This window comes from Corythoichthys intestinalis, chromosome 11 (genome assembly GCF_030265065.1).
Source record: "Corythoichthys intestinalis isolate RoL2023-P3 chromosome 11, ASM3026506v1, whole genome shotgun sequence".
In the NCBI taxonomy this organism is placed as follows: Eukaryota; Metazoa; Chordata; class Actinopteri; order Syngnathiformes; family Syngnathidae; genus Corythoichthys; species Corythoichthys intestinalis.
The window spans coordinates 28,062,625-28,134,713 of NC_080405.1; the positions used below are offsets into that span (position 1 = coordinate 28,062,625).

General features: G+C 38.2%; 1 long non-coding RNA gene across 1 annotated transcript; it reads left to right on the top strand.

Moving 5' to 3' along the window:
* Nucleotides 1-26,230: 26,230 nt before the first annotated feature.
* LOC130924211 (uncharacterized) lies at nucleotides 26,231-54,326 on the top strand. Its single transcript, XR_009064843.1, has 2 exons — nucleotides 26,231-26,577; nucleotides 40,066-54,326. It is a non-coding gene; the product is annotated as an uncharacterized LOC130924211 (long non-coding RNA).
* Nucleotides 54,327-72,089: the final 17,763 nt, after the last annotated feature.

A 72,089-nucleotide genomic window follows, 5' to 3' on the forward strand; every position in this document is an offset into this window, starting at 1 on the left:
AGAGAAGCCCTTGACATGCGCCGCTTTACTCTAATCAACTCTGTGATTTCCCTCTCTTTCTCCGTCTTTGTGCACGATATGTTACAAGCGACTCCGGAGGGGTAATAGAAGAAGCTCTCATCTGACAGGCAGCGGTTGGAGCTTGTGAATAACGCCCAGCTACACCGCCATGTTCGGCGTTTTCGCCTAATCTTCACGCCGTCTTTATCAGGGGGGCATTAATACACATTTGCCAGAATGCGGCTTTTCATCATGTATCCAGCCAGTGGTCAGGGATTTCATCTCGTATCCAATTTTCTCCTCATTCTACTCGAAAAATCTGCTAGAAGTGGTGATGAGCCTGACTGTTCGCCTCGGTCGCGTCACAGCGGATTCATCAGTAGCTAAACATCACATCTCACGTCTGCCGTAATGACTTCCCTGCTTGTTCGCAGCGAAGCGCAAATGAAGCCTGTTTGCTGATTTTTTTTTTTTTTTTCTTTTTCTTTTGAATGTTCTCGTTTGTGTGCTGCCTTTGAACACACTGGAATAAGCTCGGGAAGTCAAGGCTGTCTTTTATTTACTTCAATTAAGCTGTGGCAATACGACAAATGTGATTGAAATAGTACATCAAACCTTGACTGCCACCCAATATATTCAACAAATAAAAAAAGCAAAAGCATACCGTATGTACATACTTTATATTCGCACATTCCGGCCAAAGTTCTGAGCCCTTTCAGAATTAGTTGTCTTTTATGACTGTTTTGGTTGCAAGTTCCCTGATTTAGGGGGTTGGTTGACCACTTTTTATTTTTTAACCATAAATGGCAATAATTTTATTGAGGATATGAAAATCATAAAACAAGCAAAAGAAAAAGGACCCTTACTCAAACATATAGCTACTGCATGAATGGACAAATTGAAGAAACTGATGATTTTACAATTAAGCTGTACATTATCTACTAGGGGTGTGACAAAATATCAAAATGGTGATATATCGTGATACTTTGTATCCCAAAAGGTTATCGATATGCTCCTGTCAAGAATCGAGATATCGTTTTAAAAATTTGTCAATTTAAAATAAATAAATAAATAAATGTTAATTCATTTGGGTGATTCTCAGGTCACTTGCTGTTCTGTAACGAAAAATAAACAGCAAGTGACCCATAAAGTACCACAAAATCAACAGGAAGTAACTGAAAATCAACAAGTAAATGACCTTAAATGGCCCAAAATTACTCATTGCCTGCCATTGGCTGCCACTGACGACCATAAACGTTCAATCCGTTTGAAGTGGGAGGGATGGCAGCGAATGAACGAATGTTCATTCGCTGCCACCCTCCCTGTTCAAATGGATTGGACGTCTACTAGTTATAAACTCCTTTCAATTCACAGCAGAAGCTTGTTTTTCTTTTTATTAGTTTTTTGTAGAATATCCTAAAATGATTTCCTGACCAATGTATCAATAATCGTTGTATCGCTATACCGTCAGATCATCGTTATCGTCAGCTTTGTATCGCAAATTGTATCGTATCGTGAGGTACCAAGAGGTTCCCACTCCTATTATGTACCACAATTTTCGGACTATCAGCCGCTACTTTCTCCCCTCATTTTGAGTCCTGCAGCTTATTGTACAGTCCGGCTTATTAGTTGATTTAATTGGGTTTATTTGACAACGGCATCATAAGACCAACATAATTATTACATCACACTGTCATGGGCATAAATTAATGCTTATGACAGATGTCATTTAGTGTCATCTGGCAAGTGACACTAACTCCATTTATGTCCAGTTCAGATCTTTTACATTCGTTCAAAATTGAGATAACTTGTCGGATGACACTATATGACATCTGTCATAAGTATTCAGTAATGCTTATTACAGTGTCATGTCATAATTTTGATGGTCTTATGATGCCGCTGTCAAATAAAGCGTTACCAATTAATATACTTTGGCGTAAACATCATATAATACAGTGAGGACAGCTGCAGCTACAGTCAGGTGCGGCTTATCTACGAACAAATGCCGTTTTCATGTCAAATTTGTCGGGTGGTGGCTTATTGTCAGATGTGCCTTATTGGCCGAAAATTTCTGTGTTTTATGAAACGTGTTTTGTTTACAAATGGCTTACAGATGTATTTTTCGTAAACGAACAAGGATGAATAATGTCAACCAAAAATGGTTTAAATTAAGTCATATGTTTTATTATAACAACTTTAAAAATTGCCTATTTTCAAGAGAATAAAGTCATTATTTTACTGAGCAAATTTGTGCTTTTAAAAAGAAAAAAGAATTCTAATCTTTACAAAACCACACGTTTTTTCTTAGGTGGGAGGAGTCATAGTCTGGCGAGAATAACTTGACATTTTTCATTTAAAAAAAAAAAAAAAGCTCATTTTTGCAAAAAGAAGTCAAAATGCTTTTACAAAAATGTGCGGTTTCGACCCTTTTTAGCCAAATTTATCACATTTGATACACTTAGAATTTCATGATTTTAAGACTAATTCACAATTTTGATTTTTTTTTTCTCAAAAAAAATTGATGGATGTCAACACATACCTCTGCAGGTTCCATGAGCAAAAAAAAAAAAAAAAAAAACAGGATTAAGCAAGTTACGAATTTGAGGGGGAAAAAAAAAAGGTTCCATTCAGATTTATTTTTCAAATTTTGGGATTCTCTGACACTTGATTCATGTTGCAGACCTAAAAAGGTTCAAACAAAATCATTTCCTAATCACTTTAAGAAAAAGACATATTTTGTCACAGTGATAAATCATCTATTTGCATGAATGAGTCATGTTTTCTAGGAAAGTCATATTTTACCTTCAGTAACACAATAACATATTATCATTATACTGTTTTTAATTCTTATATGTATATATGGTGGAAAACACTCCGGAGACTTGAAGTTCCGCTCAGAGACCCCCAATTTGGCCAACTTTCAAAATTGTCCGATATGCATGTGTGATACATTGGAATGCTTAAAATCTAAATTTTCATGGGGAAGACATTTTTGAACAGGAGGGCATTTAAAAAAAAAAAAAAAAAAAAAAAAAAAATTTTAAACAGCAAAACCCTATCTGGAGGTGAGAGCATGCGAGAGCAGAATTAAAGACGTCATGACTTTAATGAGATTTTATCGTGTAATTACAATATTTTAATCCAAAAACTCCATGTAGAATGTCTCACCGAGTGTCAAGACACAGCTGTGAATGGCCACAGCTGGATATTATGGGGATTTTGTGGGTGAAACATGATAATATAACAAGGGTCGCGATGTAGAAATCGCAGACATCAAGGAGTGGTCGAGATGTTCTTTTTCATATATTTACCCTTTCAAATGTTGTTTTTCAATTTGTCTTTGTTTGGATTGATTATTTATCATCTAACATATCGGAGAAAATGCGATAGTAACAAAAAAATATATATACAATTAAGCGATAGTTATGAGGTAGATATCGGGGACTTTTTTTACAGACACCATTTTTTTCATTGTGATGTAATTTGTTTAAAAGTTTAAAATATATGAGTGAATAATTTTTTGAAGTTGTTTTTTTTTTTTTAATGAAATATTAGATATCAATGATTCTAGGCTAAAAATGACAGACATTTTGAATTATAAATATAATGAATTACCTATGTTTTATGGCTGGGTTGAAACAAAAGCGGTTGCGCGACATCTGTAAATGGGGGGGTTTGAGGGTAAAATGGACAAATTAAAAATAGTTCTGGGGCTTAATGTGTCATGAATCTGATATGGCAGCATATAGACATATTGTTCTTTCAAACACAAACTTTTTTTGACTTAAAACACAGTAGTTTATTTTAAAAGAGGGTTGCAAGAGCAGAAACTGCTTTTTCAGTCTTGTCTGTGTTTTCCGCCATATACAGTGGGGAGAATAAGTATTTGATACACTGCCAATAAGAAGTTGTACAGTCAGTCCAAAAGAATGTGTGCACATAAAAACAGCGTTACACATTAGTGACTTTTAAAGGCACTCTCAAAGGCAGTTATTGTTATATATATGTGCAGTTATATATGTGGAACACAATTCGGGTCACAAGAAGGGTCGTACAAGTGTTTTTCTATTGGCAGTGTATCAAATACTTGTTTCTTCCCACTGCATATACCATATTGGCCCGAATATAAGACGGCCCTGATGATAAGACGATCCCCTCTTTTTCAAGACTCAAGTTTGAAAAAAGACTTTTTGAACACCAAATTAATTTTTATACAGAAAATAATTACAGTACATCCGAAACAAATGATTGTAACAATATATTTGAGAGAAAAAGAATGTTATTTTGGCTCATTCAAATCTTAATATCTGAACATTTAAATATGTAAACTAAAGTGCAATCACATTCGTAAATGAATGGCTTCTGGTTTTTGAAATGTAAATAAACCAATCTATTGTTATAAAACAACAAAATTGCAATAACTGCATTAACCATCAAAGTGAAGTCTAACTGTAACTCTAGTTTTGAAACAAATCTGAATAAGGAAAAACATTGCAAGCTGAGATCTGTCATGACAGAACATCGCTTCAATGATATCTAGTGCCATCTAGCATCATGAATGGCTATAATGTCTAGACCGAGAATATAAGACGACCCGCTTTTTTTCCCCACTCTTATTCCAATGCAAAAAACACCGTCTTACAATACGGTATATATATATATATATATATATATATATAAAACATCAGTTTTTTTATCCAATCCATGCAAAATATTGCAAATCACTTTATAGACCGCCCAGCTAAATACAGGCCCATGGTTCGAGAACCAGCGCTATAAAGTATCCATAGGTTTGAATTTGATCTTATTATGGGTTTTGTGCATGGGTTTTGTGCGAGTAAGCTAGATTTCTCCCCCTTTCCAATAACATGCATGCAAGGCTTTAAATTGCTCAAAACCGGACTTACATAGTTACTGGACATTCTGAATATAAACTAACAAAAGACGAGATTATGTTCCACTTCCATTTTCGATTTAATCATCATATGTTTTCTCTTCCATCATCCTTTGTGTTGCCGATAAGTGAGCCCATTCAGTGTCCATTTGATATAAGATGGATATTGATCCACTATTAGGTCCACCTGGCTTCCTTGGCCAGGCATACAAAATCATTATTCCTCCAAGGTTTCTAAGCATACACTCACTTAAAAGAGGAAATTTCTTCTTTATTCTTATACCATCTCTTGGTTTGCACGCACCTTATCGCACCGTCCATTGATTCCAACATCATCTTAAAGACGCGTTTGCAACAAGCGCCTTTTGTCCTAACAAGCATGAAAGGATTTCAGGAGATTTACACTCTGCGTGTGATTTAAACATCAAGGCTTAACCTACTTCTTTATGAAGAAAGACTTGCGTGGGGATGCCGGGGCTCTACTTGCCATATAAAGTGATGATTCATTCCTGAAATAACCTGCACGAGCATTATTTATCTTGGATGAGTCGCCTGCAATAATTAAACCACTTGGACTTGTACAATAAGGAACTTGACATTGGCATTTCTCGTTATAATCATATAAAACCACATAGAAGATAAAGCTATTTTGACGATTGTATGTGTTTTTTTTTTTTTTTTTTTTTTTTGCCAGCCTTTTCCTCAGTGCTCTGTAAGAGGGGATCGATCAACTCTCCATCGTCAATAGATTTACCATCCTGAGCCCCCACCAACAATCCCCCTTCCTTGAGTAGCCATCCTATCAGTGGATATATCAAGAACCCCAACAGGGGCGTGCATGCTTCTTAATTTCTGATGTTCACATCTTGCGTGGCTTTATACTCCCTTAATTCAGGGCTTCAAACCAAATGACATGGACGCCACAATATGCACACATGATAGATTAGACCGTGTAGAATTCAGCACATAGCACCAATACTATGCGTGCACAGTGGACAAAATTGGTCATTATCCTTAGAGTAGGCTTAAAATGTGGCAAAATTCAGTTCTTAAACTCAGTGTGTGGAATAAATGACTTTCCAAACAGATATGGATACACAACTGCAGAAAACACATTAATGATACCTTTATTTCAGACCTGAATTACAGGTTTTGTTTGTGTGATTTTTTAATGAGCCATTCCCTACTAAATATTCTCGACTAAATTAAATTTACAGATTTGCAGTCGATTTGGTTTATAGTACACCATATTAAAGGTTGGACTTTGAGGAAAAACTTATATTCTTATGAATGCAGTTAAATGACTGCATCTGACAAACAAAACTAGGGATGTCCCGATCCAGGTTTTTGCACTTCCGATCCGATACCGATATTGTTTTGCACTTCCGATCCGATACCGATACTGGCCGATACTGATACCGACCTATCTGAGCGTGTGTTAAAGTTTAAAGTTATTTAACCTCCTTACTTAGTTGTCAGACTCATGTTGAAAAAGGTTTTAGTATTCTTGATAACAACTAGCCAGCTGAAGTTGGTAAGTTTGAATAACACACAGTGGTTGGTAACAAGAAACTGACCTGTTTATTAAGTGACAAACACAAAACATAAATAACAAACAGAAATGGCATAGTCAGTCAGTCAGTAAAACTTGCAAATAATATTGTAGACTGTCTTTAAAAAGCACACCACAACACACCAACAACCTCAGTGGAAAATCCCACAAATCCCCCAAGCTATTAGATGCTTTTAATGTTTCGTGCATTAGTTACAAAAATTGTATAAAAAGTCTCTCAGTTTTAAATAAACGACTATTTCAGTATCAAGTTAACATTTTAAAACAGTAAATAAAATACTCAAGTCCCAATTCTGTATCAGCAGCTTTAAACTACATTCAATTCATTTAATTTTGCGAATCAACTGTTAAAATTGTTAAAATTGCTCCCGTTATTCCATAATTTCCCCTTCTGTCTACTTTCGACATGTGAAAGTTTTAGAATTGTTTTGAAGATAGATTCAAGCCAAGATTTTGCCGATTTAGGAGTGTTTTGGATAAAAAGTTAATTAGGTTCGCTTGGAAGGTTCACAACAGCTTACTAGGGAAGTCTTCTGCTTTAAGATGGCGGCTGTTTACTAACGCATCTGATTTTCAATACTTCAATGTTGCTAACGCAGTCGAGTCTGTCGCATCTAGTTCTATATACATATGATATCTATTATCTCCAGTAAAACGACGTTGACGTAGTTTGTAGCGGCTGTCAGCAGCAGTCAGGTATTCTTGTGTTTTTTATCCAGCGGCATGAGTTGAGTTAAAGCCGTGAGTTGAGCATTGGCATTACCCGGGTCTATGACAAGCATTATGTTTACATTCGGGACGCAATGCGGTCAGTTTCTCATTGCTTCCCGAAGACCGCGCTGTGTATTAATTCCGCTTTACTTGACATATTTCAATAATCGGAATTTGGATGTTTGTGAATCGTTCTCGAATCTTCCACGGCCGTATCGCTCAAGGATGTAATGACGGCTGGGCATGTTGTACCGTGGTCCTAAGAGTTAGATGGTGCGTCTTTACTCACGAGAGATAATGGCTCGTCATCCAGAATGAATTCTTCGGCAATGACTCTTGTTATTCCCTGGGCTTTGGGACTGTCGAGTGCCAGTTTGTCACGCATAGCAAAAGTTTCTGCCAGTGTTAGTTGCGTAGGACCTTAACATACTCTTCATATTGTTTGTGGTGGTATTTCGCTAAATGCTTGATTAGGTTGGTTGTATTAAAACTTCTTTCAGCTTTACCACTACGCTTGACTTTATTGTGGCATATGTTGCACTCTGCCTCTTCATCTTTGTCGTCCTTTAAGGTGAAATGATCCCACACAGCTGACATTTTTACCGATAAAGTCTCTCTGTAAATTGGGAGACGGTAATGTAAATGTAGTGTGTTGAAGGTGTGCCATAAAATGCGGACCGGATTTTAGGGAAACCGAAGCAAAAACTGGAATGGATTATGTAAATCGGTGCGCTGGAAGACCAGAACCGGACTTAAAAAAAAAAAAAAATGGATCTGAAGTCTGGATCGGAATTTTTCCGTGTTCGCCGATCCGATACCGATGCGCATTTTTTTGCCCATATCAGCGTCCGATCTGATCCAAATATCCGATCGGGACATCTCTGAACAAAACCGTTTGAAAATCATTTGAAATTTGAGCAATCTATGGCTATTTTAAAGTATATGCCCTATTGACTATGATATAACCAATAGCAGTTTCTCAATTACAATACAGACCTGAAGTCATTCAGGTCTTGAAGAAGCAAAGAACCCTAGACACTACTGTCACCACCATGCTTGACTGTTTGCAAAATTTTCATAACGTCACTTCATAGTATATTACTCCAAATGTCTTGGTAATTGGGAGGATTTATTGTTTTGTCTTGTTTTTTCTTCAAAAGTTAAAGTAACTCTTATATTCTTTTGGTCAGAAGTCTGCCATGGATGCCTTTTTTGCAAAGCTTATTGTCTTTTGCAAAGCTTATTGTATAAATCTTCAACACTGACCTAAACTGAAGCAAGTACAATTTCTTGGATCTTGGATCTTTTCATTTTTGTAATTTTTGTAGGTCAGTCACTCATGATTTTCCATAGAAGCTCCAAGTTTAATAAATAGCTTTACTATTCTTTCCAAACTGATGTCAGGTACTTTATCTGTTCATTTGTTCATTTCATTGCATCATTAAACATCATTAAAACATTAAAAAAATAAAAAATAAAAAAATAAAAAAACATTTTTGGGCGCACTGCATTTGGTCGTATCCCCCCCCCCCCCCCCCCCCCCCAAACAAAAAACAATCAACATCTAAAACCACCATTGTTTACCATTGTTTGATTATCTGAACTCATTGGTGGCCATGGACGCCGATAGATGGCAAATACATGAAATGAAATGGTGGGGCTGGAAGCACATTATTACTGCTAAACCCTAACAGTTGAAATGGATTGGATGTCTATCATCGTACATGGTGGCCAATGAATTAGTCATCCCTATTAGGTTTGAGATAAACCCAGTTTGCTCCCAGTTCACGCTATAAAACTGCATGAGAAGAAAACCGTCAAAATGGCCGTCCACTGTTATCAATGACTGAAAAATACATTAAAATGGGAAACTGTACTGTACTGTCCCACCAGGCCATACATATTCTTCAGATTAACTCCCAACTGGGATGCCTTGGCATATTAGTGTGCCATGAAAGATCACCATGTTATGGGATAAGAGCTTATCACTTAATAGATTGATTTTTTTTTTTTTTTTTTGATGGTTACATATTTGGTCAGATATGTATGCAAGTGAAATATAGTGACAAGCACAATTAAATGTTGTTTCATTAGATGTCAAACAGTTCATTATTTACCAGTTTAATGATGTTTTGATATTTTTCATCATAGCTTAATTAGTTTGGCACTTGCATAACAATCAGTGTTGTTAATCTTACTTTAAATTAATTACAGTTACAAATTACTTCTCCCAAAAAGTAATTACGTCAGTAACTCAGTTACCTGAATATAAGAGTAATTAGTTATTTGGCAAAATAACTGGTGATAATTTTCTTTTTTTTTTCTTTTCTCAAAAAAAAAAAAAAAAAAAAAAAAAAAAAAAAACAGGTCACACAATGTTTTATGGGTTTTTGGGACAATTGGCCTTAGCCCAATTCTTTACCCTAAACTTAACTTAACTAGACACAGGGGTATTGCGGATATTGCGATAACTAGATAGTAACCTTTGCTATGTGTGGAAGCCATTTAATGTTGTGAATCACAAGTTAAAGTTGTTAAGAAAAACTCCCGTTATTGCATTGGTTCCCTTATTTCTATTTTCGACATGTGTAAGTTTTAAAACTGTTTCATCATTTAAAGATAGATTTAAGTTTTGCTGATTTTAGGAGCATTTTAGATAAAACGTTACTTAGGTTCGCTAGGAAGGTTCTCTATAACAGAGCCTTCCAGAGAAGTCTACTGCTTTAAGATGGCGGCTGTTTACTAAAGCATCTAGTTCTTTATTATACATGTTGCTAATCCCGCGGTGTCTGTCGTTTGCATCTATTTCTTTATATATGTGATATCTACCGAAGCATCATGTGGGCGTAGTTTGTAGGCTATCGGCTACAGTCAGGTATTATTGGCGCCAACTAGCATAGTAGCATCGCGATTGCAACAGCGTCACACTCTCTTGCCTCCTCCCCACTCGTGCTCTGCTCTCTCATCTCCGTGAGTCCGTCTTTTTCAGACTTTTCTCGCATCAGTCAACCAACATCGTAACGCATAGTAACGCACGTCTTTCCCGCCTCAGTAACGGTAACGGCGTTGCCAAGATGAGAAAAGTAATTAATTAGATTATTGACGCGGCACGGGGCCGATTAATAGGGGGCCTGCATTGTTGGCGTGGCCGTCAAAGCTGACTGAGTAGAATCACAGACAAAGAGCTTTTTCTGTTAAAAATTCTTGTGAATAAATGCTTAAATCCCTTAACTCTTTTTAAATAAGCAGTAATAAACAGTCTCAATTCTTGGTTAAAAGCAAAATAAATGTGCAGTTAGCATTTATTTTACATAAATATTGCAAACCATGATGCTAGTCAGTAAGCAAATGTAGCGGACGCCATATGAAAACAAAGAGCCTCTTCCGTTGAAAGTCTTGAGTATAAATGCTTTAATCCCTGAATTCTTTACAGATATGGACTTAAAACAGTCTCGATTCTTGGATGAAACAAAACAAAAAAAACCCGTGCAGTTAGCATTTATTTTACGTAAATATTGCAAACCATGATGCTACTCAGTAAGCAAATGTAGCGGCCACCATATGAAAAGAAAGAGCTTTTCTGTTGAAATTTCTTGTGATTAATGCTTAAATCCCTGAATTCTTTATAGATATGGGCGTAAAAAAGTTGATTATTGGTTAAAACCAAAAACGCTGAGCAGTTAGCATTTAATTTAGGTAAATATTGCGAACTATGACGCCAATGCCGTAGCGACTGATTTCTCCAATAGATTTTTTTCACAACGTTTCAAAATACATGCATACAAACCTCGAACACTCCTGAGACAATCCTTCCGGTTTGTATGCGGTACAGCTTTCGTACTTTTTCAACCTAAATCCGGCGTTAGATCGCTGCGTGCTTGTGATTGAGAATAACTCTTCTTGATGCTGGATGTGAGGAAGGCGCCGTACTTGAACGCGTGGCACTGTGTCTAACGGATGTGACCCGTCAATATAATTATGATGTCTATGATTTGAGGATAAATAGCTTCCTTATTTTAAACCCTAACAAGTTTTTGTTTGCTGTTTTTACCCAAGCTAAGACATGTTCCTCTTTTTCTACTTTCTCCCTGCTGCACATCCCCAAGGTTGTGAAGCTTTCTATTATCAAGGATGGTCCCTTAATGATGAAAGTAAACAACACAGTTTCACATGTTTCATATTTCCTGGCCCACCCACGGGTGCTTAGGCGCGTGGGGACTAACACATAGGGATACTGGTACAGTCGTGGGACGCCACTGGCCGAAGCTGAAGGCATATACAGTGTGCGTGTGTGTGTGAGTAAATGGTCTTCTTGCTGCCTCAGTCATTTTTTTTTTCCTCCCCTCTCTCTCCCAACCGGCCTGTCTCTGCAGTGATATGTGGAACATATGGGAAATTATTGTGGGGTTGTAAAGGGCTGTTGCCTTCAGCAGACATGCAATAAATTAAGCAGTTTGCGCAAGGGAGGGAAAACAGCAGCTCTTTAGAAACACTTAGTGCAGATTTCCTATAAAGACTGCTTTCTTTACTCTGTCTCCCCCCTTTCCTTTCTCCGTCTCTCTTTCTCTCCTGTCATCTTAACACAAGCCACAACACAATCTTTGCCTGTTCTCCTAGTTGGTGGTAGCTCAGTGGGATGTAGCCACACACAAATTACACACATAAACCTTGCAAAAAAATAATGTTTTAATAGTTTCCGCTGAACACACACATGCAGACTGCGAGCATGTGTGAGGCTGCTGAGCAACATTGTTGGTCCAATTAAATGTATGAAGACGACAGAGTGAGCAAGGAAAGAGGGAGGTATAGAGGAGGCCCAAAATGGCTGTAAACGCAGCAAAAATAAAATGACACATGACAAGTTGTAATTTATAGAGAGGATAGGAGGAAGGATGCGAGGCATGAGAGGAAACTATTCACAGAATGTTAGAGAATCAAAGCAACCCGGAGACACCAAAATGGAAGAAGTGCGCGACTTCAAAGTCAGAGAGGGATGAGCGACGCACGAAGAGAGACAGGAAGTGTGCGTGTGTGTTGAAGAAAAAACACTACAGGATGATGTTACGAAAAGCAAGCGACGAAGCAATGGCATGCTTCCTTATTTTAACTATATCACACTAGCATGCGTGTTCGTGCACAAAAAAAGGCACAAAAAAAAAGACATTAACTCATTGCCTGCCATTGAGGGCGATATACGTTATATCCATTTTTGGCTGGGCAGGCTGGCTAACCCTTAAAATTGAAACATATTGACAAAAATGGTCAACTAAGATAACCTGAATAAGAACAATCTAGGCATTTTTCAACATAAATGAACCAGTTCAGACCCATATTTTTTCTGCTGGGCAAAAAAAATCTGCCCTGATTTTAAGTGCAATGTTTTGGTCGGGGATGTTTCATGGTTATTTTTTTATATTTATGTTGATGTACTTTTTAATTAGAAATGAGAACTTTACATTATCCTTTTTTAAGTTGTGTTTGGTCAGCCATTTTCAACGAGCCAAAAATAGCAAATAGGGCATGCCAAACCTCATGATTTGATTTCGGTGGGTAAAGTTTCATCCAATCACCTCCCAGAAGTGGCAATAGCAACTAAATTCAGTGTATTTATTGGTTTAGAGACACTTCATGTCCTTGAGCTGCACATTTAGGTCTGAAGGGACATTTTTAAAAAAAACAGTGCAATGTCAATTCTAATTTCTTAAAGGGGACTTCTTGAAATACTATGAAATGACCAAAAAAATCAACTTCACAGGGTTACTGAGGGCCATATTATAGAACTTATAGTTGCACAGTTTATTTCTGTTTTTATTCATTTTAATTTTATTCATTTTGTTTTTATTAAAATTTGATCGAGTTATGATTTTCTTTGTAAATATAACAAAAATATTAAAAATACAATAGTAATTAATATTTTAAAAAATATATCATAGGTATTATTAAAATTTGCATTTTTTAAATACCAAATATAGTCACTTGCCTTATAAAGGATCAAGTCAAATTAATTTCAAAAACTTTTTTTTTTTTTTTTTTTTTTTGCATCATTGACTTATGATAACATTATTATTGCTGCTGAGGAAATACATTGTTTTATGATTTTTTTTTTTAATTGTCACATATCTGTAGGATTTTTTAATTAAAAAATAATCATCAAGTTGCTTTTGGAGAGAAAAACACACATCCTTGGTGGAGGTAATGCTGAAGTACTGACAGATTTAGTCAGTTTAAAAGCAATTCACTTCTAGAAAAAAAAACTGGTGATATTCAATTTGAATGCTTCGTATGACAGTTATAACACGACACCAGATCTGGCTCTTTTGACAGCTGCATCTGGCTCGCAGACAAATTTTTATTTTATTTTATTTTTTTAAGTTTCGTGATACTCCTTTGCACGAAACTACAACGGTCACTAGTCATATGCTGGTGTTGTGCAGTAATGAGCAGACGTGACTTTTGCGCCAAATGTTAACTTTTTTAATGCTCTGACAACACTCGTGCAATTCACACTATATATCATCAAATAGCAACCTAGATGTGCTACGTTAGATCCCCTCCAAGTCCCATGCCATTAGCTGTGTGAGCCGAGGGTGATTATGGGTCCGTATACTACAACTGGCGACTAGTAAGCTGGTTTGCAGTAATTTTAGTGGGAAAGTGGCAAGCATACATGTCGTTGTGCCTTTCTATATTTTCATTTATCTATCAATCACGTTGGCAACACAGATAAGGCAGAGACACTCTTCAAGTGGGGTCACCGTATTTTGCTGTTGAAAATAGCGGCTGATGTGCGCATGTGCAAGAAGTAAACTTCACTCGTCTTTATTTTTGGTTTTCCGTGTTTGTCAGCTAATTTTAGAAACCCTTTTGAGAAGATGGGAAAAAGAAACAAAGTCGAGGAGTATCATACTTTTCAGCAGGAACTGACAGAGGAATTTGCCTTTGTAGGGAGTTTTTGACGACTTTCTGGATGAAGACCGTCATGATGTCAAATCAAATTGAGGCAACGCAAGTGAAGGACATAAAGGCGGCACAATTTTTTTTCTCTCGCTTTGGATGAGTCAACAAACACAAGCAATTTGTCCCAGTTCAGCGTGATTGCAAGGTTTTGACTATGAAAGGGACAACAAGAGGGGATGATTTATTCAAGTCCTTCACTGAGTTCACTCAAGAAAAAAAAAATCTACCGATGGATAAACTTGTTTCGGTGTGCACTGATGGTGCTCCGTGCGTTGTTGGGGAAAAACAGGATTCGTGGCGCTTCGTGAACATGAAAAGAGATGCATCCTTAGTTTCTCAACGCCTGGTTGAAGCTTCACCCCACCAAGTATCAACCAGACTACAAAGCCATTAGCAAAACCATGCAGCACCAGAAGTCGCATTAATGGCAAGAAATACTCATCATTGATTAGCAACAGCATAACAGTGAAGGGGTGGCGTGGCTCAGTGGTAGAGTAGTTGTCCCCCAAACCCAGAGGTTGTGGGTTCAATTCTCCGCCCTGATGAACACGCCTAAGTGTCCTTGAGCAAAATACTGAACCCCACGTTGCTCCTGGTGCTGCGTCACCAGTAGGTGGATGGTGAGATAATGTAAAGCGCGTTGAGTGCCTTGAAAGGTGGAAAAGCGCTATATAAGTGTAACACTATTTACCAACACCAACAATGTTATTAAAAAGAATTCAGAGACTAATCCAAACCCTTGTACTTTAAAAGTGTTGAAATTGCATAAAATGCACACATTACTTGTATTTTTAGTTTTAAACATATTGTATGGCTCTCACAGAATTATATTTTAAAAAATATGGTGTTCATGGCTGTCTCAGCCAAAAAGGTTCCCGACCCCTGCTCTAACCCAAACAAATTTGAAACATCAACTTTGCATCAAAAGTGACTAAATTTACTGAATGACATCTGCTTATATTCATGACAGTTTTCATGTCATGATTAAGACCGAATGACACTGTAGTCAGAAGCATTCATATAAAGTTTAAACCAAAAATGAATCCATGAGCAGCTCTGTCATGCTTGTATAATTTCCAAATGCATCTAACTCATTATTATTAAAAACAAATATCCAGGCTATTATCCAATTCCCCAAATTTCGTTAACACCCACGTCATTAAAAAAGAATAACAGGGTCAGCATACAGCCGAATTCTTCAAAGCATTTGGCACTGCCGACGGCGCTGAGCAGTGAAAACTCTTCAATTGGGCAAAACGCTTGAGTGGAAAGTGTTGATTTCCCTTCACTGTGTGCAACTTCACTTCTGCCAGTAGGCCCCAGGAAGTCTGGGCCACACCACAATTATTATCCATCCACATTAATTGGTAATAGACTATGAAGGATTCGATAACGGTTTTACTAAAATCATTGAAATTGTTTACCAAATGAATTTTCCAAACTGCTTCCATACGAAGACTAATTTTAGCCATTTTAGTTTTAAGATTAAGCGGTTTGTGAATTATGTTGTCAATGGGCATTGTTCTGCTCCAAAGATGTGTAGCTTGTCCACCAGATGGCAGTATAATATATGTAAATCCAAAGCAGAGAAGTTTTACAACAAGGTGATTCGTCTGCAGTAACGTAGGTAATTTTGGCGGAGGATAAAGAATATATTTAATGGTGTCGTTGTCTGCTTGAATCTGTTTGTGTGTTTGACACTTTTTAGTCGTAGTAAGTTTTATCCACAAATAAATCTATATGGGTTCAAATGTGAAATATTCTGTCACTATGGTAACATGGCAAGGGCTCCTCCCAGCTGTTGCAGGGTTTTGTGTGCGTGGAGAGCGGGCCGGCCGGCCCGGTGTGCGCGTGTTAGTGCGCGCGCACGCGTGCATTGATGCTGCCTTCGTGCTGTGTGCACCCTTTCAGTCTTCAGAATAGTGTCTCTACTAATCCGTGAAAGTTGCGGCACTCTGAACCGGCCGCCAAACCTTTTCCCACTCAACCGATGGTCCGGGCTTTTCGTTCAGACTTCACACTTGATTGGTCCCTGCCATGGCAGGACTCCCCTCCCTGCTGGGCATGCCCCCCCCCCACCCTTGCCGGGGCTGCCTAATCGGCTTCTCCCGCACCGTAATTACCAGCGCCGACTGAGCCCGGACTTGAGTAAACACACTATTTAAGTCTGAATCAGCCGGGCCCTCGCACATCCAGAACCAGGCCTGCGTTAAGACCCCCGCTTCATAGTGCAACACCTGTGGACGTAAAGAACGGCAGTCAACGGTTGTGTCATCCCGCACCTTCCGGGAGGTGATGTGTTTATTTGGGTGCCGTCATGAGAAGAAGCTGTGAGCGGTAACTATCTTCTTGTTGGGCTTCACCAATGAATCCACCCTGCAGGGACACCAGCCTTTGATATGTGACCATTTGAAACACACAATGAGATCAGTATGTGTGTGTTGGGGTGTGCACGTGTGTGTGCGCCAGTGGAAAAACACCAAGTTGATGTTGTGCAAGACGTGTGAGACCAATTTGCCTGGCAGTGTCCAAAACCGAACAGATGCTTTCTCTTTTTCCAACACTGGACAGAATATTAGGTACACCAGTCTAATGAGATCCAACACAAAAGTTTTGCTTTCACTTAGACAGAAGACTTCATGTCACAAACTCACATACATGCAATGTTTCTTCACTTTGGCAGTCAAATTTTAAGATATTTCAAATATTCGGACACTAAGAAATTATTGCGGTGCACACAGGTGCAGCGGCTTTTGGCTCTTCTGTACTTTTTGGAGTTACACAACCAATTTTGTTGTCAAGGCAATGACAAATAAAGGCTATTCTATTTTATTTTATTCTTTTTTTTTTTTTTTTTTTTTTTTGGATAACATTTCAAGAACTTACTTTTTGGTCATACTTGTCAGCAGCTCCGCCAAAACAAGAAGGTTCTTGCATTGTCAAAATCATTTATGAATGAATTTTCACCTAAGAAAGCTTCACTTCAAGATAACAGATTAACACAAATTCCATTCATTTCTTTGGGCACAGAGGATTTTTAAACAAGTGGCTAGAGTTACTGGCAGAGGTTTGGCTAGTAAGTCTAGGTAACACTGTTAGAAAATTCATGTATTAAGATACAGCACACATCACTCCTGTCTTGTTGAAAGGGTACTTTAATTGTTTGATTACCTTTGTAATTATTTTAAAATCTTCGAAACAGCTAAGACATTAAGTACCGTATTTTTCGGACAATATGTCGCACCTGAGTATAAATCACACCAGCAATAAAATGCCAAATGAAGAGGAAGAAAACAGAAGTCACACTGGCGTATAAGTCGCATTTTTGGGGGAAATTTACTTAATAAACTCCAGCACATAGAACAGATATTTCATCTTGACAGGCAATTTAAAATAAAAATACAATATAGAACAACATGCTGAATAAATGTACAGTATGATAATGTCACATGATGCATGAACAACAAAATGCAAACGTGGCCGGCATGTTAACGTAACATAGCTATTAAGAGTTATTCAGATAACTATAGCATAAAGAACATGCTAACAAGTTTAGCAAACCATCAGTGTCACTCCAAAACACCAAAATAACATGTGAAATGATATAAAAATATGTTAATAATTTCACACATAAGTGGCTCCTGAGTATAAGTTGCACCCCCAGCCAAACTATGAAAAAAAACCTGCGACTTATAGTCCGAAAAATACGGTAGTCACAATAAAACAAATACTGTCTGATGACGACCTCAGTCAAAAATGAACATGCCTTTATTTTTATTTAGGTTTTTTTTCCAATTATTACATTTTTTTAAATTTATTTTTGAAAGTTTTGATTTTTTGTTTAATTAATTAGATTTTTTTATAATAATTTACTTTTGTATCACTTAAAAAATCTTACTATTTAAATAATATATATTTATATTTATAGATTAACATATTATTTATAGAGGCAACATTTCTGTAACATTTCCCTTTAGGCAGGTCTGCATTTGTACCTAAAAATGTACTTAGTTGTCATGCCAGAAGTCGGAGATCACAATAGCAAAGCTATAATGACCATATACAGTATTTTCATCAGAAAACCTGCTTCAAAGGTCTGGCAATAGCAGACGGAATTGAACGTTAATGGCATGAAAGCCCAGCCAATGTTAACGCCTGTATGTGTCGACTGACTACAATATTTCTTGTTTCATCCCTTCAGAATGACTGCTGTGAAAATAATCATTAAAACAACAAAGCCAGTAGAGACTTTTGCACTTCACTGTATATTTTCGAAACCGTCAATATAACAAAGCAATAGCTTCATTGTGAGCATGGAAAACATTAAAGTTGTCATGTTGACCGGCAAAAGAATGGGGAGGGAAGCAGGGTGGACCCAAATGCAGGGAGCCAAAGAGGCAAGGCAGGGGAGCAGGTGCAAACTCAACTATGCTTTATTCTCAGAAAATGCAAGATAATAAAGAGACTAAAATGTAAAGCAAAAGCATTAGAAGAAAACCTACTAAAGCAAGGAAACACAGTAAGCCATGGAACTAGGTAAATATGGCAGTCTACATGACATGAACAACAAGCTGACAATGAGGGAAAAGAAATGGGAACTAATATACAGTGATATGAAAATGTATCTGAACCTTTTGGAATTTCTCACAGTTCTGCATAAAATCACTATCAAATGTGATCTGATCTTTGTCAAAATCACACAGATGAAAAAACTGTCTGCTTTAACTAAAACCACCCGAACATTTATAGGTTTTTATATTTTAATGAGGATAGTACGCAAACAATGACAGAAGAGGGAAAATAAGTGAGTGAACCATCGCATTTAATATTTTGCCCCCCGCCCCCTTGGCAGCAATAATTTCAACCAGATGCTTCCTATAGCTGCAGATCAATCCGGCACATCGATCAGGACTAATCTTGGCCCATTCTTCTCGACAAAACTGCTGTAGTTTAGTAGTGCATTCTTTTTTACAAAACTGTTGTAGTTCAGTCAGATTCCTGGGATGTCTGGCATGAATCGCTGTCTTTAGGTCATGCCACAGCGTTTCAATGGGGTTCAAGTCTGGATTTTGACTTAGCCACTCCATAACGTGTATTTTGTTCTTCTGAAACCATTCTGACGTTGATTTACTTCTGTGTTATGGATCATAGTCTTGCTGCAGCAGCCATCCTCTTTTAGCTTCAACTGTCTGACAGACAGCCTCAGGTTTTCCTGCAAAACATCCTGATAAACTTTTGAATTCATTCTTCCATTAATTATTGCAAGTTGTCCAGACCCTGAGGCAGAGCAAAACAGCCCCAAATCATGATGCTCCCTCCACCATGCTTCACGGTGGGGATGAGGTGTTGATTTTGGTGAGCTGTCCCATTTTTCTTCCACACATGACATTGTGTGTTACTCCCAAACAATTCAAAATATTTTGTCAAAACGTCTGTGGAGTGTCCATGTGCGTTTAAACGAGCAACAATGTTTTTTTTAGACAGCAGTGGCTTCCTTGGTGGAGTCCTCCCATGAACACCATTTCTGGCCATAGTTTTACATATAGCTTATGTGTGCACAGAGATATTGGACTGTGCCAGGGATTTCTTTAAGTCTTTAGCACACACTCTAGGGTTCTTTTTTTTACCTCTCTGAGTATTTTGCGCTGAACTCTTGGCGTCATCTTTGGTGGACGGCCACTATTTGGGAGAGAAGCAACAGTGCCAAACTCTCTCCATTTGTAGTCACTTCACTTCTCTGACTGTCAATTGATGAACATCCAGCCTTTTAGCAATGGTTTTGTATGTTTTCCCAGCTTTATACAAATCAACAATTCTTGACCGCAGGTCTTCAGACGGCTCTTTTGACCGAGCCATGATGCACATCAGACAAGTCTTCTCATCAAGACAATTCTTACCAGGTGTGTGTTTTATATTGGGCAGGGCAGCTTTAAACCACTCATCAGCGATTGGGCACACACCTGTCTTAATTTTTTTTTTTTTTTTCCCCCATGAATTGGTTTCAATTGCTCTTTAAATCTCTTTAGGCAGGAGGGTTCACTTACTTACTTCCCTCCGCCTGTGATGTGTTTGCATGATATCCTCATTAAATATATAAACCTATAAATTGGGTGGTTTTAGTTAAAGCAGACACTGTTTTTACATCTGTGTGATTTTGACAAAGATCAGATCACATTTGATTGTGATTCTATGCAGAAATATGAGAAATTCCATAAGGTTCAGATACTTTTTCATACCACTGTACAGTACACACAAAGTAACAAGATAGCAATACGTGGGCAAGACAGGAGTATGGAGGAAGGTGATTGGTGAGTTTTTACAAGATTATTATTATTTTTATTTTTCCACTATCATTGTTTTGATAATTTTTTCATTGCCCTCAATTGAATAACCTTTTAAAACACACTAATACTTGGTTTATGCTTAACACGTTGAGTGTTCCACGCGCGGATACAAGCCGCGTTTTGCAGAATTTATACTTGTTGCAGCTCTGTGCGGCTTGCCCCCGCAGTTGCCAGTATTCTCCCAGGCTTTAGGGGGCAACAAAAAACATCCATGGCATACGAACAACTCTACAGTGTAACATAAGAGCCTCCACTCCCGCCTCCACCAATAGTAGCTCGTCCGTAAGAGCGTGTTGCGGAAATCTGAAACATTCGGAGAAGCGCGTTTGATGAATTGACATCATTTTTCTGTGTGTAACCTCGCGGACCTCTTAGACACTTCAAGCATAAACAAAGCTTAACCTAGCTTGAATCTAGTGTAACCCTTGTGGCATCTACAACAAAATAGTCATCCCGCCGTTTTCAACTGCTTTTACTTAATTTTTTGACTGCTACTGACGGCAATAGACGTACAATCCATAGTGACTGGAAGGGGCTGACAGTAAATGATTGAGGTAAATCGCTACTTCTTACAAGAGTCCTTTTTAGGCAAACTCTTTCCCTGCCAATCATGTGGCTCTTTGCGTCTTTGTACTGTGAATTTAAATGAGTTTATCACTAGTAAACGACAACCACAATGGTGTATATCAAACTCCCATGTGGCATATTAAAACTTCAGTCTATAAGGAAACTCACATTTCTTTCTTTATTTATTTCCTTTTCAGGCGTGACAGATCCAAACGTATAGCATTCTTTTGTGTTTACATTCAGTTCAACCCGAAAAGAAAAGGGCTGACGGGACAAGCCGAACCTTATTGAATCCCGCCCCCAGTACACCATAGGACGCAGAATTTTCGAATAACAATTTTGACATTTCAGAATGTGTGATGATTACAAGGTGTTTTTTTTCCCCGTCCCCTTGATTTACCATCTTCCCAATAGTCATTGTCGATCGCGGCGATTAGTTCTTTATGTTGATTATATCCCATTCTCCGCATCTAAGCAGCTGAACAGGTTATAAAAAAGAACTCGTACACATCCAATCCATTTGAAGTGGGAGGGTGGCAGTGAATGAACGTTCATTCTCTATCAGCCCTCCCATTTCAAATGGATTGGACGTCCATCGCTGTTAATGGCAGCCAATGAGTTAAGTGCAGCGTGTTAGTACTATTACCACTTGAGTCAATTTCTCCATAAAATACTACAGTGATCCTTCGTTTTTCGCGGTTAATGGTGACCAGAACCCTCCACGATAGGTGAAAAACCGTGTTGCGCCACCCCGTTATTTTTTGTGTGTGTGTACGTGTGTTCAATGTGTTTATACAGATTTAACATTGGAAAGAGATACATATGACACGTTTTTTCACTGTTTTTCCAATTTAAAACAAAAACTTATGTATATATTAGGGCTGTCAAAATTATCGCGTTAACGGGCGGTAATTATTTTAATTAATCACGTTAAAATTTTTGACGCAATTAACGCACTTGCCCCGCTCAGACAGATTTAAATGACAGTACAGTTAAATGCCCACTTGGTAATTGTGTTTTGTGGAGTTTTGCTGCCCTCTGCTGGCGCTTGGGTGCGACTGATTTTATAGGCTTCAGCACCCATGAGCATTGTGTAAGTAATTATTGACATCAACAATGGCGGGCTACTAGTTTATTTTTTTGATTGAAAATTTTACAAATTTTATTAAAACAAAAACATTAAGAGGGGTTTTAATATAAAATTTCTATAACTTGTACTAACATTTATCTTTTAAGAACTACAAGTCTTTCTATCCATGGATCGCTTTAACAGAATGTTAATAATGTTAATGCCATCTTGTTGATTTATTGTTATAATAAACAAATACAGTCCTTATGTGCCGCATGTTGAATATATATATCCATCTTGTGTCTTATCTTTCCATTCCAACAATAATTTACAGATAAATATGGCATATTTTATAGATGGTTTGAATTATGATTAATTAATTTGCGCTGTATTTAACTCGATTAAAAATTTTAAATGTTTGACAGCCCTAGTGTGTATATATATAATATTGACTTCAAATGTAATAATTATGATAAGTTTAAAACATGTTACCGTCCCACTGAATTATTTTTAAACGAGTACAAAAATGCTTGGCTTTATTAAATTCTTCATTGAGTGAGTCCACTCAAATCCGCTCAAGCTGCTCACTTACACACAATGAGTTGCGACAGCAACCGTTTAACAGGTTAAACGATGATTGACACGTGTGCCACTTTGAAGTTTGAGGCACTGGCAAGATCAAACCCTAACCGTCTGTCAATCATCGTTAACTTTTATGAACAAATCTAGTGCACTGCCCGACCAACAAATAGCACGGAGAGTGAGACTAGGCGATAGGCTCGGGACAGCTCACCTTTATTCATTTATTTATTTATTAATTGAAAACAAATCCACGATGGACTGAGGGCACAAAGTTTGAAGTAGCGAGGGCTCACTGTACTCTCACCAGTCAATCTACTAAAATACAGAACGTCAACTTTTTCCACCTCTGGTCAGTGTTGTCAGTAACGCGTTACTGTAATCTGATTACTTTCTTCAGTAATGAGTAATCTAACGCGTTAATTTTTCCAAGCCAGTAATCCGATTAAAGTTAGTTTCCCTAGTGCCCGTGCGTTACTATTTTGTTTTTGTCCTCATAATGTATGTAGAATGAACAGTGTTGTTAATAACGGCGTTACAATATAACGGCGTTACTAACGGCATTATTTTTTTCAGTAGTGGGTAATCTAATTAATTACTTTTCTCATCTTGGCATCGCCGTTACCGTTACTGAGGACGGAAAGGCATGCGTTACTATGCGTTACTATATTGGTCGAAAAGTCTGAGGGAGACGGACTCACCGATACGACAGAGCAGGAGTATGGAGGAGGCAAGAAAGTTGTGACGCCGAGCAAACGCGATGCTAGGTAGCTCCAATAATACATGTTGTAGCCGATAGCTAGTACAAACTACGCGCGCATGTTATGGTAGATATGGTAGACATGATAGATATCACATGTACTGTACATAGATATAACTAGATGCAAAATGACAGACATGGCACTAAATGAGTTAGTAGACAGCCGCCATCTTAAAGCAGTACTTTTTAGGACGGCTCTGTTGTAGAGAACCTTCCTAGCGAACCTAAGTAACTTTTTATCTAAAATACTTCTAAATCGGCAAAATCTTGACTTGATTCTATCTTTAAATGATGAAACAGTTTTAAAACTTTCATATGTCATAAGTAGAGAGAAGGGAACTAATGCAATAATGGGAGCAATTTTAACAACTTTTAACAGCTGATTCAGGGTAAAGGGTAAATAAGGGTAAAGAATTGGGCTCGGGCCAATTGTACCCAAAACCTTCACAAAAAACTTCACATAGTGTGGCCAATGTTTTTTTTTTTTTTTTTTTTTTTTTTTTTTTTTTTTTTTTGGGAGGAAAAAAAAAAAAGTAATTATCACCAATTACTTTGCCAAGTAACTAATTACTCTTACATTCAGGTAATTGAGTTACTAACGCAATTACTTTTTGGGAGAAGTAATTTGTAACTATAATTAATTATTTTTTTTCAGTAAGATTAACAACACTGAGAATGAAGTATACTGTAGTCATGTACGAAGAGCATTTCTCATCGGGGGGAAAAAAAACGGGTCACGTGTTTTACGGTGCTGTTTGAGGCTGAGCGCTGTCTGCCACGGCGGCCAACAACATAGCATTCTGACGAGGCAGCGAGGCTAACAGTGAAAGGCAGGATATGTACCGCAAATAAATGCCTTTGCTCACTGGAAATACAGCCATTACCTCACATTTCTGTCCAGTAAAGATGACAAAAGTATCTCCGTTGGATGTCACGTTTTCTCATCGGGGGGAAAAAAAATGGCTCACGTGTTTTACCATGCTATGAGCGCTGTTGGCGGCTAACAAACAACTGGCTACCTCTCAGGATGCTAACAGTGGAAGACGTAGGAGAAGAACCACAAACGGCTCACATTTGTTTATTGGACATAGAGCCATGACTTCACATTTCTCTCCAATAAAGATGACAAAAAATATCTCCGTGCGTCGCAAATTTTGCACTGGCTCAAAAGGGCAGTCGACCGCTAATAACTCTACATCTAATTCAAGGAACCACTTGGAATTACAGCACAACGCGACAAAAATCGAATCAAAGCCAACAGGTAACGAGACAGCCAGCACTTTTACAGTTTGTAACCAGCCTTTACGTACATTTTATAGTTATAGTTTGTAACCATAGGCGGAGTGTGACGTTGTGTGTGTGTGGGGGGGGGCAAACGAGCGAGTCAAAAGTTTGGACATCATCATTTGTGCTTTTTATATATTTTCACTACTATTGTAAATTCTCAGTGAAAATATTAAAACTATGAATGAACATGAGGAATTATGTTCTTGTAAACAGGTTTTATATTGTACATTCTTCAAAGTGTCCATCCTTGAGGTGTCTCCAAACTTTTGGCCTATACTGAATGCATTATGAAATACTTTGTAGGATTCTTGTTCATTTCATTTGTTTTTGTTGTATGTCTTATTGCTTTAAAACTTTTATAGACAGCATTTTAACGGCTCGGTCTTTATTTTAAAGGGGGAATTCAGAATTTTTGACATTAGGCTTAATCTTTGAGTTAGTGGGGGTTTAATACGTCGTTGGAGTTGTTTAGAACAAATTCTGTGCAGTTTGTCAGTTATTTGTTAGTTTCAGGGCTCCGGAGTGGCTGAGCTAGCGCAAGTCAGTGGTGGTTGAAATCAACTCCATTAAACCCCTGCTAACTCGAAGATAAAGTCTTATCTGAAAAATTCAATTACATGCGATGAAATTTTTCTGTTGAGGCAGCAAAGGGAGAAAAATTGGGAAAAGTAACTGACAAATTACTTTTAAAGTAACTTAGTTACTTTGATAATAAAGTAATCAGTAAAGTAACTAGATTACTTTTGGGAGGAGTAATCAGTAATCAGTAATTAAATTACTTTTTCAAGTAATCTGTGACATCACTAATCCACCCAGTAACCAACACAATGAAACTGAAGGCTCCAATTGCTGTTAAAATCTAGCGCAGGCTTTTCGCGCCAGCGGTGAGAGAGCATATGGGAGCGTCCACGCAGGTGAAAGCCAGTGACCTGGCAAAGCGCTCCAAAGGCTGCTACACGTCAGACGGCGCTGGGTGTCCTGGCACAGCCCGTTCCCAGAACGCAGATCAGACGGACGCCCGCCACTCGTTAGCTTATTACTCTCTTATTAGGGACATTTTTGCCTCGCACGGATTGGCAGAGCACCCGCCAGCCACCCTCTTCACATGGCCCGGCCTCTGTCAGAGCTGATCAAAAGACATTTCTTCACATCTCCAAACGGCAGGGAAAGAGGAGAAGAAAAGAGCCAGAGAAGAAAAGAGCCAGAAGGGGGCATACTGCTTTCTCTCTCTCTCTCCCTCCCTCACTCTCTCTTTTTCTCCACTCTGGTTCTTTTTGGTGAATGACTACTTTTCACAATACCCCCCACCTTTCCCCTGCCACATATTTTTTTATTCCTGGCACAAAAACAAAAAAGCATAACAGCACGTCCCTTCCGGTTTTGGCCATATCAAAAACAATTATCCTCAGGTGAAGAATGCGCCTGTAGAATGACGACAATTCTGAGGGAAAGGGCGGGTGGGGGGTATCGCACAAATGGGACCAGCTTCCCAAAAGCAGGCAGGACCCCCTCGGTAGTGCTAATGAAAAGTGTAACTTTAGCCTCCCAGCTGTACGTCTCAATCCATAATCCTTCCCCAAAATCCAAACCGCGGGGCCGCCTCCCGCTCCCGTGGCGCCCCAGAGCCTGAGCCAGGCCGGGTCCTCTCTGACGATTTAGTCCTGTGGCCACCTCGCAACCTGAGCACAATCTTGGGCTCCTTTCCGTTTAGGCGCATAGTTCCGTGGACCTCCAACTCCCATCTGCCACCATTGCCATCTTAACCTTGTGTGACAACAACACGGACATTTCAGGCGAAGCTCGGGCCTTCTGTGGATGTGTACCTCAAGTTTGGAGGTGAGTCAGTGGGCTCACTTAGTCGTATGTGCATGTGTGTGAGAGCAAGGTGGGGGGCACCAAGTACCTTTTGGCAACTGCATCCGACATTTAACTTGAACTCTGACTATCTGGCATTTACATCGTAGACTCAAAAATCTTTTCAACCAGTCGAAAGGACTAATTCAAATTGAATTCCATATAGCTGCAACGTTGAAACGCCTCTGAAAAATGACGTCACTTTTGTCATTCCTGAGTAGGTTTGTCCTTACAGATAGCTACAATTTATTTTGGATCTCTTCTGTGGAAGAATATCTGTAACTCCAGTTGGAGATAGATAGATAGACACAGTCATTGTGATCTTGAAATAAATTGTGACTCATCAATTTGAGATACTTTCAATACCATTTTGAATCAAGTTTAAATTATATACATGATTTTGCCTTGTTGAAGCTTCATTCAAGGTATCAGAAGAACTGAAATTCTGAATGTCACAATCTTTGACTAGAATTGTGCGTATCTACAATTTTGTCCATTTATATTGCTAATATCTTCTTTTGGACCAAGCAAAGCTGACCTAGACACAGCAATTGTTAAGAAGGTTTGCCATAGCAGTAGTCATGGTCAGACCTAGGAAGTGACAGGCAGCTTGTGAGACACTGCAGAAACAAATCACACTGTCAGTCTGGCGTATGTTGCTCACAGTCACGTCACGTGAGACGATACTTTACAGACAGAGTGGGGAAAAAGGAAGCTCTTGCCATCCCATGCCAGCTGAGCAAGAGCGATTAAAAATATATCGATTTCCAGTAAATTATTCTGGCCATGTGGAAAAGGAAGGAGCTAATTGGAGGAATTATAACTAATTGATGGTGCCGGAGTGAATTTATCACATCTCAAAGAGACGGAGAGGATTGAGCCTTCTCCACAGAGTCGTCAGGAACCGGATAGAGTCGCGTACGCCACGCTCCGGTAAACAAGGTGACCCACAGCCGACTGGAATTCAACTGATCTCAGCTGTCTTGGAAAGAAACCCATAAGCAAGAGAAAGAGCCACACATATTTTTTAAGACTAAAGAGCTTCTGAAAAAATAAAAGAAGTCCATAAAATGAAGATAGAAAAATAAAACGCAGCATTTCAAATCTAGACAGGATCATAGTGCACTATTTTGGACCAATGCAAATGCAGACAAAATGGCTGCTGTTGCTAAGCAAACAGGGAAGAAGATGGAGCTGATGGTCTTTGAAGATTTACACCAAAGCGCCCCGCCCTTTGCAAAATAAAATGCATACAAACTCACTCTCTTACACCGAAAAAGTTTGTGTCAAATAAATAAATAATCTCACTTATGTTCAACGCATGACTGCGGACTTTTGTTTAATTTTTGAATTTGGAAAGCAGGCGTAAATAAAATAAGACAAACTTCTCTAGTAGAATGAGTGATTACATAAATATTTGGAGGCAGAATCTTGAGTTTGAGAGATGACTGTGATGTGACAGCTTCATATGAAAGTCTGTTTGAGTGGTGGCAGTTGAAAGCGCTTGGTAGTATGACACAAGGAAAGTCTTCAAACGCCTTTTTTCCCCTCCCTCCCCATGAGTAAGGTTAACTTTGAGTAATCATGTGAGAGCTGGTTTTTCTTTGTAAGCCTCGTGGAAAGGCGGAGAACTGCCAACTTTCTTCCTCGCGATACTTTAACTTTTCTCATATTTCAAGTGTGCTGGAGGTAAATAGATTTTTAGGGGGTTCATACTTCATTTTAAGTTGCAAAGAAACAAAGACAGATGTCACTTTTATTCATTTGATGCTCCCCAGATGAATTTGTACATTTTCGCTTTGCGGTCTTTTTTTTTTTTTTTTTTTTTTTTAATTAAATGCACTTTTTTCTTCATTTGTTGCACACATATGATTCACAGTATTATAAACAACTGTGCTCATAAAAAGAGTGCTGATACGTGAATATCTCATCAGTCAAACAGATGGCACTTTCATTGTTGCAAAGTGAGTTACACACAAGAGTCCGAGCGAAACGATTCATTTGACTCGCAATTGTCTTTTTGTTTTTGATCAGCAACTGCAGCTTGTATTTATGCTTGCTTTTTCATATTTGCTAATGATGGCAAAATCTCTGGTGGCAAAATCTCTTGAAGAAGTAAATGAAAGAACAGTCCAAAATGGAGAGCTAAAGAATTTTTTTTGCTTTGGATATACAAGTTTTGCAAAAAAAAAAAAAAAAATTAACAAAATAACAATTAAGTTAAGCCAACTTGAAAACAGATGGCATCTTCAACAAACTGTTACACACTATATATATTAAATTATATTTTGATATAAACAAAAGAGTTTCATTTATCTATATTGACACATTTTTTAATAGTTTTCTTCTTTATATTACAAATTTCTTTTTTTAATTTGCGGTTAGTTCATGTAATCTAAATTAAAAAATGAATAATATTGTAAGATGCAGATAACGCTGCACGCACGGTTGGTTTTATTGTAATATTACCGCTTTTGACTAAATATGGTCATAAAAGAAAATACGCAGAGTGCAGAATTTTTTTTTTATTTCATAATTCAATTGCGACATATAGGTAAGTGGCCACCATTTTACACAATTCAAATATTATTTTTTCGAAAGTGCTGTATGAGCATTATGTCCAAATTTCTTTCGCTCTGTAGAAAATGTAAATTCCAATCAATCATAAACATAAAGTATTAATATTAGGATTTGTATTATTGTCAAATTTCATCGCACAAAATGTGGGTACGATTTTTGTTATGAAAAATCATTGCGCATAGTTATTTCATTATTTCACATTATTTCTCTATGCACTATATTTATTTGTGTTTATAGCTATGACATCAAAAAAGAAATAGTAATCAGTGTGACGGTCAAAATATTTGGGGGGTTTGTAATTATTTGATTTAACTTTCAAACTGCTTGTTGTCAAATCAAGAAATAAAGAAATAAAAGACTACACGCCTAATAGGTGGTAACGTACAATAAGCTAAAAAAAGAGCACATCCTGTTTGGAATAAAACTAGCTCCAAGCTGGTCGAAATTGTAATGGGCTCACCTGAAAAATTTCACATTTTGCCTTAATGAGCCCACCAACGTTCCACCATACTTTGGGGCATTAAAAAGAAAAGAAACTAAAAGGAAAGAAAGAAAAGATGCACATGAGATGCGTGAGCTTCTGACAAAAGAAAAATAGCAAAGATGTCCTCTAAAGGTGCTCCAATTTCACACTGTCAAATTAAAGTCCTCTCGTATTTCAGGCCTATCCTGATGAAGCCTGCCGTTTGCTCTCCAGGCTGCTTTCTAGGACATACTTCCAATTTAGGTCATCTCTATTTGTCACTTGAATTCCATCAAGGTGATTTCAAAGTATTTGTACATCCAATCCACTCCCTGCTAATACTTCATTAGAGCTTTTGTTGTGACTTTGTTTAAAAAGAGAGTGAGTGTGGGCTCCTCCACTTTATTGACTTTGCTTTGTATGTTGAGCATGAAAATGTGTTTGTCAAGTCAACGTTGTTGAACACATCACAACACTTGTCTGAGCCCCGCTTGCTGTCACGCATCACATCACGCCGCTCGCTCCTGGATTGTCTGCTGCACGTCACTCAGCATTTGCCTGGGTGACAACAGGACCGGCGCGCATGCATGCACGTGCGTCCCGACCGCAGGTGCTCTCAAAAAGAAGTTTGTGGAAGGACCAATTGAGTTGTGATTTAACACCACTTCCACAGACAAGCACAGTTGAGGTTTAGGTACTATGTGCAGTTTAAGTAGCATGTTAACAGGGATTAGTGTGATTTGGTTAATTGAGTACTACCAAGAAAAACATTAAGCACATCCTATGATGCCTCATGTAAGTAAAAGATGTATTTCAGGGGAAGGCTTTAAACTTTTTTTTTTCACTTCCTAACCTAATGAGAGGCGGATTTATGGACATTAGATTCTTGTTTCCTGTGATTTTTATCATTAGTTGTTGTTTGAATGTATATGTGGATAAGCGTATGTTTTTTAAATGTATTAATGTACAATATTATATTAGATTAATGAAGGATTATAGCCCTTAATAATATAGTATTGATGAATTTACCAATATCCATAAATCTTATTTTATTCCTCATTTATTTAGATTTTTTTTTTTTTTTTAAGTATTACCACTCTTTTACTGTTATGTATTAAAATTTATAATATAATTTAGTGCCATTGATGGACATCTAATCTATTTGAACTGGGACGACTCGCAGCATTATTTGCTTAATTTTCAATTAATGTTAAAGCAGTGCAGCTAATTGTGCTATTAATTGCTCATTCTAATAGATGTCCAATCCATTTCAACTGGTAGGGCTGGCAGTAAATGAGCATGTTTCAGGGACAGTGATGGTAATTAACATCCAGTCCCTTTCAAAATAGATATTATAAAACTTCATCCAAAAAATGAAAAAAAAATATACAGGAATGTAATTATTAAATTGCATGTAAAAAAAAAAAAAAAACGTGTGCCACACTTTCTGCTGTAATCAAAAAAATCTTCAGTATTAATAGTCATTCTTTGCAGAGGATAAAGCATATATATATATATATATATATATATATATATATATATATATATATATATATATATATATATATATATATGGCGGAAAACACTCAGGTGACTTGAAGTTCCTCTCTGAGACCCCCAGTTTGGCCAAATTTCAAAATTGTCCGATATGCATGTGTGATACATCCTTGGAAAGCTTAAAATCTCAATTTTCTGGGGGAAGAAAAATTTTGAACAGGAGGGCATTTTAAAAGAAAAAAAAAAAGTTTTTTAAACAGGAAAAACCCTATCTGGAAGTGAGAGCACGCAAGAGCAGAATTACAGACGCCATGACTTTAACGGGATATTATGGCGTACTTACCTTGTTTCGATCCAAAAACTCCATGTCGCATGTATCACTAAGTGTCAAGACGCAGCTGTGAATGGCCACAGCTGGATTTTGGGGGGGGATTTTATGGGTGAAACATGGTAATATAGCAAGGGTCGCAAAGCAGAAATCGCAGACATCAAGGAATGGTCGAGATTTTCTTTTTCATATATTTATCATTTTAAAGTTTTTTATTCCTTTTTTCTTTGTTTGGATTGGTTATTTATCATCTAACATATCGGGGAAAATGCAACAGTAACAAAAAATACAATTTAGTGATAGTTATGAGGTAGATATCCGTGACTTTTTTACAGACCCCATTTTTTTCATTGTGACGTAATTTGTAAGTAAGTTTACCATATGTTAAACTTGTTATGTTATGTAAGTTTAAAATATGCGAGTGAATCATTTTTTAAAGAAGTTTTTTTTTTTTTTTTAAACAAAATATAAGACATCAATTAATGATTCTAAGCTAAAAATGAAAGACATTTTGAATAATAAATATCATTACATACCTTGTTTTCATGGCTGGGGTGAAACAAAAACTCTGTAAGCGGGGGTTTCCAGGGTAAAACGGGCAACTTAAAAATAGTTCGGGGGCTTAATACGCCATGAATCTGCTATGGCAGCATATAGTCATATTGTTCTGTTAAACACAACAGTTGTTTTGGCTTAAAATACAGCAGTTTCTTTTAAAGCGGAGTGCAAGAGCAGAAACCTCTTGTCCAGTCTTGTCTGTGTTTTCCGCCATATGTATGTATATTATATATATATATACATACTGCATTTTAACTAATTGACAGCGATGGACATCCAATCTATTTGTACTGGCGATCATTTGCGGCCAACCCTACCAGTTCAAATGCATTGGACGTCTATCGTCGTCAATGGCACTGAAAAATGATCATTCCCGTGTGGTGTTAGTATTTCCCAAAGTGGGCCTCATACGACAAGAAGGAGGGTCGCGTTGGGTCGACACGCGAAGTGCGAAACCTCACCCTGACTTTGTAACGCTCGCGAGTCAAGCACCACTGCCAAGCTAGAACGCTATCTCAACCCAATCTGTCACCAAATGGAGTGAAAAAGAAATGGCGTGCCAAGAGCGCAAGTCTAACATCCCCGGTAACACACACACACACCTCCTTATCTCCATTTCATTACACTTACAAAATGGCTCATAAAAAAGTGGATTCATGAAGTTCTCTTAACACATTAACAGAATGGCTCTTAAAAAAAGGTCAAATAAGCTCTTAAATGCACATTATGACTGATTTTCTGTTAACTGTTGTATTATTTTCCACTTTGGAGAACTTTTATTAGAATTTCGGTGGCACTGTAGTATCTCAGCGGTTATTTGGACTGTTACTTTTCACAACGAAGGCCCAAGCCTTCGCACGTCTGCCACCCTTTTGACAGTGACGTTGACAGACAAAGCACCACGGGCATGTTGCTGACATGTTGCTGACATGTTGCCAAGGTGCTGCATGCAGGCATGTGGCCGGGAAAGTTAAGTTGAGGTAAACTAACTGGTTAACTTTTATACTATTAGTAAAGAAGTGTTGGTGGTTCTAAAAAATAAAAATAACTTTTTATTCTGTATTGGCTAACATTGACTCATTAGTTTTAGAACTTAAAAAAAACTAGGCTTGTGAAAAAGTAGAGCCAATAAGCTTCATTCATGATCCATTTTCTCATTTTTGTCTAAATACAGCAGCATAAAAAAATGTTCACTGATGATTTGTTTGTAATCATGCCTGACAAAAGTTCCCATATATTCGTATGTTTTGAAAGACTTCGCGACCTCCTTTTTTCGTTTTAATGCATAAAACACGCTTCTGTAAAAGTTCATTTTCAGATACAGAATTCAAATTCATAATACTGTATTCTTAATGTGGAATATCATGATCTCTTTATAGTCAGTTCAATAATGTAATTCCTAAGTCCTTTTTTAACATGCATGTGCTAATTCATCACAATTTTACCAAAGAAATCTTGAATGAAAATTCCGCCTGTCAAAAAGAAAACGATAATTCCAACTAGTCCGTAAGACATTGCTGAGATGTACAATGTTAAGCCCATACATTCAAATTACAAGTTATATGTACCAATTAAGAACTCGTATTTACTTTACGTCTCTGTAGATTGCCAATCACCATGTCTAAAAAAAAATCTAAAAAAAAAAATAAAAATTTATTCATTCATTTATAAATTAAACTTTTTTTAAAGTGTAGTTAAGGCAATTGCACTCTTCTGGTGAAGAGGAGTAGTTGCGATGGTTGCGACAGTGTTGCACCTGATGTGTAATTAAACACCGCAGGACATTACATTGAATTAATCTATTCTCATTTTTCTAATAATCGAAATTAATCAATTTAGCTCAACAAACTTTCCCCACACTTATTAAAAATATGTTCATTCTCCATCAAAAGAAATAACAATTCTCGCCCCACAACAACACAAATGCGAGACTTTAATGAATATTTGAAGTGGCGTAAATGTGGTGCATTTCACAGCACATGTGTGACAAACTACCTGCTGTGGTAGATAAAAGTAGCTCAAAAGGGGTGGAGGCGCCATTTGGGATCAAGAGGGAGGCTCCTCACTGGGATTCTCAACCCACTTTAATACCATTTTGGGACATTTTCAACTGGTTGCCTCAAACTTTCATTCACTATTTTCCCTTTATATGTTAGTTAGAAAACTGACATTTTTTACAAGGCTGTTGTGGCTTGAACTATCTTTTAATATTTCCCAAAACAACATGGCAATGTGCATTGTATGTGTACTGTATATTTTCCTATAAAGTATCTAGTTTAGGAACTTAGAATATCTACATTTCTAAACACAAAAAAGTGCCTAAGCTTTCAAATGATTTGTCACGACTATCTCCAATCACTTTGTGTGACGTGAAAATGCAACTTTGCTTAGTTGAGTCCTTCTTCAGTCCTTTTGTGATGATATAATTGAAGCTATCCTTGCACGGGGATCAGTTGGTTTGACTTTCCTTTCACAATAGGCGATGGATTTCATTGACTTGCTCGAGTTTGTTTAAATCAGCTATTCCGCAGCACAATGGGACGGACAACCTGCGTCTATTAAGCCGCACAGATTCCGAGCACTGACTTAAGCGGCAACCTGAGGCCGTGTTAAGGAGCACCAAATAAACGCGTCTGCTTGTCTGTTCGGCTTGGAAGAAGAAGAAGAATCTTTGGGAGGGGGGAAAAAATATCCGTGGCCAAAATGAAACTGGCAAAGAATGCGAGGAGTGCATGTGGCAGTGGGCTGCTCTATAAAGACATCTGCTGATTGCACAGTTTGGGGAGAGGCCTGCTACAGAGACCAGCCTGGCAGGGAAACGTGCAAAAGAGAGACGGCAGGAACAAGAGACGCTTGCAGCCAGTCACCTTGAACATGAGGACGTATGTACACCCACCGGACACAACATTAGGCACGCCTGCACAATCCAACATGAGCTCAATCCAAAATGATTGCTATTACAAACACAGCACTTCGTTTGTCTGAGGCAGTATTTGTAGTTCACTGCAGTCTACCGAAAGGTAACAAGCAAATGAGAAACACTGGGTGGTTATAGGATAATTTGTCCCAAAACTGTATCCCATATGTGTCAAATAAATATGGTTTACAAAAACAACTGTACTGTTAATACAGTTTATTGTCGGGAAATGTGTTACAGTAGTCCAGTTTCAATAATGTTGCAAAAACTAAGGTCAAACTTCCTGTGCTTTTTCTTCCTCTATTGTCAAATTTCTTGCCCTAGTTTAACCTCTATGAAGGGCAATAGACATCCAGTCCCATTTTTACTTGAGGGGCTGAAAGATATCATTCACACTGGCAGTGAATGAGTTAAGTTATTTTAATAATGTTACCTTGCATCCCTAACCCAGAAAGTAGCCCACTACCATTTAATTATTGCTTTTGTCGATGATGACAAATTTTTTATTATTTGAAGAAGACAATAGGTGTATGATGAATTTTCATCGACAAGATGACTGCGTATGAAATGTTGATGGTTGTGTTTAGTGACAAAAACATTTTTTAGCTTTGTTGACTAAAAATTGAGTAAATCTATAACATATACAGATGACTAAAACGTGACACAACACATCAATTCAGATTTGTTTGCCAATTTGTATGTTTTTTTTTTTTTTTTTTTTAATGGGTGTGGAGATTTCATATCCTACCTGGTCTCATTTCTACGGAAGAGGATTAGGGCCACTGAAGAGGGAAAAAAATCTGGCTTTAAAGTCAGAGTTCTCACTTTAAAGTCAGAATTCCTCTCAGAATTCTTCTCAGAATTTAAAGTCAGAATTCCTCTCAGAATTCTTCTCAGAATTCTGACTTTTAAGTGAGAATTGTTTGAATAAATTCAGAATTCTGACTCTATTCTCAGAATCCTAACCACCATTATTTTTTCTTCAGAGGCCCTAATCCTCTTCCTTACATTCATATGTGGATAAAAATCGTTTGTCTGTTTTCAACTTAACAACTAGGAGCGTGAATGCTTATCCGCTTGAATGCTATCCATGCGTCATCATCACGTGACATAGACAAAACAAAACAAAAGGACAGATGCAAATGAGCAATGGCAGAGGAAGGTTTAGAAAACACCTTTTCCCTTCTGATACTGCACGTGAAGCAATCAGGTTTGAAAAAAATGTTGGATCTGCTATAATAAAATCTTCCAGTTTCCATAAAGCATAATGGCTGAGACCTCCCAAAGGGACCATATTTACTTCTGTAAAAACTGCAACACATGACAACATGTACACGTGTCGCAGTGTGCATGCCTGCGACGTCACAGGTGCATTCTCTTTTCAGTGCAAGTAATTAATGCTTTCGCAATATAACATGTTAAATAACAAAATCCGAATTAAAAAGAAAAAGAAATCAAAATTCAGAATCACGCCTTGCTGTGTCAACGTAGGCGACTACTAGTGAGCACTTCCATCCAAACTAAGTCTTAAACTTTATATTTCAAAAAGCAAATTGACTTGCACTTGGCTTCAGTTGTATATCAGCAGTATTTTTTTTCCTTCTGTACTTCATTTAAAGGGAAAGACAAGACCTAGCATAAATGACCCTCATGTAAAAGACAATCAATTTCCCACCAAAAAAATTACTCTGCTTAAAGAACGCAGCAATTTTCTGATGTCAGTTACACCCATGCACATACACACTCACAGACACGAGCAATGTTGTCACGGATAACTTAAAAAAAGTCATTTAATTACTGATTACAGATTACACCTTAAAAAAGTACTCTAGTTTCATTACTGATTACTTTATTATCAAAGTAACTAAGTTACTTCAAAAGTAACGTATCAGTTACTTTTTACCAATTTTACTCCTTTTGATGCCTCAACAAAAATGATAACATAAAAATGTCATCTCGTGTAATTGAATTTTTCACATAAGGTTTAATCTTCGATTTAGCGGGGGTTTAATTAGTCACTAGAGTTGATATCAAACACCATTGACTCGCGCTAGCTTAGCCACTACGGAGCCCTGAAACTAACAAATAACTGACAAACTGCACGGAATTTGTTCAAATCAAATCCAACGACTAATTAAACCCCCGCTAACTCCAAGATTAAGCCGAATGTAAAAAATTCTGAACTTCCCCTTTGAAATAAAGACCTAGACGTTAAAATGTTGTCTATAAAAGTTGTAAAGCAATAAAACAAACAGCAAAAATTAATGAAATGAACAAAATAACGTACAGTTTTCATAATGGGTTGAAATCATTTTTCAAACAGATCATGTGACTAGCACCTTGGAGACTATCCTTTGCTTTGCTTAGCCAAAACTACATCAGAGGAGGCAAGATGGATATTTAGAATTTCTTTAGACCTAAGGTTTCAAACGCTACAAACAACAACTTGAACAGTTGATTGAACTCGAACAGTGTCAAGATTTGTATATATATACTATATACAGTATTGGCCAAAAATTTGGAGACTCCTCAAAGGTGGATACTTTGAAGAATGTAGAATACAAAACCTGTTTTCAGTTATTTCACTTTCTTTGCCATTCCACATGTTCGTTCATAGGTTTGTTGTCTTCATTGAGTATTTACAATAGTAGTGAAAATACATAAAACGCAAAAATTATGACTTGTGTCCAAACTTTTGACTTTTGTTTCAGTCTTCAACATGCTTTTCCCCCAGTCCCACAAATGTAAAACTCTGCCTATGATTACAAACTCGTAACTATAAAATGTACATAATTACATATATTATAAAGGCTGGTTACAAACTGTAGAAGTGCTGGCTGTCTCGTTACCTGTCGGCTTTGTTTCGAGTTTTTTCGCGTTGTGCTGTAATTCCAAGTGCTTCCTTGTTGAATTGGATGTGGAGTTTTTACTTTTTAGCGGTCGACAGTCTGTCTGAGTCAGCGTAGAGTTTGCAACGCACGGAGATATTTTTGTCATCTTTACTGGACTGATATGCGAAGTAATGGCTGTATCTCCAATGAGCAAATGCAGCCGTTTGTTGTATAACTCCGACTCCTTTACTGTTAGCATCATGATAAGTAACCAGGCTATGTTGTTGACCGCCGTGGCAGACGGCAAGCACAGAGCATGGTAATACACGTGACCCGTTGTTTTTCCGATGAGAAAACGTGAGATGTGATGTCACTCCCAAATTCAAGAGCGATATTTAGAATTTCTTTAAACCTAAGCTTTTAAACGCTACCAACAACAACTGAGCTTAAACAGTTGATTGAACACGAACAGTGTCAAGATGTGTTTATATATATTAACCGTATAGGCCAAAAGTTTGGAGACACCTCAAAGGTGAGATACTTTGAAGAAGGTAGAATATAAAACCTGTTTTCAGTTATTTCCCTTTTTTTTGCCATTCCAAGTGTTTTTATTTCTTTTATTTCTTACAATAGTAATGAAAATATAGAAAACGCAAAAATGATCAGGTGTGTCCAAACTTTTGACTTTTGTGTCAGAGTCATCAACATGTTTTGCCTCCAGTCCCACTAAAGTAAAACTCCGCCTATGGTTACAAACTCTAACTATAAAATGTACATAAAGACTGGTTACAAACTGTAAAAGTGCAGACTGTCTGGTTACCTCTGGGCTTTGTTTCTGGTTTTGTCGTGTTGTGCTGTAATTCCAAGAGTTCCTTGAATTGGATGTCGAGTTTTTAGCGGTTGACAGTCTTTTTGAGCCAGCGCAAAGTTTGCAACGCATTGAGAAATTTTTGACATTTTTACCGGACAGAAATGTGAAGTAATGGCTGTATTTCCAGTGAGCAAATGCAGCCGTTTGTGGTATATCTCCTGCCTTTCACTGTTAGCATTCAGACGAGGCAGTGAGGCTATGTTGTTTATCGCCATGGCAGACAGCGCTCGCATGGTAATACACGTGACCCGTTTTTTTTTTTTTCCCCGATGCAAAAACATGAGATGTGATGTCACTCCCAAACTCAAGAGCAACATTTTCTATTCAAATGCTCTTCAAACATTACTACAGTATTCTTTATTCTACATACAATATGAGGCAACAAAAAAATAGTAGTGCACAGGCACTAAGGAAACGAACTGTAATCAGATTACTGGCTTGGAAAAATGAACGCGTTAGATTGCTTGTTACTTAAAGAAAGTAATCAGATTACAGTAACGCGTTACTGACAACACTGTACTTGAGTACAGGTATATGGATAATGACATCAAGAGGAAGGGCAGGTAATCTGGGATACTCTCAGTTAGTTGATTGCATAGAATGGCACCGTTGACTCGCGCTAGCTTAGCTACTCACAAATAACAGACAAACTGCACCGAATTTGAAGAAATCAACTCCACCGACTAATTAAACCCCTAAATCGAAGATTAAGCCTAATGTCAAAAATTCTAAAATTCTCCTTTAAAATAAAGAACTACTTGTTCAAATGTTGCCCATAAAAGTTGTTAAGCAATAAAACAAACAAACAAAAAAGGAATGAAATAAATAATAAGTCAACAAAGTATTTCACAAAGGGTCAAAATTATTTCTCGAACAGATGATATCACTAGCAGCTTAGAGACTGTCCTTTGCTTTGTATAGCCAAAACTACTCCTGAAAAGGCAAACTGGACATTTAAAATTTCTTTAGCCCTAAACTTTCAAAAGCTTCGACAACAACTGAGCTTGAACCAAGAATTGAACACGAACAGCGTCAAGATGTATATACATAAGTTAACTTTATTGCTGACGCTGTGTTTCAGGGTCATCAACATGTTTTGCCACCCCACAAATGCAAACTCCGGTGACCACTTGCTGGAAATCCCCACAATTATGCATTTAAAAAATCATTCTTGGTGGGCGTGGGTGGCTTCAAATTATCAAACTTTTTTTTTCTGCCCAAGATAAAGAGGTTGTCTCTCCCTTTAAGGCAAAGTTGTCATGTTGACAGAGCTTATGAAGACATCTCAGGCATCTGGTTCTCCCTCAGCTGAGCCACATGTGCTCCTCTGATCATGCCAACTGGCCTCTTACGTGTGTTTTTCTTGAGCCTGTGCTCTCTGCCATGACCTCTCACCCTGATGCTCTCCTTTGCTTTGTTCTGCAGGTCAGAGTCCAAACACACGCTGCCAGATCACACTTTGGTATGCTGAGGCACACACGCAGGTAGGTCCGCTCCAGGTGCCCCCCACGCTCCCTCCCGAAGGGATCCCCCACTGCTCCACGGCACTCGGGTCAGGTCCGAGGGCCCGGTGGGCTGTGAGCACAGGTCAACGAGGGCTCGGACGGCCTGGAGATGAGACAGCGGACTGGCGTGAGGATCCGTGTTTGATGTGTCTCCGGACTGGGCTACTATGTTACAATGTTGCTGTGGCTTTAATTAGATCTGTCGGCTGCTACTTCCTGGCTGACAGGCGCTAGCAAAACACTCGCTTTGTAATCTCTTACAGGTTGGGACCGTCTCAACCGGATGTGGAAAAAAAGGCTCACACTTTGGATTTAAAAATGCAGAAACTTGTTTCAAGGAAAATAAGCATGTATAAATAAGCATGTGGCTTAAAACACAGACAAGACTGAAAAAGTAGTTTCTGCTTTTGCACACCTCTTTAAAAGAAACTGCTGTATTTTAAGCCAAAGAACTGTTGTGTTTGATAGAACAATATGTCTATATGCTGCCATAGCAGATTCATGGCGCATTAAGCTCCCGAACTATTTTTAGTTTGTCCGTTTTACCCTGGAAACCCCCGTTTACAGACGTCACGCTACCGCTTTTGCTTCTTCCCAGCCATAAAACGAAGGTAACAATTATATTTAATATTTGAAATGTCTGTCATTTTTAGCTTAGGATCATTAATTGCTGTTTAATATTCATTAAAAAAAAAAAAAAACGACTTTAAAAAATTATTTAGTCGCATATATAAACTTTTAAACATATTACGTCACAATGAAAAAAATGGCGTCTGTAAAAACGTCACGGATATCTACCTCATAACTATCGCTTAATTGAATTTTTTTTGTTGTCACTGTTGTATTTTCTTCGATACGTTAGATGATAAATAATCGATCCAAACAAACAAACAAACAAACAAACAAAAAAAAAACTTTTAAAAGTGTAAATATGTGAAAAAGAAAATCTTGGCCTCTCCTTGATGTCTGCGATTTCTGCATCGCGACCCTTGTTATGTTTCACTCATAAAAATTCCACAAAATCGAGCTGTGGCCATTCACAGCTGTGTCTTGACACTTGTTCATACATGCTACAAACAGTTTTTGGATCAAAACAAGGTAAGTACGCGATAATATCTCGTTAAAGTCATGGCGTCTTTAATTCTGCTCTCGCGTGCTCTCACCTCCAGATAGGGTTTTACTGTTTAAAAAAAAAAAAAAAATCCAAAACTTCCCTCCAGTTCTAAATTTTTCTTCCCCCAGAAAAATGAGATTTTAAGCTTTCCAATGATGTACCACACATGCATATCGGACAATTTTGAAAGTTGGCCAAATTGGGGGTTTCAGAGCGGAACTTCAAGTCACCACAGTGTTTTCCGCCATGTACTCTCTGCATGTACGATAATTTACTGTGATGCAGCCTCTCTCAGTCTAAATAAAATGGACATTTATCGCCGTTAATGACACTTAAACATGATCGCTGTCAATGGCAGCCAATTAAAAAAAAAAAAAAACAGTACACATTATTTGCATTTTAATTCAATTCACTGGGTAAACAAGATTAAAGATGTATTTCGAGGTGCAAAATTAATTACAGTAATTAAATTCGTAAGACATTGACAAAATGCTTCTCAGTTTTTCATATTTTTGGACAAAAAATTTATTTTTAATGATTATTTAAATCTTTTTGTTGTTTACTAACTTCTTCATATTTCAATGAACTTGTTGGCATAAATAAGCTGGTTTGACAACCAACATGAACTCCAAATGAAGAATATTGGAGATAAACACCAAAGAGGGTAGGAGACAAATCCTGAAAATGAGTCGCACTCGCTTTGTGAGGAAACAATCTTAGCGAGAAAAAAAAGGCAGAAAATTCCGTTTTCACGATGAGTGGCTGCGTGTTATCAGTGAACAATGCAAAAAAAGGAAGAAATGCTTGCTATATCTGCACGCCTAAATTTTGAAGTTATATCGTAAGTAATAAGTACACAATACAGAGATCTGTTTCCGAATGTAAAACTTAAGTATTCAGAAAAATAATATTTGTTTTCTTCCCACTACTGATGTCAGCCCATGTGTGTGTGCTTCTATGCAATTGTGTTCATTTAACAGCCAGGTATCAACATCGCTGTCTGTCTGCCATGCTAATTAACTGTGAAGTCACTGTATTGAAGATATGGAAGAGAAAAAGAACGGCAGCTCACACTGTTAAAATGACCACAGCAGCTCCTCCACAGGGTGTGATCCAAATATGAACACCGATTATGTGTTTTGTTAAAAAAAGAAGAAGAAAAAAAGGATGCAAAAATGATATGACCAAATTCCAAAAATCTTTGTGGGTAAACAGTGGATATTGTTAAAGGTTCATATTTTTTCATTAATTTCGATTTGAATGATGCCTAACAACTTGATGAAGTTGCCTCTCTTGAGTTACATTCTATTACATATTTTACCAATGATAGAAAAACAAATAATTATCATAATATTCATTCCTGAAACCAAAAAAAAAAAACTTTGGACCAAAGTTATTATAACATTATACAGTGAGTGACACCTCTGAGATTGACCATAATCAATTATTGCAGGCAGTGTTGTTTTTGGCAGCTCTTTTAATGTCCATTTCAGTCCGAGTCTTTTGGACGAAAATACAATATTAGTCATATTTTAGTCATTTCAAAAAGAATTACTAATTTCGTTTAATTTTACTCGAAGGTTACTCAAAATGTTTTCGTTCGTAAAAGTCTAAGTCAAAAAATAATTAAGTAAACAAAGGTTACCAACAATTTCAAATGAACATTGATATTGTATTATCTAAAAAGACATCGCCCACTTGGTGATAATACACACTCAGCAGGGAAACAATACATTATTTTCAATTACACCCACACTAGACGCTGCTTACTATATGTAAAAAATGTTTCAGAGATTAAGAGGACGCTCGCTGCTAGTGTGACTGTGAATGCTATGCTAACGCTACGAGTTACATTTAGTGATAATCTCTCAGAACAGACCTTTCAAGGCTAAAGCAACTATGCATATTTTCTCTTGCCAACATCTTACCGTGTGTTTCAAAACAAGCAAGCCTGGAGAGGAGAGACCACCAGAGAGTTAGGGGCCGGAGGGCGCATCACGTCCCATGAGTGACACAACCAGACAGTGATACAATGCAGGCTAACTATACATAAAAATGTTATACATTGTGAACATGTGACGGAAACTATGGCGCACTTTCATCTCGTTCTTGTCTCGTCAGACGAAAATAGGCGTTCGTCTCGTTATGTTTTAGTCTCCCAAGACGCGATTTTAGCACGTTATTGCCTCATCATTGTCATGAAAAAATTGTTCGTCGACGAAATTTTTTCATTATCATCATCGTTGACGAAAACAACACTGAATGCAGGTTTATATTACAGTAGAGTTTGTGTATTTTATCGCCATTGACGATTGTAGATGTCCAATCCATTTTAACTAGGAGGTTTAGCAGTAAATGATCTCAGACAGCTTGGAACAAAAATGTTTTTTTAAAATAAAAATTTTGGTAAAATGTACTTGCATATTCTAAAAGTATTTACAGTATTTAACATTTCTAAAAGATTTAAATTATATAATATAATGGAAACTGTACAAAATGAGGACAGTATTTAGAGTGGTTTAAAGTGTATGTTTCAACTCTGCATCGAGGAAACTGCCGGAATCCACACGAATCGTGGCTTTCAGACATAAGGAAATGTATCTGTACTTTACCGGCTTGGCCACATTAAGACTAGAGGGAAATTGAGCAACTCCTACCTAGCAGCTGACATCATGCCCGATTACTTTTTTAGATTACGCTGAATATGTAAATTTAACTTACTCTATTATCTGTAAGAGATCACACTGAAAAACGACACGCCCTCAATTACGTTTATTTGCTTTTGCTCAGCTATAAAGTTCCGCTGAAAATTTTGCAGTCTTTTCCTAAGCCCTTTAATCGGTGAACAGTTGTCTGATCTAGTTTGCCATAGTGAATTCGTTCGTTTCCTGCTTATCAAATGTGGTCATTTTGTCTTAGTCAAGAAATTGAGAAATAGTAGTATAGTCTTGCGATACCTACGTCATCAACCTCTGCACAGTGAAGCGATACATTAGTTGCTGTGCTCAGACACAGCGTGTGTCTGTGATGTACTAAACATGTGACTAGGCAACAAGCCGGTAAACGGCTAATGTGCGTGTCAGCTTACAAATTGCATTTACACATAGCCAGTGCCGGATAAATACAAGTACAGTACATTACCGTACTTCATTGTATGTCTGAAAGGGGCTAGCATGGGTTGCGTGCTGTCTAAAGAGCATTTCATTCAAACATGGCCCTACTTAGATAAATAAAGAAATATCATATCCAATGTGTAAAACACACATTTTTATAGTTAATAATAATAAAAAAAATAAGGGGATGTTTTATACATAAGAACCCTAAGATGAAGAAAATTTATTTTGATATTTTTAGGTAACTTGAAGTTGTGAAAATGTGCTCTGCAACACTCTGGACTGTTTGGAAAACCTATTAATGGAATGTCATGAGACACATAGCGCATTCTAATTGTAGGGTTAGGAAATCATATTACATTTCCCAACGTATAATGGTAGGTCACCATTTTCTTATTAAACACAGGGACACGAAAAGAAAAAGTCTGAACACTAGAAATCCCAATCGATCAAATCCTATACAGTAAATACTAATAATTTAGGGATGCGTATTACACTTGAGTGCATACTATACACGGTGTGACATAAGGACATTGACAGGACCTGAGGAATCTAGGCAAGATGGCCGCCTAGAGATTACATCTACCAACATGCCGCACAACTCACCCAGGTGTGGCTGCTTAAGCCACTGGATGAATGTGTAGCCCAGAGAAAAAACACAGAATTACAGTATATACCAAATCATAGACTTCACTATCAGTTGACGGGACACGGGGCTCGAGGTCCATCGGTAGGGGGCCTATTTTCAAAAACTTAAAATTCAAATATTTTCAAAACCAAAGCCGCTAGCCACCCAAAACTAAAACAGGCACCTCCCTTAGGCATATATGAGTCTCCGTGAGCAGCGACTATCAAAAAATTCAAAGTCGTTTCCTAATAAAATCCCGATTAATTATTTTTTTATATAAGTATGACAAAACTTATAATGGCAAAAAAATTTCAAATGTTACGTTGGATGCACAAAAATCACCAAATGCAGAGATGATCACCTATATTTTTAGGATCAATAGCAATATTTGACATATCATATAGGTTTTTGCCCGGAATTTAGTGCAAGTTTTCAAACAGAAAATCACTCAATTTTCACATCAGAAACTTAATACTTGAGGAAAGCATGAAGAACCATCTTAATTTTACTCAACAAAAGCAAAATAGGCATTTTTCACAACTTATTTAGGTTTAATTCCAATGTTACTATTGCCTCAGCACGTCTTGCAGGCTATCTGGCCCTCATTGTTTTTAGATTGAAATGTTATAAAAAAATCAAACACATAAAATGGGGAAAAAAATTGTATGGATGTCTAAAGTACTAATTTTTTTGCCAAAAAACGGGCCGCTGGCCGAACATTACCTGATCATTTGAATGTACAGTTATGCTATTGTGTATGGATAAAACTTGGTGGCTATCACAAAACAGAGCTTTTTAAGTTCAAAATTAATAAATGCGTACATCAAGGCATTTCTATAGATATGAATACAAAACAGTCTAGATTTCTGGTTAAAAGCAAAAAAAAAAAAAAAAAACGGGCAGTTATCATTCATTGTACGGAAATATTTACAGCTAAAGTTACGCTAATGTGTATGGATAAAACATGGCGGCCATGACAAAACAAAGAGTGAAAGTTCTTGTAAAGAAATTCGTAAATCCCAGAATTTCTATATATATATGAACACAAAACAGTTTAGATTCTTGTCTAAAAGCAAAATCAAGCAGTTATGATTCATTTTACATAAATATTTCAAGCTAAAGTTACGCCAATTTTTTCCCCATTCATTTTTCACAACGTTTCAAAGTGCATGCATGGTGCTATTTTATATAATAATTGCCTTGAAACCTTGACCAAATCACCCTTGAGACACTCCTGCCTGCTTGTTTGGAGTAAAACTTTCGTCCTTTTCCACATAAATTCGTTGTTTGATCACACCCTGTGTTTGAGTTTATAGCAGTGAAAGCTGCACGACGCTCTGCCTGGCCAAGACCCTTACGGGAAGGCGTGGTGCAATGTCTGTAAGAGCTGTCTAGTCTACTGATGGTGAAGTCTATGACCAAATATATACAGCATAACGACACTAAAGAGAATTCATGACATTTGAAATTGCATTCACGCAATTTCACACTCGCAGAAGTGTCGTCAGCACATGCACTACCTTTTCGAACATTAGCCTTTCTCAGTGAGTCGACAGCGCCTTTAATCGCTCCAGAAAGTAATTGAAAAAAGCAAATTGACGAATGCATCAGCTGCTCCTGTGTTGTGTGCTTTTTCAAGTTTTATGCAAATTCCGCAGTCACACGGTGAGAATATTGAGCAGGGACCACTCGGTAAGAAGTGGAACATCACTCACTACTTCACTAATACTAAATTTTATACTCATGGCTAGCTTGCCACTTTTTGTAGCCCCACCTTTCTATATGTATAAAGTGTATAAAAGTGGCCAAGACTGAGAGGAGGGAGGGGGGACACGCTCTGCACACCTAAAGAAAACTGGATGTAGTACTAACGGCAGTCTGGGCACCGCATATGGTATCCTATTCATATAGTACTGATGTCTTCACCGATGTGAAGTTTTAACATTTGCGTTATTACCTCCTCTTTCATCTTAAAAAAAAAAAAAATTAATGAAATGTTGGTTTTGTTCCTAGGGGGCGCTACACACATTTACACTTTTTTTTTTAATTTATTATTTTTACATTTTATCAAGGTTTTCACCAGTGTTCACCTGGCTGTTGAGTTTGGTGAGTTTTGAAGCATTCTGAGGGGGTCAAAGTAGGGCTCAAGGCGTCAGCGGGACAAAGAATGACTGCTAGGGGGCGCTACATAGTGTATTTGGAATTTGTCTTTACACGGTATCAAAGATTGCACCTGTCTTGACCTGCCTGCCGATTTTGGTGCATTATGAAGCATTCTAAGGGGATCAAATTGAGCTCAAAGGGGCTGCGGAACAAAGAATTACTATAATAATAATAATAATAAAACCGAGGAACCACAATTGGTTACCTAAAAAAAAAACATTGTCACCTGCATATCCATACTGTTCGGTTATGGATGTGTTCTAAGTCAAATAAAATCAAATCAACTTTTATTTGTTTGGACCAGTGCTTCTCAATTATTTTCTGTTACGCCCCCCCCCAAGGACGACATAAATGTTTCGCGCCCCCCCAAACTCTGCCGCCACTGTAAAAAGTATCATTTGTCTATGATATTACTATTATAAGTACGCGTCTGCCTCACATTGTATCCTTTTTTTTCTATTAGAGAAAATAACAGAGATCAACTTACAAAGTACAACTTTATTAACATTGTTTTGTTTGTAACAGAAAAGACTTAAAGCGCATCAATTTGCCTGAATTAAAAAAAAAAGTCACATCCAAACTGTAAAAATACACTCAAGGTACATTTGATACTGAAAAATAAAATAAGTAAATAATAACAAATTCAAATTGATTACAAACATTAACTTATGAGGACAATATGCCAAAAAATTTGATCGAAAAAACAAAACTAGATAGAGGAAGAAAAAAAAAAGTGTCTTTGGACAGAAGGACAGTTTTTATTTTCGCTGCTCGCAGCTCCCAGTATCACCTCTAGTTTGCAATGATGTGGGGTTATATTGCACTGAGCATGCTAACAGTGCTCACTGGTTTACTGATATAAGACTGACAAAGCGGGACGATTGTTGGCAATATTCTGCACGTTTTCGCTGAAAAACAACCAAGCGGCTTATCAATGAGATTGGGGTCTAATGTCTTTAAGTGGCATCTTAATTGATTTGGCTTCCGGCTGTCCGCTATAATCATTTTTAGACACAGTAAACAGTGGTCTTTCCTCATCTACCACTGTATTAAATGTCAAAGCCAAAAGGTAAACGGCCCAAGAAAAGCGCATTCTCGGCGGCCGAGGGAGAACCGTAGGTGAGGGCGGTCGTCGTGACGATCCCAAGCCGAAAATGGCACATCTCGGGCGGACACGTGAGAACCGGAGAAGACAGTGGGTCGCTGCGATAGTCCGGCCGGAAAACGGCTTTCGAAAACGGCGCACAGCTCTCCAGCTCTTCATGAGTCTCTTCCGTGTGCTCTTGCTTACTTCAAAAATACTGCGCCCACTTTGAAAATGAGAGCGCCACTGCCACCCACTGAGTGGATGTGCAAGTACACTTTATTCTAGTACGGCCCAAAAAAAAAAAAAAAAAGCATGTTCCCCGAGGTCACATGCGCCACCTCTGGCATCGCTTTGTGCCTCCCTGGGGGGGCGCGCCCCACTATTTGAGAAGTACTGGTTTAGACCAAATCACAACAACAGTTATCTCAAGGAGAAAACAAGATATGTTTTAAGGTGTAGTAGCCCTACGATGGATTTCGATCTACTTGAGCTTTGTAGCTTTTTTTTTTTGTCCCCCCCAGGTAAGACTAACGCCCACCCACACCTGGCATCCTGGCAACACCACTGAATTGGGAGCTTGTTTTGTCATTTTTTTTCCTTGGCTTCTCTGTCATATTTTGGACACTTTTGGTTTAGCGAAACTGCTCAATCTGCTGTTTAATCCAATTAAGATCTGTGGCACTGAACAAACAGCGTCCTGGGCTCATTCCTGTTAAGGTGTACGTCACAGGTTGTCACAACAGGAAATGCTGTTAATTTTCCTCCCAATGAAGTGAAATTGTGAAACTGAAATGCCTGATAAACTCTCAGTGCTCACTGTTTGGAAAACTCCACTCTATTGAGTGTTTTGTGAAGATGCCGCTGACGTGTTCTCCCTGCTCAAAGACGCGTTAAGTAACCACTGGATATCGCCCACTGAGGAGTAGTGTGGTGAAATTGATCTCAGATTAGACGAGTACGAATCATCCGCTCTCCCCCTTTGTCCCCGCCAAGTTGGTGGATCTTGACTTAGAACTCCTTAAAAGGGAGACTTCACAGCTGGCTGAAGCATACTAATACCCTGGACTCATTAAATTAATGGGAGCCTGATTCTCCTTATGCTCCATGTGCACCGTTGCCCTTTGAGTTTGCTGGGGCTAGAGGCTGCACAGCACTTTGAAAGCCCTGACCGGCATATTGAGCGTGTTTTAATAGAAGCCTTTTGAGACTTCTGGTAAGATGCGCCATAACTCTTTGCCTTCAAGTCCTCGCACCTCTTTGTGTGATCTCGTCACATCGTCGCTCTATGCTCCATCGAGGCCTGGAGACAGGAAGGGGACCGAGCGCGGTAAATGAGGCCAGAGGTGTCCATATCTGAGCAGAGGCCATTCTTTCATGAAGATGTGCATCTTTAAGACATGCGCCTGTATCCGCTTTGATGTAGAAAGGTGCTCGGTAGATGACGGACGAAGAAGCCTAACACTTCTAGTTGCCTCAAGGGATAAGAGCGCGTCTTCTTGTCGGACGGTAGTTCTTTACGCTGTTGATTTAATTACGCCAGCGTGTATAACTGCCGTGAAATAAATGGAAGTCCCTCATAGCATCATTATGAAAGTCAATGTCCATCTAATGGGAAGACATGCTGAGAATCATTCCATACTGAAGATGAGGGAACGTCAAGAAGCTGACGATTCATCGCCGAAGGTGGCGAAAGCGGAATTCCAAGGTGCGAAGGGCAGAGACAAAGCGGTTTTTGAAAATAGCTATTATTGTAATGGGTAGAAAAGAATATCAATAAGACTTTTGCATATTTGCCCAACAGCTGTAAGATGAGTTGGTAAGACAAGAAAGCGAAGGAACTCACATTACCATAACAAAAAAATAAGCATGAATACATCAGCCTGAAAGTTATCTCACTGAAAACATTAAGATAAACATAATTAGCTCCAAATGAAAATATTAGGACAATAATATCTTGCATATAAATAACTGTTAGTACAAGACGAATAGATTTCCACTCAACAACTCAGGGTAACAATATTAGTTTAACTCACACAGAGGTAGATGAAAAAGGGCCGGTGTGTGTGCTGGCTTTTTTTTTTTTCAACCAATATGGCACGGAGAGTATCTGCTAAAACAAGCAGCACCTCACTGCAATCAACTAATGACAGATTGGGAAAAACTGTCCTCTTAATCAGTTGGAGAGAAAACCTGCACCCACCTACAGCGGCATTTTCTCGACTAGGTTGGGCACCACTCCTCTACAAATAACTGTATATAGGCCTCTAAGAAGCCCCCCATCCCTCCACCCCCACCCAAAAATCTAATTTGTTTAAGAAAATTCCTATTAATCTGTTGAAAATATGTCTAAATCTTGTTAAGTTGAGGCTTAAAATCTGCAGTTTTACTTCAAAGACAGCAAAAAGAGTCCAATCCAAATTAAAAACGAAATAACAGTAAGTCCACCTCATTTTGATTCTGCGAGTGCTTAGCAGTAATACAACATCTAAATTTTGAACCTGCTTGGATTATATACATTAGAAAGAGTTTGTATTGGTTTTGCTAGTGTTCCAGCCAACGATAGTGAGGCTTGCTCCCGTAAAAAAAAAAAAAAAAAGTTCAGCTGTCTAAAGCCTATTGCTTATATATTGCTTTCGCTTGCAGCGGTTCAACTTTTTCGGTAGTAAACACAAATATGGGTTAAAAAAAATGGCTTAGTCAGGTACTCGTGGTCATGCCACGCAACCATTTCCTTAGAATTCACGTGTGATGAACATCCTCCATATCCTGGAAACCTTCCAGTAGTGCCAGGCTGCACTGATTGGATTTTCATAAAGGCCTCAGACAGTAATGATGCCTCAAGCCTTTGATCGCCGCCCGATATCGCAACATGGCGGCGTGTTCGGCTCTTCGCCGCTGCTAACAAGCAGCCACCACATTTACGTGCCTCCCACTCCAAGGCGTAATTTATTCCCATCACTCAGGATGCGCGAAGATCCGTAGGTCGCCACGGTACCTGGCAACAATGCGGGATGCGGCCGGGCAGTGGGGGGAGGATTTGATGCAATCAAGAAGCAAAGGGCCACGGTTACCAGGCAGGTTTGGAGCCACGTCCGCTCCCACTGTGACACGGCACTCATCTTCGCAACACCGGACCAAAAAAGAGGGGAAGCGCGCTGAGATCTTATCCCACAGAAGCCAATTTCCTCCACCAAAGTTCTCCTTCTCAGAGTGTGGCTCAAGCACTTCAAAGTGGAGAGCCATACAGAGAGCACGATTCATTTGGCAGCTCATGTTGTCCGCCTTCAAAAAAGCCAAAGCTCGCCGCGAGACGCTCGGCGGGGCTGATTCCGGCTTCAGAGAGGGGAAAGAATTTGGCGGCGGCTTAGGGCGCCCATCCCCATCCAGAGGTGGGCTCTTTTTCATCTTAGCGACCGAGTTTGGTGACTGGGCGCTTCACAGGTGGGAGTCGGCCTGGGTCAAAGAAGTGCGCTTGCTAAGGACTGGATTTGCCGCTGTTATTTTTCTATTAGGGCAGAATTATGCTAAGCCTTCAGAGGCCATCTTTGTGTTGCTATGGCAGCCCATATTTCCTACCGGGTTGTGACCTTGAATGACTACAGTGCAAAGCCAAGTCGCCCCCGCACCCTTTGAGGATTAGAAGCAGGGTCTCTTAGTTATGCAAAACACCTCTGATATGATTGAGCCTTGAATGCTTGAATGACAAACTTTATTGAGATTGCCTCTCTTTTCATCTGATTATTGTCACTTGATTATTTCCAATCACTTGGCACGGCTTCAAACGTCGCTTTGTTAAGGACCACGCCGAGCTATTCTTTTCCGGCACCGCCACAAAAGCCCGTGTCGCAGAGTATTCATGGGACAAAACATGCGGGACAGCAATTCTCCAACAGAATGAAGGGAAATTAGATCACTTTGGAAGGGGAAAATGAAACTAGCATCTTTTAAAAATCGCCTTTTTATGAAGAGGATTTGTCAGACCGGACGCCAGATCTCTTTTAGATATCTCTAGATATCAAAAAAAAAAAAGTTTCAGTCCTTTTGACAAAGATTTTATTTAGTTCTGAAATTATCATATAATAATACCCTTAATGTATTTAATTCGTTGGCTACCATTGACGTCTATCGACACCAATGGCAGTGAATAAGCTAATGTTTTGTAGCTGTTTGTCTTCATCTGAACCTTGAGCCTTAGGCAAAGTCAAGGAGGAAAAAACCGAAACCCCAATTTGGCAAAAATCTTCCGTTTTCTGCTAGGAAGCCAGAAAAATGCTGGGAGAGCCTACTAGAACATCTGAAATGCATTCAGAGTGATGAAAGGGCACTTTACTGGTGTCAATTGAGTGTTGACGAGGTGGAGGTAGACATGAACAGTTAAAAATTACTGTCGTTGTTTGTACAGCACTTGAAAGGAGCAGACAAAATGCCAGGAAAAGCTGACAAGAATGGAGATATAATTGCAGTTAATCAGGGACTCTTTAAATGGTGATAAGTGTGTGGTGACTTTAACATAAGGTTGAATTTAATTGGTTCTCAGTTTGAGAATGAGTTATCAAGTTTAGCTGTCTGCTTGGTGTCATTTCTGGTCTCAGTCCTTTCCGGAGTTGCATTTGTTACTTTTATTGAAAGCTATTTGGGGAAATTGGAGTTTCTTGTGTACCCAAAACACAATCGATACTCATGATTTGTCGTCTTTCGATTTTTTTTTTTTTTTTTTTTTGTGGCAATCTTTCCAGCTGTTTTGCAAGCTGCCATCAAAGCTACAAGTGAGAGATGCGTATGAGGCAGCCACTGGGACCTGCAAACGGAGACGACTCTTTGAAGGAAGCAGATTGACACTATTGTGATCACAACGCACAACAGGAGGCGACTTTTGAAGGAGGAAAGTGCGCCCAGTGTCGGCTTTCAGGTTACAAACACAAAACACACGTGGAGTGGACGTTGAGCAACCTAACAACGTATGTCCAAACTTGCCCAGCCAAAAAATATCAATAGGTAAATTCCTCCCAATTTTTTCGATGACCAACACACAAAATGAGATTATAATTTTTAAGTACACAAGAGAAGCCTTAGAGAGAGTTTCTCAAGGGTTCATGATGCTTCCATATGGAGCCATATGTATGTATACTTTTTAGGGTTATTCCAATACATTGATTTTATTCGATATGGCGGAAAACACAGACCAGACTGAAAAAGCAGTTTCTGCTCTTGCACACCTCTTTAAAAGAAACTGCTGTATTTGAAGCCAAAACAACTGTTGTGTTTGATAGTACAACATGTCTATATGCTGCCATAGCAGATTCATGGCGCATGAAGCCCCGAACTATTTTTAATTTGTCCGTTTTACCCTGAAAAACCCCGTTTACAGACGTCGCGCAACCGCTTTTGTTTCAACTCAACAGTAAAACAAAGGTAATTAATTATATTTATTATTCAAAATGTCTGTTGTTTTTATATTATAATCATTAATTGATGTCTCATATTTTGTTTAAAAAAAAAAAAACGACTTTAAAAAATAATCACTCGCATATTTTAAACTTCTAAACAAATTATGTCACAATGAAAAAAATGGCGTCTGTAAAAAAGTCATGGATATCTACCTCATATATATCGCTTAATTATATTTTTTTTGTTACAGTCGCATTTTCTCCGATATTTTAGATGATAAATAATCGACCCAAACAAAAAAAAAAAATGGGAAAAAAAAGTTTAAAAGGGTAAATATATGAAAAAAACTCTCGACCACTCCTTGATGTCTGCGATTTCTGCATCGCGACCTCTGTTAAATTACCATGTTTCACCCATAAAATCCCCCAAAAATCCAGCTGTGGCCATTCACAGCTGTGTCTTGACACTCAGTGATTCATGCTACATGGAGTTTTTGGATCAAAACAAGGTAGGCACTCGATAATATCTCGTTAAAGTCATGGCGTCTGTAATTCTGCTCTCGCGTGCTCTTGCCTCCAGATGGGGTTTGGCTGTTTAAAAAACTTTTTTTTTTTTTTTTTAAATGACCTCCTGTTCAAAATTTTTATTCCCCCAGAAAATTGAGATTTTAAGCTTTCCAATGATGTATCACACATGCATATCGGACAATTTTGAAAGTTGGCTAAATTGGGGGTCTCAGAGCGGAACTTCAAGTCACCTGAGTGTTTTCCGCCATATATCGATTGGTTAAAGCAACAATTGAATCGAAATTGATAGAAATGCAGAACTTGTGGTCTTTAAGATATGTTTTGTTATAAAGAAGTGTTTTCATGCATTATCTCGCAATGTTCAAAAATGTCCGTTTTTTTTATATTGCCTAAGGTGAAATTTGTTAAATGTGCACATATTATCGCATGCAATCAATCGAAGGCATTTGAAACAAATTTGTTCATGGTAGAAGTTGTTATATCAGCAAAAATACCATATTGGCCCGAATATAAGACGGCCCTGATTATAAGACGACCCCCTCTTTTTCAAGACTCAAGTTTGAAAAAAAGAATTTTTGAACACATAATTAATTTTTATACAGAAGATAATTACAGTACATCTGAAACAAATGATTATAACAATATATATATGAGAGAGAAGGCATGTTATTTTGCCTCATTCAAATCTTAATATCTGAACATTTAAATATGTAAACTAAACTGCAATCACATTCGTAAATGAATGGTTCCTGGTTTTTGAAATGTAAATAAACCAATCTATTGTGATAAAACAACAAAATTGCAATAACTGCATTAACCATCAAAGTGAAGTCTAACTGTAACTATAGTCTTGAAACAAATCTGAATAAGGAAAAACATTGCAATAAAATAATGCAAACTGGTTAAACTAGTAGCTGAGCTCTGTCATGACAGAACATCGCTTCAATGATATCCGGCGTCATCTAGCGTCCTGAATGGGTATAATGTCTAGACCGCGAATATAAGACAACCCCCTCTTTTTCAATCTTATTTCAATGCAAAAAACACCGTCTTATATTCGGGCCAACACGGTAGTATCATTCTCCAAAGAACTGATATTGTATTGCCATTGAATTGATGATTCACTATCCTATTAAGACACTGACATCATCAGACTTCAATACATTTCGAACTAAGAGCAGGAGTTACAAAACCAGTTCTGACAACCAGCTATTTACAACAGATTTTTTTTGTGTTTGACTTCAGCTCTTGGAAAACAGAACATCAAACCAACGTGTTGCAGTGATAGTTATATTTATGGTTCAGTGTATGGAATCGTATTATTATTTTGCCAAAATTTTCAAGTGACCATTTAATGTGGATGGCTTAAAACACCTGTGATTATTGATTTCTTGCCTGCCATTGACAATGATAAGCCAGTTCATTTAGAATCTTAGGACTTGCTGTGAATTCTCGTGTATAAGTGCCATTTACGGCGATCACTCGCTGCCAGTTGAAAGGAGATTTTGGGCCAAAATACTAACAATATTTGACATAAATTGGCCTTTGGAGTACGTTTACATTTCAGTTGTGAGTTTTTGGGGACTTTTCTGCCTAATTGTAATGTATTGTAAGTCCTCTCCTGCAAATTAGCCAACAAATCCAAGAACCGAGGACTGCTCTTTTTTCGTTTTCCGAATAATAGAGCTGCATCAGAATGTGGTTGGCAGTTTTGGAATTGATCAGTCTGAGTCCCGTGTCGCCTCCCCGTCAAGTGGCAGGTCTGCGTCAGATTTTGTGACAGTGCTCCAGAGCAGTCCCGTGCACGCCTTCGTGCACGCTTACCACCAAAGTGTTGTCAATCATCTTATTTTTGACAAACTCCTCACGTGTCTCTCAATCTAATCGGACTTTGAGGCTCCTGTAAGACAAAGACAGCTCCGCGTCCTCTGCATGTGTGTGTACATGTGTGTGTGTTCACCACCCAATAGTTCTTTTGAGTCGCTTGTTCATCCAAGTTTGAAAAACATGACAGTCACATTTTAACTGCTCTGATGTCACACCGTATTTTTATTCCGAGCTTGAAAGTTCAATCAATATGAGGTTTGCTTCCACTTTGATGTGAGGTCTCCAGTGAAGTGATTTTTAGCACGCTACCTGCCTCCGCTCTTGCCTGTCACCCACCCACCACACACCTGCGAAAAAACTGAACGACACACGGAGCCGCCTAGTATGCTCTCGCCTTTCATTGCTCGTGACTTCAATTTTTTAGGAAGACGCAAGGCCACTGGATTCACGCGGCGATGTGTCAAGTCGAACGCAGAAAGTGAAATATTCATTAAATAGTCTAGTGATGGAGAAGTGTATGTGCAGTGAGTCTGAGTCTTGCCAAGATTTACATGCAATGAGAAAAATAAATGGATAGTTGTAAGTCAAACCGGGAAAAAAAATATGTGTAAGGGATGTAAAGGTAACATGATGGTACGGTACGATGTCAATTCTTTAGACAGCTATATAATATTTACCAGTCTGCCACAATTTGATTCAATTAAAGGGCCTTTGATTGATTTAATACGATATCGTACAAATGTAACCCTTTATAAGGGCACCCATTTAACTCACCGGCTACCATTGAGACCGGGAGAGGCTGGCAGCGTATGACTGCTGACAGCCCTCCTAGTCTAAATGGATTGGACATCTAGTGTTGTTAATGGCACTGAAACATGAGCATTCTTTTTCAAAACATTGATTGTTATTAATCAGGGCTGTCAAAATTATCGCGTTAACGGGCGGTAATTAATTTTTTAAATTAATCACGTTAAAATATTTGACGCAATTAACGCACAAATGCCCCGCTCAAACAGATTAAAATGACAGCACAGTGAAATGTGTACTTGTTGTGTTTTTCGGAGTTTTGTCGCCCTCTGCTGGCGCTTGGGTGCGACTGATTTTATAGGCTTCAGCACCCATGAGCATTGTGTAAGTAATTACTGACATCAACAATGGCGGGCTACTAGTTTATTTTTTTATTTAAAATTTTACAAATTTTATTCAAATGAAAACATGAAGAGGGGTTTTAATATAAAATTTGTATAACTTGTACTAACATTTATCTTTTAAGAACTACAAGTCTTTCTATCCATGGATCGCTTTAACAGAATGTTAATAATGGTAATGCCATCTTGTTGATTTATTGTTATAATAAAGAAATACAGTACTTATGTACCGTATGTTGAATGTATATATCCATCTTGTGTCTTATCTTTCCATTCCAACAATAATTTACAGAAAAATATGGCATATTTTATAGATGGTTTAAATTGCGATTAATTGCGATTAATTATGATTAATTAATTTTTAAACTGTAATTAACTCGATTAAAAATTTTAATCGTTTGACACCCCTAAGCTATTTTATTTATCAACTAAAGCCAGTGGGCTTCTCAACCAACTGGCTTTGCAGTTTTTCTGGGGGAAACCTTGCATTGCAAAATGTATAGGGCGGAAAACACTCAGGTGACTTAAAGTTCCGCACTGAGACCCCCAATTTGGCCAAATTTCAAAATTGGAAAGCTTAAAATCTCAATTTTCTGGGGGAAGAAAAAGTTTGAACAGGAGGGCTTTTTTTTAATTGTTTTTTAAACAGCAAAACCCTAACTGGAGGTGAGAGCACGCAAGAGCATAAGACGCCATTATTTTAACGAGATATTATAGGGTACTCACCTCTTTTCGATCCAAAAACTCCATGTAGCATGTATCACCGAGTGTCAAGACACAGCTGTGAATGGCCACAGCAGGATTTGGGGGGGGGGGGGTTATGGGTGAAACGTGGTAATATAACAATGGTCGTGATGCAGAAACTGCAGACATCAATGGTGTCAGTGGTCGAGATTTTCATTTTTATATAATTGCCCTTTTAAACGTTTTTTTTTTTTTTTTTTCTTGCTTTTTTGCTTGGATCAATTATATATCATCTAAAATATTGGGGAAAATGCGACAGTAACGAAAAAAATACAATTAAGCAACAGTCATTAGGTAGATATCCGTGACTTATTTAGTTTTAATTAGTTAATTAGGTTTTTTTTTTTTTTTTGTAACTAAATATTAAACATCAGTTAAAGATTGTAATCTAAAAATGACAGACATTTCCAATAATAAATACGATTACTAACCTTCTTTTTATGGCTAGTTTGAAACAAAAGCTGTTGCGCGACGCCTGTAAACGTGGGTTTCCAGGGTAAAACGGACAAATTGAAAATAGTTCGGGCACTTAATGCGCCATGAATCTGCTATGGCAGCATATAGACATATTGTTCTATCAAACGCAACAGTTCTTTTGGCTTAAAATGCAGCAGTTTGTTTTAAAGAGGGGTGCAAGAGCAGAAACTGCTTTTATAGCCTTGTCTGTGCTTTCCGCCATATGCATGGGTAAATCTCAGGTCACATATTTTTTTAATGTTATTGTTTGATTGTACTGGATCTCCTCATTTGAATAACATATTTAAAATATTAGTTTTTGATGTTGAATTACCATTTTCAACTGTAGCTGAAAGTAAACACATAACACCTAAGAATAATTTTGGTAACGAAACTGAGAGTCATAGTTGAAATACACAGAAATATGAATGATTGAAGTTACTTTTATGGCTTGCAAAGGTTCTGAATGGTGCAACTTCCAGCATGTGAAATATTCTATATTTTTCAGAGGGGTGGAAGGGGTTACAGCACTGACTGAATACACTGGGACACGACTAAAGTGTAATTTTGGAAAATTGTGTTGGTATTCTTGAGCTAACACATTTGCTGCCATTGACAACGATAAACATCCAACTGTGTCATCAAAATTGATTAGATCTGTCTCAGAGAATGTTTAAATAAGTAGATTGAATGAATATAATAATTATTTTTTAATAATTCTCCGTTTACCTTGTGTATAGCAACATTATGCAAGAATGTGACGTCGCATGTTGAGGAAACGCCGTCTGATCAAAATCTAGTAATCTCGTTTTCTGCCTATGAGGGCGACAGAAGCGCCCCCCTTTTTCCCCACCTGCAAGCGCTGAACCCGCTTCTGCCTGATGAGCCCGGATTTAAAACGGATTAAACATTAGATTTCAATTTACCTGCCTGCGACAAAGTAATAACCTTAGCACCCCTCCACAAGGAAAAAATGCAATTACGGAAAAGAGGGAAGCACGCATTCCTTCAATGGCAAATAAAGCGTAAATCTGGGACTTTAATGGAAGACATTATGGAGGAGAAGCGGAAAAACGTCGCAGTTTCCACGTCTTGTGGCCTGGGAAGTCAACGTGAGGTTTATTTGAAAAGCATCAAATAATCCTTCATTTGTTCTCAAAAGTACACACCGGCAAGCACAATAGGCCCGTTAAAGGGTTTAGGAAGACACTCATTTGTAATAAATTATTTGAAGAAAAAAAAAAAAACTGGGTTGAATTTAGAGCTAAACAGACACTTTAAATGCCTGTAAGAATATAAAAATAAATAAGAGAATTGTGGAAAATAATAGACTCGTGATTCAGAAGACCAATGCGAGAATTATGATTAATATTATATGCGTCATATTTTGCAGATTGGGTTAATTTGGCATTTAAAATAAAATGATTTCCTATTATCAATCACTTAAATGCAATGAAATTCCCATTTTTAAACCGATAACTGTTCATATGCATACTGAGAAGAAGAGAACATTTATGAAGAACGCAGAAAGATTAATAGTTGTACGTTTATGAGTATAATAGGATGACTGTTGCGTTCAAACAAAATGGGGAAAGTCTAAATGCGGCGGTGGGGGCGAATGACGTAAATACAAAACAAGGCCTGCTTGTGCGTACTTTGCTTGAATGGAAAAAAAATACTAATAACGTGACTATTAGTAGATTAAAAGTATTAGGGTTAGACACATGTGTCAAATTTGAACGAATGAATTAATCATAATGCGTTTGAATCTCGCAAAACGAGTATTTGACGCCATAAAATTTTCAGGGGGAGTACTCTCAATAAAAAAGCGTGGATATATAAATCAAAGTCACACGAAATGCAATATCAAACGGATATTATGGTTCATATTTCATGGATTGAATTCACTTTTACGGGAGAAAAAAAAATAATCAACACGGGTGGATTAGAAGGCCCTTCATGCACCATCAAGTTAGATCTTACATAAATTGATGCTTTTTGCGTTGAGAGTAATATTAGGTGTTAATCAACCCTCAATCAGGTGATGAAAATACAATATTTGAATAACGACATACATACATATAAAATACATGTGAGGATGATGCAGTTCACTTGTACGCCACTAGACTACAGTAAAAAAAAATGTATTTAATAACAACCAATCAAACGTGACCATTATTATCGTTGTACAATGATATTTGTATAAGTGTATAATTGCTATTAATATTATATTTCTACATGCATTCATCATTTCCTTCAATAGTTGCTTGTATTCTTAATAAAATAGGCCTGGTATTTCATTTAAACGCTTAATATTCATAATTAGCCATGCAACACTCAGGTGGCAATTCGTTTCCCTCTATTAAGAAAAGTGAAATTGTTATCTTCATTGAAACATTTGCATAACTAAATGCCTGCAGGCTGGTCCATGCAAGTTTAATTATGATGAAAACAAACATTAAACCTTGGAGGGGGGTCTAAATATTTCTTTCTCCATCAAATTCCGCATTATTATCTACTAACTTTGATTGTGAGCACTTTGAAAGAGTCATTTCAACAAACACGCGCGGGGATTATCTCTTCAAACACAAGAAGATGTCGCCGGGTCATCCCACGTTCTCATTTCCCATTAAGTCTTCTCAACAAGATCGACACATGAAAAAATAACATCTAACCTCGGCGGGGTCACAAACTGGGCCGGGGGGCTAATTGTCTCTAATGGGAAGTTCCGGCAGCCAAACAAGAAAGAAAAGCATCACAGCACTGTACAAGTTGGTTTTGTCAAAGTGTGAAAACAAGATTGGTACATAACTAACATTTGCTTGGAAGTGTGACTGTGTGTGCGCGCAGCAGACTAGTTTCATACTTTATATGCACAGATGGGTTTTTTTTTTTTTTTTTTTTTTTAATCTTTGTATATCGTAAAAAGCTCGAATTATACAATATCCCCTCAGGTGCTTTTTCTACCTGTCCTGGGAGATGAGCTCGTCTCGCCTGTCCAAAAATACAGGAAGAGTCAAAATAATTCCGCAAAAATACTTCAAAGAGCACGTCGGCCTCCTGAGTCAAAAATAAATAAAAAATAATAAACTAATTGCAATTTTCAAAGCCCAATCTTAATTTATTGGAGGAGTAAAACAGAAACAACACATGCATGGTTATGTTTTCATCTTCAGGAGGCTTCAGTCTGGAATTTTGAATTCAGTCCATTTAAGTGATGCTAAGTGGCAGAAGGTCTATATTATTATCATCATTTGTACAATGTAAAAATTATATACACACCCATTATTACCTAAAACTGGCATTTCTCACGTTTGCAGCCGTTGATGGCATCAGACGTCCAATTTATTTGAACAGGGAGGGTTGGCAGCGAAATATCGCTGGTAGCCGTCCCAGTCAAAATGGATTGGACGTCTATTGCCCTCTATGAAACTGTAACATGATCATTCACTTTCAGCCCTCCCACTTCGAATTAATTGGACGTCAAATGTTGTAAATGGACCTAAAATATGATTACTCAATTTCAGCCCTTCCTCTTCAAATTTATTCAACGCCTTTTGCTGTCAATGGCACAGAAACACGATCAAATTGAAAAAAAAATAAATAAATCGCTGCCAGCCCTTCGCGTTTAAAATGGATTGGACATTTATGGTCATTAATGAACATGATCATTTGGGATCAGTTAAATAGCTGCTTTAGGTATTTTAAAAAACAAAAACTTTTTTTATTTTTCTCCAATTTTAATTTAATCCTGTTGACAAACTAAATACACAGTGGACTACTCTTGGAGATTCCTACACAGTTCCCTGTGAAACCCCACCAAAAACATGTAAGACACGTCTTTGGTCTTTGACATTAAATTAGTTACAGCAGAGGAAAAAAGAAAAAAAAGGTTGTTGTTTTTTTTAGTTTTTTTTTTGTTTGTTTGTTTTATTTATTTAAAGAGTAAAACATTATCCAAAAACAGTTTAAATTAAGTAAAGTCTTTTTTTATTTTTTATTTTATTTATTATTTTTTTAAATTACAAAATCAGACTTCTGTGGCCTGATTTAGCACCTGGTATTCAATCACAATGAAAACACTACACCTGAAGACAATCAACCAATCACGGCCAGCAGGCCGGCCAGGTGTCAATCATTTGATTCTCGTAACTTCGTGCTCACCTGTTGCCAACCTGATACCTGGCAAACAGTAGACCGGTGTTCTGCCAAAATGTCTACATCGGCGAAACGTCCAACACGAGGTGAATTTGACACCCAAAGTACTACCGTGTGCTTTCAACTTGTTTTGTTTAGATGCAAACAGGCAGAACGTACTAAAAAATGCCTGAAGAAAATACTTAAATGTAAGTTGTATCAAATAAGAACGGTTTAAATATGCTAAGCAACTAATGTGGTCAACAGATCAACACTGCTTTAAAGTGCGTATGACAGGATTAAAAAAAAGTCTTAAATAGCATAATTATGTGAATTAAAATCATAATTTGAGACGATTCGACTATATACAACAATTTGGCAAAGCGCAGATGACGAGAAATTAGTCTTTTAATCTGCCATTTAGCCCCGCCTACCATTATAGCGCTCTAGCGTCCCCAACAGGAGGAGGATGTCAGCAGGGTCATGGTTTCATCTGATTTAGAATTCAGCCCATTGAGGGGGAATTATTCCGAACGAGGAAAATGCGAGGAAGAGAGCCGCAAAATTTCATTGTTTCGATCTCTCTACTCCAATATTTTTACAGGATATTCTTTTTATCTCAGTATTTTTCCCCAATTCCTAAATAAATGTTAAGGTGGTCAAAACTGTTTACTTGGTGTTACACTTATATAGCGGCTTTCCACCTTTCAAGGCACTCAAAGCGCTTTATTGCTAAATAAATGTTAAGGTGGTCAAAACTGTCTACTTGGTGTTACACTTATATAGCGGTTTTCCACCTTTCAAGGCACTCAAAGCGCTTTACACTACATCGCCATCTACCTACTGGTGACGCAGCACCAGGAGCAATGTGGAGTTCAGTATCTTGCTCAAGGATACTTAGGCAATTACAGGGCATAGAATTGAACCCACAACCTCTGGGTTGGGGGACGACTACTCTACCACTGAGCCACGCCATCCCCACTTCTTGCACTTTCCCGAACAATATTTTATGCCACCAGAGTTAGTCCGGCTTTTGTCATTTCCCTGCCCCGGCTTTGGAAAGCGTAAACAAACCAGGAGGCGTGACAGCTAGCCGACATGCTAACCCAAACCAAGTCATGTTTCAAAGCCTTCAAAGCAAAAAATCACACAAAACTACTCCGGATCAAATCACACCGCAGCGGGGTTGTCGATTGTCTTCGCTGATCAGCAACCTGCCCGGCGGCGAGCAAATTACAGCTTGTTGTTCCCCTGCTGCGGGCAGGAGAGCTCATCATTCCACTGCTGCGGGCAGGAGAGCTCGTTTGCCAGGATGCAGCTGGAGAATACAACCGTTGGACAAACCAGCCGACATCGGAGGAGCGCGTAGCTGCCACATGGTCAACAAGAGTATGGAGTAAATTAATGCTTAAAAACACGGCGAAGATGTAAACAGTGAGAGAGCGGCGTGCAGTTGTTGTATGGAGCTAACAAGGCATGATGTGTCTGAGGAGAACTTTTCTACATGTCCCTCCATGATCAAATGTAAGTAAATATTCCTTTATTTAAAGAAAGTTTGTAGTGTTTACTTTGTAATCACTGTATTCGTGGCCATTTTTAACACAAAGTTGCAATTTCTGATGGGGTGGAAAATTTGACAGAACACCGGACACACGAAGAGGACAATAAGCTGAGTATAGCACTCTCCCGTTGGGGGGGTGCAACAATTTGTCGTTCATCGGCCGAGTGGCATTCTCGGTGGGCAAGGAGCATGTCAGCCAAAAAGTGCAAGCCACCTCCATATTAAAACGTGTGCCATGATCCCATTTTTGACATAATACAAAACACAATATTTACGCACTTCCTCATTAAGTCCAATGGTCCCAGTGTAGTAGGGCTTGTTTTGGCCAATATCCGCAGTGAACTGAACCTTTTGAAACCCAAAAAGGCTCACATGCCTCTCCCTGGTGCAGCAACAATTTTCTGCAGCACATTTGGCTTGCGTGATGTGAAAAATAAACAAATTAATCGGCAAAATCACCTGAAGTCCAGACCCGGGTGACGTCACGTTCGCAGTCGTCCTAAACCCGAGACTGGAGTCAGAAGTCACTCATTTTTATGGCGCGGGATTCAAAAATTGAATATATAAAACGATCGCTTCCACACACATTCAAGCGGTCCATTTCATTCAGGAGCATAAAACACTGTGTGAAATATGAAATAAACATGCTTTTTGGTGTCATACGCACTTCAATGCTACCACAAGAAAACACAATGGTTGAAAGTATGAGGGAGAAATACATGCAAAAAGCATTTTTGAAGCAAAAAAAAAGATACTCAGAAAAAAGTGAGTACTCGCTCCTTTTAACCGATGTGCGTATGCGTGCGAATGCTTGCGCAAGTGCACTGAGCATTGTGTAGGACGTCTCACCGTGTAAGGAATTGCAGAACACCGGTCACCTGCGAAATGTTGCCGTTAAGATTTTTGGATTGCTTAAAAGACTGGCTATTCCTTTCTGCTAACCATACATACAACCAGCCACTTGTTCCATTCTAGCTTTTTTATTCACTTCATTGTTTTCCAAGTCTGCTTTACTTTTGGTCAATCTTGTTTCCTATTTTCTTCCGCAGAAAAAGAAACGCTGGGTGTTTGTGTGTGTGTTGGGGGGAGAGACTCACCTTTGCCCCTGATAGGCTATCATCGCCTACTGTAAATTAGTTGGGGTTGCTGGATGTGCTCATTGCACCCAGTTTTCCACTTTATGAATTTATTTCAAGTACAATCTCAGACTATACAGTTAGTTGTCTGTGTATTTGCATCTGCAATTATGTTATTATTATGCAATTAAGCATTATTTTTATCTGCTGAAAGTTCAGAATTGCAAGCAAGAAGCACTCAATGGCACAATATACCAGGGGTCCTCAAATAGAAATTTTGAAGGTCCACAATTATTTTTTTCATACAAGCATGGGTCCATTTATTAAGGTCGGTAAAGTACAAGGCAGGTCGAAGGTGGTAAAGGTGTTTTTTTTTTTTTTTTTTGACCAAATAAAAATACAGTGCACATTCAGATAAATAAAAATAAATTAACAAAACATTTTCTTGACTGAAATAAAAATACAAAAAAAAAAACATACAAGTACAATGTTCACACATGAACACCATATAATTGATAAGATCTGTCATTAAGGTGCAAACAATAACTATTGAAAGTACATTTTGTAACTGTAAAACACAGCTGAAAATGACACTGAAAATGTGCAAGTAGTATAGTTCATGTTCACATGTACAGAACATAAATGGCATGCTCTGTCATTAAGGTGCAAACATAATACTTATTGACAGTAACTTTAACTGTGAAACACTGCTCAATGAGAGAAATGGCATTTGGGGGTCACAAAGCTGTTTCCTCACATCATCAGCCAGTACTTCAGTGCGTCTTGTGGTTGATGAATCAGAGTGTGATTTGATTTTTGTTGTCATTTCCTCCTTTTCTTTTCCTTTGAACATTGCTGCCATCACTTCATTCATACACTCTTTTATTATTTCTCCATCAGAGAACGGTTATGTTTGGCCAACACCCATGACACTCTGAGTAACACTCCGCTGCAATTTGTTTTTGTGTCATAGATTTAACAATAACCTTCCTTGACTCTTGATATGACCACTTCATCCTTCTGATTTCTTGCCTTCTCAATTCCGATTTAGGAGGAAAATTCTCTTCAAAAGAGCTGTGCTCTTTAACATTATGGCGTTTCACATTTTTTTTATCAGAGCAACTAACTTGAAGCATACTAAGCACATAGGTTTTGGATTTGCAGTTGGTAAAATGGACGCATATTTGTCAGTCCATTCCTCATTGAAACGGCGATTCTCGCTGTCCACTTTTCTTCTCTTGGGCAACTTTGGGCATGCCATTTTGTTAGATTCGGTATTCTACTGGTGGCAAACAGAAAACAAACAGATTGCAAAGTGCCGGGTGCGACCCGTGTTTCACACTGCTGCGGTCCGTCCACTCCAGCTAGCTAGCAGCACGCAGGCTCTTTCAGCCAATCAGCCCATCCATGCAGGCTCTCTCAGCCAATCAGCGCATCGTTGTCTTAGAGATGACAACAGAACTGGGAACATGGAAGATATTTGACTAAAAATGAAACAGAATTTAGCGATAGAATAGTAGCCCGTAGCTAAAGATAAATTGGTGATTCATACAAATAATATACGTTTTTAAAAATTATTTATTTATTCATTTTTTTGAAAAGTGCCGTTTGCTCTGGGTCCACAGCAAGGTGTGCCGTGGTCCAGTTGTGGACCGAGGTCCGCTAATTGAGGACCATGGCAATATACAGTAAATAAAATAGTTGCAACAGGGATAACTATTATGTTGTAATGTGATAAATTTTGATTTAATGATTACTAATTTCTAGGGCTGTCAAAATTATCGCGTTAACAGGCAGTAATTAATTTTTTTAATTAATCACGTTAAAATATTAGACACTTTTAACGCACATGCCCCGCTCAAAAAGATTAAAATGACAAATGTAATGTCCACTTTTACTTGTATTTTTGGTGTTTTTCGCCCTCTGCTGGCGCTTGGGTGCGACTGATTTTATGGGTTTCAGCACCATATGAGCATTGTGTAATTATTGACATCAACAATGGCGAGCTACTAGTTTATTTTTTGATTGAAAATTTTACAAATTTCATTAAAACGAAATCATTGAGGGGTTTTAATATAAAATTTCTATAACTTGTACTAACATTTATCTTTTAAGAACTACAAGTCTTTCTATCCATGGATCGCTTTAACACAATGTTAATAATGTTAATGCCATCTTGTTTATTTATTGTTATGATAAACAAATACAGTACTTATGTACTGTATGTTGAATGTATATATCCGTCTTGTGTCTTATCTTTCCATTCCAACAATAATTTAAAGAAAAATATGGCATATTTTATAGATGGTTTGAATTGCGATTAATTACGATTAATTTTTAAGCTGTAATTAACTCGATTAAAAATTTTAATCCTTTGACAGCCCTACTAATTTCATGTTTAAACATGATCAGTTTTCATGTCACAATGCGACAAATTTCACATTTTAGCATGTTTCTTTTTATGTCATGAGTTTCTCATTACAATATAAGTTTCATGTTTAACAAACAAGTTCAATTCTTGAATTTGAAAACTTTCATGCTGATACTTTGATAAGTTTGTTATTTTATTGTGATAAAGTTCACGTGTTGTTTCATGTTCATGTTAAAATGAAACAAACTTCACATTTTAACGATAAGTTTAACGTCATTGGGTGGTCAAATTCACAACTTTATGTAGAAAATTTCATTTTGTGACTTAACCATTTTGACATTTTCTAACATGACATGTTTGTTACATGGGATAACATGATTTGTTTCATACTGTAACATTATCAAGTCCACGTCTTTTTTTTTTTGTAGTATTATAGAAGTGATACTTAGTTCTGCAGCTAACAACTTGAACATCTGACAACTGACGACTCCAGCAGTAATCAAACACAAACATTGTCAGGTTAACGAATGAAACTTACCACCCTGTAATGTCATATATACATACTTTTTTTCCTGGTGTGACTGCAATACACTTTTATTATACATAATCATATATCCCATTCCACTTCAATAAATGTGAAATATGAGGTATTTTTCAAAAATGATGAGGAAAAAGAGTTTCTTCAACTTCAAGAAAGGTCGTTAATATTTTCTTTTTGCTTAGCAAGGCTTGAAAATTCGACATATTGCCTCATTGCATGATGAATTCTTCATTTCAAGTGCAAGACGGGGTCATTAAAAGCAGACGGTGCTGAATAGTCATTTAAACAAGTCCAATTTGAACTCCAGAGTGTGTGTGTTGAGGAATGTTTTGCCTTTTGTGCCCTTGTGTTTGCTCATATGCGTGCCCGCGTGTGCGTCCGTGCGTGTGCGGCCCATTACTGCAGTTTAACCCCCGTGTTCCCCTGAACGCACCATTCTTCCTGCAGCATTCCCCCCTCCCCCGACACCCACCCACCCCTTCACTTTTGTCCTAAGAGGGCAATTAAGGAAACAAACGTTTTCCCCACGATAAGCTGACTGCCAGCTTTGCATACTAATGCAATGCCAAGTGGTTACAAATAATAAGTGCTCTAATTACCAGCACTGTTTTCAATCAGAAATTGCTCAATTTCCCAGGATGAGGTCTCCGTGGCTGGATATAAAAAATTGGAGGGGAAAAAAACACACCGAACCTGACAGAGGCAGGAGACAATCATCTCCATGTGCGACATCCCTGATTTGGCGTAGAAACAATCATCTCGTGGACCCTGCGCCGTGTGACCCTCTCCATGCGTGGCTGGCGTCCCTTCACCCCGCCAGTCAAGTGAGAGTTCCTGTCAACGACGACAATTATCCCCCCTTTTCAAACCTGGCCGTGTTATTGCGCGGCACGCGATGAGCACAATGTGGCGCTTTATCCCCTAGGTGAGCAATTTTGCTGCAATTGTGATCATCAGCGCAAAGCAGGGGCCTGCTCATTTATTAAGCAATTTCCTTGCGAGGAAAGTAGCGGGATGGAGCTTTTAATTTGCTAGGGGACGGTAATATCTTGAAAAAGCAACAGCAATTATAAAACGCGTGACACCGAAAATAGGAGCAAGTTTGAAACATGAAAACCCAGGGGACAAATCTAGGCCCAAAGACTTGCGGAAGGGGGGCTTCACAGACCAACATAAGTTTGTATTAGATGCAATCACAGGAATTGAATCCATTTGGAACTCTATCATTGCCAGCCATTTTATAAGAAGACAAGCCCTAGACGCATTAGGCAATATAGGGCTATTAGACGGCTACTTTGTTCCCCAACCTTTAAACCATTGAGGTGTTTTTTATGTCTATTACCCATCTAATATAAACATCTAATCTAAGAATGGTCTAAATCAATATTTTTTAGATGTGTAAATTTAGACTAGACTGCTAATATACTCAACGTCGTATTAGGCTTTGGCGATAAATCGAGTAGAAGAAATTATTCCAATTATTTAATGGAATAGTTTTGCCTTAAGGAAGACTTGAGAGTTTCCCATTATGACCAGCGCACACCCGCACAATGTTGTAAAATAATGATCTCTTGGTCACCTGCAGATGGATTAAACGACATTTCTGTTTCCAGCGGCTGTGTGAAGGATGAATAGTAATAAGGTAATGAATCCAGTTATGGCTAAACAATAGGAAATAATGGTTAAAAATCCCTTTTCAACCCCTTTTTAAGCCCTTTTCACACACATATCCAGGGAAATTCCTGTTTTAAGTGACGCGGGATTTACTCGCGTCATTGCTTTCACGCATGTAGAGATATCCCAGGAATGACGCGGGTTGGACATTTTCACAGACTTGTCCAGTGCTGTCCACTGACACTCTCTGTGCGGGGAAGACTGCTGGCGCAATTTTATAACCTGGACATTATTGGTCGGCATCGGCTGTCACAATGTTGGTCAAATCGTGTTTTGTTCCGGAGGGAACGTTCCCGACGTCGTAACTGCAGCCAATTCAAGCTCATCAAGACTGTATTTAAGCCCAGGCGATCTGAGAGAAGGGTGGAAGGAAAAATCCCGCTAGCTCGGGAAGGAAGAATCCCGCTGGCTTTGTTTGTTGTCTTATTGGCTCTCTGCCTACCGCTTTGGTGAGTATTTTATTGATCCCCGTTGACCTACTGTCACGGACCCATTGTGTTTTTCCTCCTTTTTCGCGATCGTGTGCATTTTATTATTTAATACATTCTTGAATGCATCCCTCCGTTGTTTTCTGCTTTGAAGTACAACCTTGTTTTCGCAGTAGCGGACCCTAACATCGGTAACAAAATACACCACACATTTCCAAAGACGGGCGATGGACTCTCTTCCTCAGTTCTACTATCACAGACGCATTGTGTAATTCCCCCTTTTCAGCGATCGTGTGTATTTTTGTATTTAATAGACCCTTGAACGCTTCCCTCCGTTTTTTTCTGCTTTGAAGTACAGCAGGGGTCTCCAAACCGGTCCTCAAGAGCCACTGTGGGTCCTGGTTTTTATTCAAACCGATCAAGCACAGACCTTCTAACCAATGTGGTTTCTACTAAAACAAGCAGCACCTGACTGCAATCAATTGATTACCAGTGTTGGGCACGTTACTTTAAAAAAAGTAATTAGTTACATTACTCACTACTTCTTCCAAAAAGTAACTGAGTTAGTAACTGAATTACTCTATAGTAAAAGTAACGTTACCAGGGAAAGTAACTATTTCCGTTACTTTAAAAAGAACTTGTTGTATGTCAAAGAATTTGAAATTTTCTGAGCAGTATTCGAGTCAGTGGAATGGAGAAGAACAGACAGGTAGTTAACTTGTTAGGTGCTTCAGCAGATTTGAATTGCTTACCACAGATGTCAACAAAAGCTTTGCCCCGGGACATAAATTACACATTACATGCAGGTTCTTTCCTTTAATTTCGATGCACTTATGAAACGCACCTCAACCCACTCTCCATCCTCCAAAAGAAAGCCATTAGAATTGTCCATGGAGCTTCCTACAGAGCACATACCAATGAGCTCTTTATCAAGTCCAAACTACTGAAATTTCATGATCTGGTTAACTACAAAGTAGCTCAAATAATGTATAAGGCCAACACAAACAGTCTTCCAGCAAATTTGCAAGCGTTATTCCACATTAAAGAATCCTCCTACAAACTGAGAGTATGCCGAACGTTTTCCTACCAGACCATTAGGACAAAAATGAAATCTTTTTCCATTGTAAACACTGGGGCTCGCCTGTGGAATACATGTGATGCAGCGCTAACGAATATAAATTCATTAAGCTACTTCAAAAAAATGTATAAACGTAACATAATAAGCCAGTACGTTGCCCAGACTCAACAGTAAATGCACGCACAACACAGATAAGACTGTCCCCACAGCAAACCGTGTTTAAATGTCAGGGCCAACTGGATAAGACACAACATTTCTGGGACATGCCCTCAGTGAAATTCTGGCCAACGTCCCTGCCCAGTGACCACCTTCACGTCCGGATATGTGGAGGACGCCTGGGGTAAATGGAGGCCGCTATGCCTAACGTCCCTCCTGATAGAGGACGCTGAGGATCTTTACATCTTCGGCACGCTGCTGGCTCTAGCCTTCCTGATGCTACTGGCTGCTCTCTGGGTTCGTCGCTTCTCGATCAGAATGAAGAACCAACTCCATGACACACTGATGGTTGTGCAACGCAACGGCGACGAGTTGGCACTGTTAATCAAGGAGCAGGCAATGCTAAGTGACGCCGCTGCACGACTGGCCACAAAAATTGAAGCTTCTGCTTTTTTCCCGTCTCCTTTGTCATGTCTATTCTCATCTTCTTTGGATAAACAAACATACGCGATGATTTCCTTCTTTCTTTTTCTCTTTCCTTTCTTGTGACATTGATTTTAATGTTGATGATGATGATGATGATGTTGATGACAATAAATTCAAATTCAAAATTCAAACTTGAAATAGCGTCGATATCTCCACCTCTTAAAGGACAATTTTTCTTCTGAATGCTCTGCCATCCCGACCCTGTGCATCTGTTTTGCGTGTGTGTGTTTGCCGCACGCGC